At 39.1% G+C, this 72089-nt stretch overlaps 1 protein-coding gene across 2 annotated transcripts; it reads left to right on the top strand.

Annotated features, from left to right (window-relative positions):
- Nucleotides 1-36605: 36605 nt before the first annotated feature.
- atad1a (ATPase family AAA domain containing 1a) lies at nucleotides 36606-57887 on the top strand. Of its 2 annotated transcripts, XM_059337377.1 has the most exons (12): nucleotides 36606-36659; nucleotides 37847-38047; nucleotides 38230-38328; nucleotides 38432-38552; nucleotides 40257-40457; nucleotides 41738-41844; nucleotides 42260-42349; nucleotides 42876-42926; nucleotides 43147-43319; nucleotides 45110-45224; nucleotides 55752-55870; nucleotides 57743-57887. In XM_059337377.1, exons 2-11 carry the CDS (start codon nucleotides 37874-37876, stop codon nucleotides 55785-55787), a joined length of 1167 nt encoding a protein of 388 aa, XP_059193360.1. In that variant the 5' UTR covers nucleotides 36606-36659; nucleotides 37847-37873; the 3' UTR covers nucleotides 55788-55870; nucleotides 57743-57887. The 2 variants fall into 2 exon arrangements, with proteins under 2 accessions (XP_059193360.1, XP_059193361.1); XM_059337378.1 differs by lacking the exons at nucleotides 55752-55870; nucleotides 57743-57887 and having other exon boundaries at nucleotides 45110-47698.
- The last annotated feature ends 14202 nt before the right edge of the window (nucleotides 57888-72089 follow it).

Here is a 72089-nt window from a genome sequence, read left to right as displayed (position 1 = left end):
AGAGAGAGAGAGAAAGGCAAGAGGTGGAGGTGTTGACTTCATGTAGGAATGGTTTATCATTCTAAATATGCAGAGGAGCGAGGGGAAAGAAATAGCAAACGCAAATGTCAATCCTCTCCAGGATACTTGAAGCTTTGTCTAAATGCCAATCAGAGATTGGCTGAGGAGAAAATGGAAATGAAAGCTTAGCGAACAATTCTCAAAAGACGCGATTAATCTCAGAAGTGAATCTAGAATATTTATTCAAATATTCATGCTACGGGTTCCCTTTTGCACTGTTTTCTTTCTTAACTCATAGAAGAGCATACAGAGGGACAGATGAGCTGCTAGGTGGCATGCATGCGAGTGTGTATGCAGCTCTTATACTGTAGTCATCCATTGCATTGTTAAAGTGGTAAGTGTTATTAAATATATAAATGGCCTTGGTATGCACTTTACAGTATTATGGGAGACACAGTATTGATTCGACCCGTGGGTTGCTTTCATTTGCAAGTATCAGTCTCGCCCTGACGTGATGTACTCACTTCTCTCTCTTTACTCATCTCTGAATACAAATGAGCTTCCTTTTATCGCTCTAAATAATCAGCCATGTCTGTTCAAATGTAGGCAGTCGCTGATGCCCTTGATATAGTTCTCAAAGGGGACATTTGCACAACAAACATAGGTGACAACACTAGTCCTTACCTCTGCTGAGAAGGACATTCCATCTACAGTCCTTATGAAAAAACAAACTCTTGTTTCAGACTTTTGAGAGAAATTTCAAAGAGAATTCTTGCAAATTAAGGGCCAATCTGTCCAAGGTTGTTCTCAGAAGAAAGGAGAGCTATTATCTTTCTCCTAGATAACCTTTGCAATCAGTCATTGAATCGTTGTAATCGGGAACAATGGAGTAAAATACATCACTTGCTACCTCTCTGATGGACAATCACCAATTAATCACTGTTGCTGTGCTGCTCTGCTACAGATGAATATCATCAGTGGAAAGTGTGTTGCCATCTAAACAGAGCCGAGGACTGAATAGTACAAATTTATTACCTGCGCTCTCAGGAGAAAAATATGCCAAGGACACGGGAAAATGTACAAGGAAAATCATACATTTCCACAATGGGTCTGCTGGCTTATGAAAAATTAATGAATGTCCATGCAAATAATTTCTTTTAGTTTTTTTTATCCTAATACTATGGAAAGTTCTTGTTCAAGAAATTCCAAAGGCATTTACTTCACTGTCACCCCGAGGTAACAGAGATTGCTGAGTGAAGTCCAATATTCTCTGGTGCCTGCAAATGTCGTTATTTGTCCTCCACTACTTGTGCAGTCTTCATAGAAGTTTTGTATCTTCGATGCAGTGAGGTTTTTATTTCAAATAGATCCTCGTCCACCAAGATATTAGTTATATAAATAGTACTTAAGACTGGATGTACTCCAATGGTAACTCAATTAACATAACCAAATAACTTTGGTCTCATCAACAGGCCCATCTGGCAGGGCTTTGTTGCTGACCTTGCCAATAGAATGATTTTATTTCATCCATAGGTTATGAGTTGCCACCCGACTTTGGGTAGAGTGTTATCAAAATACATCTTATGTTGAATCGTCAAAACAACCAATTTGAATTAACCCTGATTTGCAAATGTGCATTAATCTGGAACATCTTGGTTCATTCTTGATTTCCACAGGGCGTTAACAATGATCGAAGACCAAAATGCTTCTGGTAGACCTACAACCAATCAGAGGAATGAGTCACAATGCACTGAAGGCCACATGCAAGTTGGGGTGGTCCTTGGTCCATTTTCAAGCTGGTAGCACATTTTGGCCTTGTCGCAAAATTTCTCAAATTACAACTAAATGCTACACTAAGGCATTCATCCTAATAAAAAAGTTAACATTTAGTTGTTTTAACTTTAATACCTTTATATGATGTAAAATCAAATGTAAGTTCAGACTCTTGCTTCATTTTAACATAACCCTATTGGGCTTCTTAACTTTCTGGTACATACTTTTTTCCCCCAGATGGTACATGTAACTTTTAACATTACAAGTGAAAAGGCTTTTAGGATGAGGAATAACCATTGAGTATGGCAAATGTATCACTATCCTAACGATTCCTTCTGGTTTTACTACTTTCTAAATGTAATCCCTACTGATCGCACTTTACTTTTGACCTTCTAGATAAGCACTTAACGACTGACTAAAATGAAACAGCTTTACTCTAGGCATTTACATTCCATAGCTTTACTTACTTTTATATTTACCTCTCTAATGGGGATCTTGGTTTCCATGTACCAGCTGCGGTGAAGCCAGGGCCGTCCACACTGTCCAATCAGTAGTGATTTATGGTTTGTTTGTTTCATGAGACAGAAAAGGGTAGCCTTTGATACCCACAAACAATTGTGGCGCCGGGTGCTCTTGCTTCAAATTGATTCTCTTCTGTATCTGCTTTGGAAAATGCACTTGCTGAACCTCAAAGATCAATTGCCTTTCAGCCTTATGGTCTTCAGACAAAAAGGGAAAGAAAAAAGCCTGTGGATAAAAAAACAATTACAGCAACAACGGAGCGTGTACTGAATCATATTTCCAATGTATTAGTCTTTTTCTTATGTGTGCAACACAATTTACGGCATGGATAACTTTAAGGATAAAAACTGTGTGACAGGACAAGTGATTTGTAGGTGGCAGCACCAACCAGGAAACATCATGTGTTTATATATCCCGCATACAAAGACAGAAAGTTCAAATAAATGCTGCAAAATGGACACTATGTGAATTTAGTATACTGGAGAGTTGAATATTTCATTTTGAACTTTAGCGGCAGACTGACAAAAGTCACGACCAATGTACTGTAGAAAGAAGAGAATAACTTTATTTCAGCTAAACATTCCCTGTAATACATTTAGAAAAGCCCAGCACTTACTTTATAGAGCACCTTTAACCTGAGAGCAGTGCAAAGCACTGTACAATGCCTCACACTCATCCATGCATACACACTAACACAGCAGCAAGGCAGAAAGGCATCGCCTAAATCACAAAAGTGAAACATTTATCACAAGTCAAGGTTCACTGGCAGGGCGTGATGCACACTGAACAGGGTTCTTGCTGATTTAAAATATTATCACAGATGTAAACCAAGACTTGTGGAACCATCTTTCAAAAACTCCCACTGCACCCAATGTGGCAGCACTGACATTTAGAAACGGCTTGGGTCCAGGGTGAGTGCACAAGGTCACATAACACTATTTAGAGCACAGAAGACAAAGATCTAGAAGGAAGTGGTGTGGCCTGATTTTCCAGACTATTTATTCTCAGAAACAACCTAAGGATAATGTCGACATACAATGGTTGTAGCCAACTATTAAACATGGAGGTGAAATGCTAACAGGAGCCACTGGGTGCCATCAGCAATGAGAAACATTTGGGTGCACCAAGTGATCAATCATGTTATTGCCCTTTTTCAAGACAATACATAGCACAAATTACTCAAAAGTTACTTTACAGTATTATGTCTATGTAAAGTAATGCTTTAAAAATTCAGCTAAGCATTATACAATGGATGTGGTTTTATAGCAAGTTGCCTCACAAAAGCACAGCAGCTCAGGTTTATTGCAGTCCATTACAAATCCAGAGGTCATGTATCAATTTTCTCAAGCACTTCCTCTGCCGTTCTTGACAACATATCACAACTCTAACAACTGTTAAATGATATACTAGCTTTGCCTCTTTTGCTTTTTATTATCTATATTATCTATCATACTATTGTATGAATGAGTTTGTCACCGTTCAGTTTGACAGATGGAGAGCAAGAAGATGCAATCACATGCACACACATGCATTTGTCATGATTACATTATTTATGATCAAACTAAACTCAACTTTGCTAAGAGCCAAACGTCAAACAAGTGCAACATCACTATACATAGAAAACCAGCTAATAATATATATCCAACAGCAAGCATTGAAGGGCAACTGGCAGATGTATACTTTGGTAGTTACCTTATATTCCATATTGATGCTAGTGTTTCTCTAGATTTGTATTTAACTTATAGGATTTTATGCAACTGTGTCAAAAAAACCCGAGGGATTGTATAACCAGCCCTGGACAGGAGGTCACAACTGAAGGGAAATGAAGAGAAATGTCATTGAGGTTTTCAAATTGAACAAATTCCAGATACCCTGTTGAAATAGGATGGCAACATCTTAGGGGAGATTGACAACTTCCCGGCAATGTCTCTCTGCAACCCTGCCAGCGCTGACTTACTCATCCATAACACAATATGACACTGTGACTCTGCACAACAGGAAAACTTCATACGCTGGTGGCTCATGTAAAGTGACAATCATAAACCACACACAGTGTTTTTGTGTTTACTGCCACAACTAAAAGCAAAAAGAGAGACTAAATATCAAACATTTACCAATTCTTTTGGTAGAGTTGGAAGTCCAGCTTTCAAGGTTGTTTAAACAATTCAGACTGATAGGACAAACAAGTGTCTCATTCCAAAATAACAAATTACAAATTACTTGGTTGAGGTGCCCCCATCAGCAGGGTGAATGCTAGCAGCAGAGCTCTAGGGATGTTGGTCAGCCCACAGCTTTGAAATAACCACACTGACGTATTGAAACAAATGTAAGATTGATGCCATGCCATGCAATTTTGAACATTAATAGTCCCTATGAGGATAAATCCTACTGACTGCTGATCCCTGATTTTACCTCTACCTGTGACCAGCAGACATTTTAATTCAATGTGAAATATTTAGCAGGTTGAATTATAATCACTTGGGTGAGCCATTAACTTTCCATCGAGATCCATTATGTGAAAACTTTACTTTTTTCCAATATTTTTTTAAGTTCAAATCATTGCTTTATGGTCCTCAAATATCTTCTAGAAAGACTTAATTTGTGATTCAGACAGCTCTAACCACTTGGTTACAGTTTGACAGAAACACTGAGTCTAAACAGAAGGCGAAGGATGAGCAGCACGTCTGTGTCTCAACAGGATGTGTTCAGGGACAGTACTGAGTGAAGGTCACTTTAAATTTGGCAGCACTCAGAGCTCAACTCACACTCACTGTAGTTATGTGCATAAAACAGAAGAAAATAGACTTGAAGCATATAAAAATACTTTAAGTTGTATTTACAGAGTGTAAGTGAATTACAAGCTTTTAGGCAGCAAAGCTGGGAATCATCTCCAAGACTTTCTGGGATGGTAGAATAATAAGTGTTCTTAATAATTCTATGTGCTACTTTAGATGATCAGAAATGTTAAAAAAGCAGTTTGATAGGATGACCATAATTCTTGTATTTCCATAATCAGCTTGTCCTGTGGGCAAAGGGTCGTCAGTCTGAACTGCAATTTTTATTTTATCAGAAAGGTCAAACTTGTCACATACAGCTGCTTGGTCAGTGGCCCTTTGCATCAAAGTATGTTGTACAGCAGTGCACAGTTTCTTACTTTTGCTTTTATTTTTATTGAAACATTACTTTTGACCATGATGTCTAATTGTTTCATCATGTAAGGCTACTTACACTGTCTAGAAACTGCAGTGCTCCAACTGAACCCATTCAATTAATAGTAGCATCATTGAGTAATATAACGTTAGTTGCTCTAACTATGGCAACCTAGTGACCACAGAGTAAACATCATATGGTTGGTATTACAAACAGAACATGCACAATGTTGTCATGTCAGAAAGTTACTGTGTTAACAGATGACTCTCAGCCAAATGCATCAATGTTTGCTCATAGTTACGGCAGCTGTTGAAAGCCACAGCTGCAAAATACATAAGTATAGTTTCTCACCTCTGTTGAATAGCTACGCAAACCAGGTTACTAAAAGCAACCAAAGAAACATTCAGCTGAAGGTCAGTTGTTAAAGCGATACACCGGCTATCCATTACTTAACAGGAGCTGTATATTGCTGTCCATGCTGCTGTAGCTGTCAGAAAAAAAGCAGCATACATGAATTCCCACCACAGTAATGGCGGTGCTGCTAGATGGCTGAACAAACAAATTGGTAACCAGATTTGTCAATAGAAGTCTATGTGACTACCCTGCATGTTGAAAAATGTGGCTAAAGGGGTTCCCACTGAAGCCACAGGCTCCTGACGAAGTGTCCATGTGTGACGAGTTGGTCGTAAGACTGTGTTGAGGTGGGACAGTCTTTTCTGTCGGCAGCCAGACTATCACCTGGTAAAACAGCTTTGGTGAAGCAAGATTTAGGATGACTTCAAGCAGCTGAAATCTAACTCCACCTTGATCACCGCCTACGTTTTGGCTATGTGCCTACATATGCCTTCTCATCCCATTCACCAAAGACCTCTCAATGTTATTCGCCATCCTGTATCGACAGACTTTAGATTGCTTTCCATGCTTGATTGATGAGGAGGTGAAACAAGCACACTCTATCCACTCTCTTAGCGAGCTCTATCTCTTGTGTGAGACACTCCATAATTTATTCAGGTCTCTCTAAAGAAACTGTGCTGTTCCATAAGTCCCCATGACTTAAATCGCTGCGGTACTGTCCTTGTTGCATTCTTGAGTGTACTTTCTCCCTCAAGGTGCTGTTCTCACGCATAAAATGGGATCACAAGTCTTATTTTCCACGTTCTAGTTTGAGGAGCGAGTAACTGAGCCAGCACTTCTGTAGATGCCAAGTTCTCTTGACCTACTGGCAACCCACCAATAAAGACATCAATTAAAAAAGCAGTGAATTTCATTAATGGAAGCTCTGACTTTTTGTGCATGTACAGTAATCACGATGTTTCTGAATACAATCGTATGTGGGCTGGTAATTAATTATCCCCTGTCAAGATGATATGTAAAGCGATGCTATTTTAATTTGGGGTCCTCAGGAACACTCATTAATCTTTCCGAGATACTGCTCTGTGCCTGAGGCCATGTTGTTTTCTGTTTATTCTTTCCTGCATCACTACACGTTGTTTTCATACGCTGTCTCCACATTTTCATGTTTTTGCTCTTTGATTTCAAGAAAACATATACAGGACACGCTATCCCAAGCACTGTACTGTATGCATATAGGGATGAAGTGTTGTTCTGTAACAAGCCTCCCGAAGCGATCCGTGCTGTGCATGTATGGTCAGTAAGTAGGACACATTTATAAACATGCTCTGATGCAAGGAAGACACAAGAAACTGCTGAGTGAACACATGGGTTCTAAGAGTCAAAGCAACATGCTTTTTGTCCCTCTTTCGTGCCAGTTAACTTTATCACAACCTCTCAGTCTGTTCTGTTTCCTATGACGAGATGGGTTTTGACAGTCCTGCGCCAGGCGTTTGATCCGCAGGCTCTCGGAGAAGAAGCGAGGGCCCCGGGGTTTGACAGCGATGGTGCTGCAGAGCCCAAGGGACAGAGCATCAGCCATCGCTCTCAGATGTGAGTCGAGCATTTTCTCCCTCAAACATCGACCAAACATTCCCCAGTCAACAAACACAATGCACAGGGCTGTATGCAGTGTCAGGAAGGAACAAGAGCATTTCACTGTGCTTCCCATGCGGCCCGATTTATTCTAAATGCTCAAGACAAGTCCAAGGCACTCAGGCTCTGTTGTGTTGTTTCATATGCAGTTGTTTCAGTGAAAATGGAGATTTGATTTCATTACTGTGGGCCTTGTTTGTCAGTGCTGGCTGGGGATAATAATTTCCATAAAACCACGTTCTGTAAGCATGAAATGTTTCATTGATGCTACACAAATGGTTATTTTTTGGCTGTTAAAAGTGCCAGAGCACAACAATATCATCATGGTTCATTTCAAGGATCATTCCACCCCTGAATACCTTTGTGCAGCACTGACACCATTCAGTTCCAGAAAAAATGATGAAATGCTTCTTTGGGGGAAAGCTGTTCTAATTGTTAAAAATATTATTTGTGAAACATTTGCACATATACTTTCTGTCAATCCAAAATAAAGGATCAGTTGTGATATCAATACAGTTATTGAATAGATAACCAATAAAGCTCTGTACAGACATTCTTGTTCTCCTCTGTATGATTTGTGGTAACTTTGGTGATCCCTTCAATATTCAGATAAAGGTCTTTACTTATCCTTTGAAATATCTAAATGTCTAACAGGTGATCTGGCATTTGTAGTTTTCAGATAATGTATTTGAACTATTTTGTAATCTCCTGACTTTTTGTTATAGTACCAAAAGTTTAATTGTATAGAGGTCTATGAGAAAATTAGTCTACTCCATACTTGATTTATTACCTCAGTAAACATTTTCGTAATGGGTCCATAGTCTCAATTGCTAGTTTCAAGTATTTTATATTACAGCATGATGTTCATTATGTAAATTATAGTTACATTTAATATAAAAAAGACAATAAACCGACAGTATGCTTTATGGTGTAGCTAACGTGTGAGTGACGAATTACGATCACAGCAACCTGTCAATTCAGGATAGGGATAGCGATGCACTGTATACATTAACATAGCCATGAACTTAATTTTGGGTGTTGTCCGTGCCTGGAGTAGAGCGGGTGTAGAGCGGGTGCTTTTCAACAAAGTTTGGTGCCTAAAAACCGGACTACAGTGTTCTTGTCAGTAATTACTGCCACAGCGTTGGCTTTTCATGCTGTAATCCAGATGTTATCATGGTTGCTGAAGTGTCTTGGCTGTTCATTTGTTGCACCCAGATTTGAAAACACCTGCCTTCCATATGGTGCTTCTTTCTTATTAATTGGAGCATTTACAGTGCTGTAGTAATTCACAAAATGAAACACAAGACAAACAAAACAAAACTTAAAAACAAAACCATTACTTCGTTTTAGGTGAAAGTCTTCTCTGCCATCTGGAACTCAGGTTTGTTATCAGATTATAACTACTGTACGATCCACTTTTACTTTGACTCATAAACAAGGACACTAGGGCAGTTTGAGTCTGTCGGGTCAATTCAACACCAAGGACAGTGTTGCAGTGAGGCAGCCAAGATACCTACAGTATATACAGTCACACTATACTGCTATTCTACCACATGCAGGCTAAATCAAAATGTTCTGATATTATGAGTGGCCTGAAGTCAGCAATCTGGGTATTATAGCCGATACCCTCATTGCATTCTGCCAATGCTGTATATATTTTTCAATACAGCAACTGAGACATGCAAAATCACTGATTCAATTCACTGTTTTACTTATGATTACTGCAACCATTCCTAAAGATTGTCTCCGAATAGACAACTCACAGGTACAGTTGTTCAGACTGCAATGATGATGATGATGATGATGATGATCAATCAAATGAAATTCAAACCTACATCCTGTAAATGAGATGCTTGTTTTTCACATTCTACGGAGTGGAAGCAAAGTATCCAACGCTATGAAAAAAGGTTTATCGGAGAGCAAACTGTGCCAGTGAAAGGAAGTGAGTAATCAGTGAGTAATCTGAAACAGTTTAAATGTTGAAAGGAGAAATCAAAAGAGATGAAGGGAAAGGGCCTTGGCCAGTTTTGCAAGAGGAGCAGCCATCTAAGTACAGTGTGCAGTGTGTCCTTCTTCTTCAACAAGGTGTCACAGGTCAAATACAGTTGGCATGAAAAAGGCGTCCTCGTTGCCAAATGATGAAAAGAGTCCACTTACTGTTTAATTAGTTCACAGACAGAAGGAGTACAGCAGGTTTCTTTGGTGCAGCTTGAAAACTGGAAAGCATTTTACTGGAGGAGATGTATCCACTTCTGCTTTCATGTTATAGTCATATTCAGTTCATGATTTACCAATTGTGAGGCTTTTTTTTGTAGTTTTTAAATAAATAAGTTGTGAGTAGATTATTTGATGTGACCATGTTCATCCCCTAAAATGTAGCACTCTGCTAATATCTCTGTGCTTCTAAGTGTTCATTATTAAGTGACAATTATTCTGAAACGATAAGTGTTGAATGGAGAATTGTTTGATATGGTTGTGTGGCAGCTGTTCTGGACCAATTTAAGTGTTAAATTAACATTACTGATGTGGATAAAACATAGGCACAAAGCTAATTAGCAAAACCAGTTGTAATTGGAAAAAACTGGCTTAAAACACTTAACATTTAAAAACAGCCAACAGTGCAACACTTCATATTTCTGAATTTAGCAATTTGTCATTTGGCTTTATTCCTTTAATGCCCAGTGAATTTACAAAAACGTTGGTAATTTGTCAAAAATATGGACATATTTTTAGTAGACAATGGAGAAGTTTGGTTTTAATTAGGTATTTAATGCTATAAAAAGTAGGTGTCACTTCGTAATTGGCAGCTGTGATTTATCATGAATGATGTCATTTTGTACAGTGGAAGGAAGTGGAGACACATTGACACACACACACACACACACACACACACACACACACACACACACACACAGGCTAAGGCTTTATGAATGTTCCAACAGATTTTTCAGATATGGAAATATGAATGCTTAAGATAAAAAAAATACTGATTTAATTTAATTTAATTTCTTCATACTATGATATAGATGGTAAATATATATATATAGATGTTAATGTCTTGAATGAACACAGATGGAATGAAACATTTCTAAACTGCAACAAAAGCTGATGTGCAAGGACAAGGACAAACACATTGCTACTGAATCTCTTCTTTGATATTTACGGATCGAGCACTAACGGTTATTGAAAGCTTTACCGACTGTCACACTATGTATGGCGTCTGGCCATCTAACACCAGACTGGATAACTTGACCATACATTGTCCAATCTGTCCCACATTTCACACACGTGATAAGGGTCCACCCCGGAACACACCCACGTGTCAATATTGACACACAGTCATAGCGGCCCCTCCTGGCAACAGCAAGTAACATGTTTTACACCTACCCCCAGCACAGTGGTAGGAGACACGGCATTCGGTACGCATAGGGGCTGAGCCCACAGCGCCGCGCCCAACGTGGCCTCCTCCTACGGCTCCACTCTGCTCGGTCCCGTTCAGTCCTGCTTGCAGGCCTAGTTAGATGTTACAATGCTCCATTTTTGTGACTACAGACAACTAAGTGGAAAAAGTTTTATCAGAAGTGTACTCAAAAAGGACAATTTAAAAAAGTTCAGTGCCATTATGTATCCTTAACAACTCTTTGGAGAACACTAAGTTTTAAAATCTGAAAAATACTTTACTCAGTTTTGCAACTTTGCAATATACCGTTTTGCAGAGTTCCTGATAGATATACCCTGCACCATATGGACAACATGGGGTAAATTAAATGTGAGGAGGGTTGTCAGAAAGAGAAGTGGTTGTTTATTCAAGAGAGAATTTAAACACAGCTGTGTTTCTTATTCTACACTGAGCAGAGGATGTAGAATCGGAGTAATATATGATTTGTTATATATGTGCTTAACAAATACAGAATAAAAAGTACAATTTCATGTTTATACATGTGTTTTGCTTTTGGTGTCTATGTTGATTCACCAAAGTATCATGTCTACATCTTGAGAATAACAGCCTTTTTTTAATAGATTCTTGTATATCTAGTAGTCATGAATGTCCACATTTACTCATACTGTATATGTTGCATAATGAACAAAAACACTTTTTTCATATTTTAAAATGAATGAATAATTAATAAATATTGACATATATGTTTAATAGCAGTTGTACCACATGAAAATACAATGTATATCATTTATGTACACTGGTATATGGTCTCACAGGAATCCGTGAAATAGCCACGGATTCGCTTAACTCAAAATCCGTGGAATAGCCACGGAATAACTCAAATTTCTGTGAAACTGACATGGATTTCACTACAATGCAAGTTAATGAAAGTCATATCCCGTGGCTATTCCATGGATATTTTTTCCTATTGGTTTGTTCCAAGTCATGTGACTTTTAAGGTCCCAGTTCTCTCATTTTTAGTGAAAAAAATCAATATTTTGACTTAGTTTCTGCATAAAATGGATTTTGATCACATTTCTAGCGAGAAATATGTTTTATTTTCTAAATATTCACTCAGTGAATGTACATAATCTTGAGTTAATTTTGAGTTAAGCAAATCCGTGGCTATTTCACAGATTCCTGTGAGACCATGTTGGTGTGTGTGTAAATATTATTTTTTGTAACTGATAAATGTTACAATTATGGCGAATGTGTGGTAATTTTTTTTTTTATAAATACATATATGAGAGTTACCTAAACCTTTACATACTATACGGGTGTAGATCATAAATGCTGCATACATGATAGATTTTTGTTTCTGTACAGATTGATGTGTGTTTTCCATAAATGTTAGGATCATGTGCAACCTTTGTCTATTAACCTGTGTTTTCATGGTGTTCCGTACCCTTCGTGTTCTGTGCTTGTTTTTGTCTGTCTTCGCTGTCTGTGCAGGCTGGGCGTGGCTGACCACTTCTGCAACCACTCCCTCATTGATTCTCACCTGTTCAGCTTCCACACCTGCCTCTCATCATCTAATCAACCACCTGCAGTATTTAACTCTGGTTCACACTCCCAGACAGTTCGTCGTATCTCACATGCCCTGCCCTGCCCTGCTCTGCTCTGCTCTGCTCTGCTCAGCTCAGCTCTGCTCTGCTCAGCCTGCCCGCCCGCCTGCCCGCCTGCCCGCCTGCCCGCTCGCCTGCCCACCCGTGTCATCCTGCATTGGAGTTTTCCCCCTGGACTTCCCCAGTTTTGTCTGTTCGTGTCCTTTTTGTGAGTGGCAGATAAAGCCTACTTAATCAACTCCTCTTTTGGGTCTGCTTTGTGGGTTCAGTTTATGCCAGGTGCAAGCCCTTAACAATAAGTGCTTATATGATACAAAGAAGCCACAGAAAATTAACAGGAAAAGTAAAATGAGAGTCTTGTATTTTGTCCAGGAACAAAGTCATGGGTAGATCAGCTGATAAAAATTACAATAAATATGATGAATTAGGGTGAATTAGTTTTCCTTAGATTCTTGTAATGGGAACCATTTATTTAGGTTCTGTGGCTCTGAATCAAGGTGTCCACTAGTGATCCATAAGCTGTTTTCTTTTCTCATATCACCTCTTTCTAGAGGCTAATTATGTCAAACACACCTCAGTGCAGATAAGGGAGGTGTCTTTCATCCATAGATAACTTTTAAACATTTTCTTAAAAGATTCCAGAATGTTGTAAGTATTTTATTTCAGTATTATTTCTTTAAAGGTTCTGACCTGATTGGATTAAAGTAAAAAATACTTTAATTTCACTTGCAGATAACCAGTTTAACCACCACATGATCAGAGGCAAACATGACAGATAACACTGGAGCAAATCATAGGAGGGTTTCCTCTCTTTCTGACTGTCAGTCAGTGCGGTTGTTGCTATGGTTACAGAGTCACAAGCAGGAGACAGATCTGAGCCATTTTACAAACATGTCTTCGGTCAATATTGACTTCTGTTTTTCACAAAAGGAAATATATTTTTCCTGCAATGTTTGTTCGATCAACAGCTTTTACACAAAAGGCACCTAGTTTGCATGATTTTATTTTGTAAAATTCACAATAACAATAATAAAATGACATCTGTCACACATAATGTCTTATAAGTAATCTACACGCCTTGAAAGACATTTCTGGTTTGAGTCAGAGTACCAGAATAAATTGAGAGACTTCCGTAAACTACGTCAGTGTCATTATGTAGCCTATTACAGTATGCAATCCACTGGCACTTCAAAGGCAACTCTAGAGACTTGATCTGTTCTCCTCGACGCTCGAAACAAAGCTCCAGGGATTCCCACATCTCCCTGGATCAAGCAAGAGCTGACAGTAATGTGTTGTTTCACTTCACAGTGTTGTAAAAATTCACATCACATGTCAGGTAATAACAAAAGTACTAATCCAATACTGGTAAGTGTATTGGTATTTAGAAAGCTGCTCATTTTGAATCACTTTATTAATGGCATAGAATAGAGGCTTTGCATTTTTCATATAAATTAATATTATATAAAAGTCATATCCAAGGTGCAGTATTGGCATTGTGAATAAAAGTATAATTTGCTATCAAAATATGAGAAGCTCTGGGTAAACATTTGACCAACTATTGTTAGATGTGCACTCACCAGCCACTTTATTAGCAAGCATCGTGTACCTAATGAAGTGGTTGTGTGTTCTTCTGCTGCTGTAGCACATCTGCTTCAAGGTTGGACGTGTTGTGTGTTCAGAGATGCTCTTCTGCATACTTTGGTTGTACCGGGTTATTTGAGTTACTGTTGCCTTTCTATCATCTCTAACCAGTCTGGCCATTCTCCTCTGACCTCTGGCATCAACAAGGCATCAAGGCTCACTGGATATTTTCTCTTTTTTGAACCATTCACTGTAAACCCTAGAGATGGTTGTGTGTGAAAATCCCAGTAGATCAGCAGTTTGTGAAACACTCAGCCCGTCTGGCACAAACAACCATGCCACATTCAAAGTCACTTAAATCACCTTTCTTCCACATTCTGATGCTCAGTTCAAACTTCAGCAGCTCGTCTTCACCATGTCTACATGCCTAAATGCACTGAGTTGCTGTTGTGTGATTGGCTGGTTAGATATTTGCGTTAACGAGCAGTTGAACAGGTGTGCATAATGAAGTGAACGATAAATTAAAAGTGACATATATGGAGTAACCATCCATACAGTGTAGGCCTATGTGTGTAAAATACTTTAATCGCTTATGTGCTGTTCGCATGCAAATACTCTTTATTTTGCATATATGATTAATAAAGGCCTATGTGTATTTTATTACTGATATATGATCACTGTATATCAATGCATATTGTTCATATATGAAACATTTTGAAAAATGGCATACAGTATATGCAACATCTATTCCACATATTAATATGGAAGCATATGTTTGCTCAATATCAATCAACACAAAAAACAGAATGTGTCAGAATATTTTATAATGCAACTTATCCTCTTGTGCAAACTGTACTCGTGCTTCCACAGTAAACAATACCTGGTGATGGACACTATCTTTAGGGATGTTAAGTCCACTGCTACTGCCTGGCTGTGTAGCTGTCTTGGCTGGAATGTTTGGCTGTAAAAGCATGCCCTTGATGGATGGAGAGAACATTCACCACTTAAAAGAAGAGAGAGTCACAGCACTGCTGCTGCTGGGATAACTGCCTTAGAGGAGGATTGCTTGTGCCATTTTAAGCTGGAGTCCCATCTCAGCTCTCACATCCATTAAACTGGGATCATCTTTTGACTTGGTGATAGCAGCATGAACTTGGTACTCGGGATACACAGCACAGCTCTTCTGACATGCGTTTTACCATCAATGAAAAAGCTACAATAATCTCACTCTACACTGCCTGCTCAGCACCAAGCAGCAGACATAGTTAGCACCTAGCTGGTGAACAGAGTGGAGCATTTAGCTTCAAAAGGGTAGTGGGTGGAGACCAAAAAAAGAGCTAGAAGGATGGTTTATGTTGGATTCACAGGTGTCACCAGGTGGGGATAAACAAGACTCAGTGCTTATGTTGCTCCATATATGCTAGGTGTTAACAAGCAAATACCAACTAATTTGTCAGAATTAGAATGCCACAAAAGAATGCAGCAGTCTGATAAAGAGCTGAATCCATCCCTCCACCTTGTCCCTGTTAAGTGTCTCTGAGTGTTTAGAAAAGCACTTTATAAATGCAATGTTTTATTATTGTCATATCTTGCAGCATTGAAATGAAGGAAATGTTTCTCTCTAACTTAAAAAAAAAGACACCGTACAAATGGTTCATTTAAGTAACACTCCCACACCTCCACACAATCCTGTGCTCAGCTCTTTGGTGTGAAATCCGCCTCGATTACACAGAGTGTGTTTTAGCAGACTTGGGCGGCTTTTTGTTATTGTTTTCAGTGACAGAGAAGCGTTTTGCTCGCTGCTTTTGCATTGCTAAGCACTTTGCATGTTTGCACTCATTGTACCATGCGTTTTTACAGGAGCACCCTGAACACACTGACTTAAAAAAAAAACTGTGAGTGGAAAAGGGCCCCACATGATTTGCATTTTTTCCTTTTGTTCAATCAGGACCAGCTGGTGACAGGCTACTACCCTGGTTTCTCCCCAAGGTCTCTTGTACCTACACACATTTCTTTTTGTCCATTTTAATGTTGCCTAAAAATAAATAAAAAGGTACATATCTTTAGTTTACTTCACAGCAAACAGTTAGGCTGAAGGAAGTAACTGCAAAAAGTGCTCTGTCTGATTGTTGAAATAATTATTTTTCTCTTTCAAGGCAAACAGTGAGTCAGTGAATAGTTTCACAAGGCTGCTTGTTTACATAACCCTTCATACACACATGCTTTAAAATTATTTGTCCACTGACCTAACCACTTTTTTTCTGCAGTACTCCACCATGACAGCCACCATGCTTCATTTTAGGGAAAAGACATTTGTAAACCACAACTTAGTCTATGGAGGCACAGCATGTAGCTCCTGTTTCTGTAGCTATTTATGAGAGATTAACAGCTTTGTTTAATTTCAGCCTGTGGGAGGGATGAGTATTATCAAAAATAACCCAGGGGAGAGCCATTTAGTTTCTTACTTATGGAGTTTTAATATCTTTTATGATAGCACAAATTTAATGAAGCACTGGCACATTAGTGTTTTTGGACATCTCATAATATAGTGTTTTACTGTAATTTCTGGCCAGATTGTGCTCTAACATGTATCAACAGACTATAATTGACCCATTTGAAGCATTTTCAGGCATTTTACATTTTTGCCATTTTTGACAAAAATCGACATACTATGGTATGACTTCAATGACAATTTTTTAGGGGGTTATTTTTGGGGGGAGGCTTTGGTAGCTAAGCAACCAGGTGGCCAGGTGGAGTTGAACAATCAGAGCAGAGCAATCAACTGAAATTAACTGCTGGTGGAGACAGTTCCGCCACAGTGAGCAGGTGGACTATAGCGTCATATTTGAGTCATTGTTTGATCTTCGCGCACATATTCAGCAACCGAGTGAAGCAGATCCCCCGTGCTCGCTCGCGGTGGAGCTCTGCCCGCGCGGAGCGAGGACTTTTGACACATTGGGGGCGGGGCCAAGGCTGACCCCGGGCCTCTTATGATTGGTCATTTTCCAGCCTCCAGCCATTTTCCATCCTTACTGCTGACAGCTGGTAGCGGCGGCATCAATTAAACAACAACAATGGTTGTTTCATGACGTTCAAGGCCACAACTCTGCGCTTCATCACTGGTATTAAAAAGGTTAAAAAATGCTGTTTCTTGTTTCTAAATGGGTTTGCCGTGACACGGAGCAGAGACCTGAAGTTCAGCGGTGCAGGCTGTCTCTCTGAAGCAGAGGATGGCGGTCGTCTTAATTTACGTCAGTCTTCTTAGACAGCCCACAAACATTGGAAGACTTTCTGATCATATCCTTGTCAAGGTTTTTTTTTTTCTTTTTTTCTTTAAGGGTTAAAGGTTAAAAAGTGCTGTTCCGGCCTTTATTTGTTCATGTAAACAACGCCCCCGGCCATTAGCTATATGAGACCGGCTATTTATTGAGGAAATATGGTAAATAACCATCACAATTAATGATGTAAAATGAAACCAACATAGCAGTCAGAAATGAATGATCGTGAATGCATGATGCACGATCCTTACAAGCTGTACCTCATTGTAAAGGTGACTAATCAGGCTTTCCAACAATATACAATTCATCACCAGTTGGTATTATTAAAAGGGCAGTTTTTATTCATCATTGATTTATTCGTATAACAAATGCCTGCCACGGCCACTAGGGGGCGCTTTTGAGGTGGCCCAATATCCAGATTTATTCGAAACATATTCACCAACACATCTACCAAATTTCATGCTTTTATCACAAAGTGAACGATTGTTCAGCTAATCCGCCCCACTAAAAGGCAATCAGATCAAAGCAATCAACTGAATTAACTGACACCACCTGTTAAAGTTCCGAAAGAGTGACAGCAGCCAGAGGTGGACTGGAATTTCTGGCCTCGAACAGAAAGCATTTTTGGCAAAACCATAATACCTATCATTGATTCGACTTCACTTTGAGCGTCCTGAGTTCTTCCTGAACGTCTACATATGTTTTTATTTCAGAAAAATGAAAAAATAGCTTTGTTAGAGCGATCTAAAAAAACGTTTCCATATCCCTTTTTCAAATATCTCCCTGCGTTTTTAATATGGGACCCAATGAGGCTGTTGGTGGTGTTGGTGCCGCATCTGTGCGTCGTACGCCCAAACTATAACTCTGACAGCTTTACCAGAGGATTGTGAGTGAGAAGACAAATTTTCCTACGTTTCTATGTATAAATTATTTCTGTAGAGTGAAATTTGCGGCCTGGAGCGCAGTTTTAAAATTAATTTTTTGACAGTTTTACCTCTCCCTCTACACTCTGAGCGATGACATCACACACTCTGACACAAACATTCCGTGCAATACACACCCATTATAATCTCAGAATTTCTCCAAAAATTATCATGGTCATTGAACAGGGATTGATAAAAAACTATATGACCTATCGAAACGTGGATTAATACACCGATACACAAGACTTGCGTCTACTGTTTAAAGTTTAAATGGAGTCTCTAGGTTAAATTATGCCGGAGAAGTAGACGTTTAAAAATCTCCAATGATTGTTCTTTTTCGCTCATTTTTTGTCGGCCGTCCCATTCATTTCAATGCAAAATTTTGAGCAGTTTTTCTGTCCGTTTTTCTCGTCAGTTTTTCTTCGCCCCGAGCACTGGTCCCTACAGCTATTGCTGTATGGGACCAGTGCTCGGTGCGATTGCCCCGAGGCCCTAATAATAATAATATATGAAAGCTATGAAAGCCATTGTTGAGATCCTGAGCCAGCCCGCTGACCACCTCCTCAGTGCTGGTTACTACACCAAAAAGTACTTCAAGGCAAGTCAGCACAAAAATGGTCGCTGAAGGTATGTTAACCAGTTTTGAATTTTGCATCCCAATGACAAAACATCTCTTCTAAATGATTAACAGAATTGAGGAAAAAGTATCTGACTTCTATATTCTGTTCTTGCAGACTCCAGAGGAGTACCAGCGCGACACTGGCATGAAGCCTAAAGGATGGGAGCGGCCTTTTGATAGCCTGGATCGCCTGATAACAGTAAGTGGTCCATTTCTTCAGAATATTTTATTTCAAATTCAGCTTGACACAGAAATGCAAGAATCCATTGAGCTGGAGGACCAAAGAGGATTTGTGAGCCTCCTGAAATGCCTCCTCCATACGGACGCTAAGGAGAGGATCACACCTGAGAAAGCTCTCAAACACCCGTTTATCACAATGTCCCATCTGGAGCATGGCATAAACTCCAGCTTGTAGTAAGTCATTATGTGTCTGATATCAGTACAGTTTGATAGATTGATTAGATGATTGGATGAATGGTTAGATTTCTATTCTGACTGACTGGTTTACTCATAGATTTTCTTGTTTTATTCAGTGTGGAAGACTCCTTTGACGCAATGCGTGTCTGTTCACTGGATGACTCAGAAGAGGAACTTCCTTCTGATGACCAGGCTGATGACGGACCTGAAGATGATGGACCTTCAGACAGAACTCGAACACATTGTGAAGTCACTCCTTGCTCCGATGGCATTACGAACATGCCTTGCTCGAATGAGGGAGCAGCAGTTGTAGAAGTTACTGACGCAGCTGAGGAGAAACGAGCCGTTAACCACAGTGTAGCCAGTCCAGCTGAGAAGGAACCAGCTGTGAGCCACGGTAAAGCCAGTCCAGTAGAGCAGGAACCAGCTATTAGCCACGTTGCAGCCAGTCCATCTGAGAAGGAACCAGCTGTGAGCCACAGTGCAGCCAGTCCAGCTGAGAAGGAACCAGCTGTTAGCCACAGTGCAGCCAGTCCATCTGAGAAGGAACCAGCTGTGAGCCACGGTACAGCCAGTCCAGTAGAGCAGGAACCAGCTATTAGCCACGTTGCAGCCAGTCCATCTGAGAAGGAACCAGCTGTGAGCCACAGTGCAGCCAGTCCAGCTGAGAAGGAACCAGCTGTTAGCCACAGTGCAGCCAGTCCATCTGAGAAGGAACCAGCTATTAGCCACGTTGCAGCCAGTCCATCTGATAAGGAACCAGCTGTGAGCCACGTTGCAGCCAGTCCATCTGATAAGGAACCAGATATTAGCCACGTTGCAGCCAGTCCATCTGATAAGGAACCAGCTGTGAGCCACAGTGCAGCCAGTCCATCTGAGAAGGAACCAGCTATTAGCCACGTTGCAGCCAGTCCATCTGAGAAGGAACCAGCTGTTAGCCACGTTGCAGCCAGTCCATCTGATAAGGAACCAGCTGTGAGCCACGGTGCAGCCAGTCCAGCTGATGAGAAACCTGCTGTTAGCCACTGACAGGTCAACTGACAAAGCTTCACCTGCAAAAGCGAAAAAAGAAGAGGATCTGGAAATGCTTTGGCAGGGCAATAAGGACTCTTTTTAGAAAGAATACATGCTAAACTTCAAAGAGTTTTGAGTCAGCGTGAAGTCCACACGTCTGAGTCAGGGGATGGTTATTAGACTACTGTATCGATGCCTGGAGCAGATAAAACTCTGCCATGTTTTCTTTTTTAATTTTGACAAACCAAAGCATGTTTAGGCTACATCATTTATTATTAAAACATCATTAAAAACTAGAAAATTCCTAAAGAAATTTTGATTGTGTGCTTGCCTCTGGACCGTGACTCTCGTGGCTTATCAAAAGGGGCACGGATTAAACAGGGACTTTCTGCTGAGTACACTCACACCTCATACAAGTCTCTAGGACAAACGGTTCACTAGTTAGTAAAATGGGCGTGGCTTATCAAAAGGGGCGGGGTTATCAATCACCAGTTAAACGGACTCTATGCTGAGTAATCTGACATCTTATACAAGTTTCTAGGACAAACGGTTCATTACTTAGTAAAAGGGGGCGTGGCTAATAAAAAGGGCGGGAATTTATGAATTATTGTTATGTAGAACTGAAAAGTGATGAACCATCATCATGCATGACAAGTTTGAGGCAGATTGGACAATGTATGGTCAAGTTATAAGGTCTCGTGTTTTATGAAGAAAGCCATGTCTGTTTACTTAGAGTAAACTGACAGTTATCAGTTAGAATGTCTGTGTTGGAGGAGGGGGGGCTTTGGTAGCTAAGCAACCACGTGGCCAGGTGGAGTCGACCAATCAGAGCAGAGCAATCAACTGAAATTAACTGACGATGGAGACAGTTCCATCAAAGTGAGCAGACAGAGGTCGACAAACTTGAAATTCTGGCCTCGAACAGAAAGCATTTTCGGCAAAACCATAATACCTATCATTGATCCGACTTCACTTTGAGCGTCCTGAGTTCTTCCTGAACATCTACATATGTTTTTTTTTAAGAAAAATGAAAAAATAGCTTTGTTAGAGCGATTTTAAAAAACTGTTAATTTTTTTTTTTTGAGAAATCTTCCTTCATTTTTAATATGGGAGCCGATGCGGCAGTTGGTGCATTTTGTTTGAGCATCTGTGCGTCCTGCGCCCAAACTATAACTCTGACAGCTTTACCAGAGGATTGTGAGTGAGAGGACAAATTTTCCTACGTTTCTATGTATAAATTATTTCTGTAGAGTGAAATTTGCAGCCTGGAGCGCAGTTTTCAAATTTATTTTTTGACAATTCTTTCTCTCCCTCTACACTCTGTTTGATGACTTCTCCACTCTAGACTCTCCATAGGGTTACATTGGGGGGATTTTTTGACGTGTTTATGCCCAATAATTTGAAAACCGTTTGTCGAAACCCTTATAAAAGTCATAGCACACTTGTCATGGGCAAGCCGGTCGGTTTGATACCTTTTTTGTGTATGTGCGACCAAAACTCTGGGAGGAGTAGTCGACCGAAAAATGACACGGAAGAAACGGAAGAATAACTAGAAAATTCCTAAAGAAATTTTGATTGTGTGCTTGCCTCTGGACCGTCATTCTCGTGGCTCAAATCAACAGTCAAACTGGGACTCTGTCCTGAGTTCACAGACACCTCATACAAGTCTGTAGGACAAACGGTTCACAAGTTAGTAAAAGGGGGCGTGGTCACTCAAAGGGGGCGTGGCTTGAATCAGCAGTTAAAAAGGGACTCTGTCCTGAGTTCACAGACACCTCATACAAGTATCTAGGAGAAACGGTTCATTAGTTATGAAAGGGGGCGTGGCTAATCAAAAGGGGCGGGGTTATCAACCACCAGTTAAACAGGGACTTCATGCCGAGTAATCTGACACCTTATACAAGTTTCTAGGACAAACGGTTCATTAGTTATGAAAGGGGGCGTGGCTAATCAAAAAAGGCGGGAATTTATGAAATATTGTTATGTATAAGTGGTCAGTGATGAACCATCATCATGCTTGGCAAGTTTGAGGAAGATTGGACAATGTATGGTCAAGTTATAAGGTCTCATGTTTTATGAAGTCTGTTTACTTAGAGTAAACTGACAGTTATCAGTTAGAATGTCTGTGTTGGAGGAGGGAGGGGGGAGGGGGGGCTTTGGTAGCTAAGCAACCACGTGGCCAGGTGGAGTCGACCAATAAGAGCAGAGCAATCAACTGAAATTAACTGCTGTTGGAGACAGTTCTGTAGACAGAGGTGGACAAACTTGAAATTTCTGGCCTCGAACAGAAAGCATTTTCGGCAAAACCATAATACCTATCATTGATCCGACTTTACTTTGAGCGTCCTGAGTTCTTCCTGAACATCTCCATATGTTTTTTTTTAAGAAAAATGAAAAAATAGCTTTGTTAGAGCGATTTTAAAAAACTGTTAAATTTTTTTTTTGAGAAATCTTCCTTCATTTTTAATATGGGAGCCGATGCGGCAGTTGGTGCATTTTGTTTGAGCATCTGTGCGTCCTGCGCCAAAACTATAACTCTGACAGCTTTACCAGAGGATTGTGAGTGAGAGGACAAATTTTCCTACGTTTCTATGTATAAATTATTTCTGTAGAGTGAAGTTTGCGGCCTGGAGCGCAGTTTTCAAATTTATTTTTTGACAATTCTTTCTCTCCCTCTACACTCTGTTTGAGGACTTCTCCACTCTAGACTCTCCATAGGGTTACATTGGGGGGATTTTTTGACGTGTTTTTGCCCAATAATTTGAAAACCGTATGTCGAAACCCTTATAAAAGTCATAGCACACTTGTCATGGGCGAGCCGGTCGGTTTGATACCTTTTTCGTGTATGTGCGGCCAAAACTCTGGGAGGAGTAGTCGACCGAAAAATGACACGGAAGAAACGGAAGAATAATAAGCCCGAGGAATAACAATTAGTGTGCTTTTGCAAGCAAGCACACAAAATAAATACACCCTGCAACCGTGAAATCCTTTAACCAGAATACTAGCCGAGGCTAATGAATGTTGTTGTCTTCTGCTATTAAATGTTTATCTGTTGTCCGATAAACATTTAACGCACCACTGTGATCCAGCTCGGAATCTGGTGGTGCTTCAGTCTTCTGAATCGAAACATCCCAATCAGTGCTGCTTCACACTTCTCTGTCTCGGACAGAATTCACACTAAATGTAAAGAAGTGTCTCTCCATAATAATAATAATAATAACAACAACAACAACAATAATAGTAATAATATTAGTTATCATATAGCATATTATATAGGCTATTAGGCTTTATATATCACAATGTATAAACAAAATATTCCAACCTTGCCGGGAGTTTAATGGTCCGCTACTCTGCTGACAGCACCACTGATTTCCTTCCTTTTCACTTTTTATGCTGCCAACAGAACAAATTTGTTGTCACTGATGTCACTGTTTCACTTTCTGCCTCTGAGAAATTCTTCTTCTTTTGGAATTAAAACTTACTTTAAAACATTGTTTACCTCATGCAACCAAAAAGCTGTGAAAACTTTAAGTCTGTAATGTAAATGTAAAATATTCATTGATCTTGTTTGAGTATATAACTATAAATACTTGTATTCCATAAACCCCTGTTGCTGCATTTTTCTTTAAAAATGTCTATTTTGCTCCTTTGTGCTGTTATTTGTCACAGTGCAAAAAGGAGACCTTAAAAAAAGAAAAGGAAAAAAAATCCTCTTTTTGGCCGTATTGCGCCCTTCAGCATCGTAAACTGGAGAGATACAAATGTTTGATGAATCACACGTGAACCCTGTCGTAAAACGAAGTGTACATTCAGATCTGCCCTGGTTTTTACGTTCGTTTGATAAATGAGGGCCAATGTCTTGACAAGCATGACTCTGCTCAGGACTTCATTACTCTACCCTCATAATATCCCTCTATGGTAAATACATTTATTTGTTTGCTGCAATATTAATGTTCTGAATGTCGATTTTACAGCACCTGTAACTCGTGCGCTCAGATTTTTTAAACCTTTGGACAGATCCTCTGTTTCCAGTCTTTGTGCTCAGCTAGGCTAACTGGCTGCTGGCTGTGGCTTTATATTTTCCATTCAGACATGAGACTTGTATTAAATCGTCTCATCTAACTGGCAAGAAAGTGGATCTTTCTCAAAATGTTGAAATGAACACCATTCCTTCACAATTGTGCAAAAGAATTTGCAGAAAACATGAACATTTGGTGGTTTAAAACATGTTTTTATGCAAAGATGTAACCAGTCTCCATACAGTTTTCACATGTTGTATTAAACAACAAATGTGAACAATCATGCCTGGATTTCAACAGGATGAATGTATACAGGAAAGCCAATTCTGCAGCTTTTCAGAATAAATGTTTTAACTGTAAATTTACAGTACCACAAACAATAATATTTTACATCACATGAATCCTGGCTAGAACTTGTATTATCTAGCTGCCATTTTACTCAAAGTGAAATATTTTTTAATAGGGTCCTGGGGGTTTTGATTTGAAGATGTGCTCCAGACGACTGAAGCCTTAGGCATCCTTGTAATTCTCGTGCTGATCCCAAATGGCATCTGTTTGTGTGTGAAATTATTCAGCTGGCCTCCTGTTCAATTCATTCAATAACTCAAGAAGTTATTGACCCTCAGAGACTGCGAAGCTTGTAGCTTTTTGGAAATGAACAAACTGCATTAGTCTTGTCTTAACTTCACTTAAACTGAGGACAAACAGTATAGAAAAAGCTCTCACATCTCAGCAACAACACAGAGCAGTTCATCCTAAGCCCTCCAGAGCCAGCAAACAATTGTTCAATGCCCTTGGTAGGGCACAAAAAATAGATGTATGAGTTGTTTGGCATGACAGTGTGAGAGGTCCACGTTCCTTCAAAAACTCCACATGAACCCCGTCACTTAGCAACAAGAAAATGAGAGAGCGAGGGAGAGAGAGAGAGAGCGAGAGAGAGACAGGACCTTATTCCTAATCCACTTCTTACTGATTGTAGAAGAGATACATGATTACAAGCACTTTTCGCTGTGATGACCTTTTGAGAGCATAATCACTGGCTGTGTAAATGTGTTCTTTAGAGCTCAACAGCTGCCCAAAGACCACAAGCGTTAAAAAGGGTCATCACCAGGGGGATGAAAGTTTCTTTCAAAATACATTTCCCGCTAGAATGTGATTCAAGATGTTGCAACACAAGGTTTCTGCAATCCAGCCTGGTCTCATAAAAGTAACGTTTCCATACAATGAAACTGCATTGTTAATTATGTTTTGAGGAAAATATGTTTTCCCCCCAGATTGTGTTTGTGTTTTGACATGGCAATATAACATATTTCTTTACATTTATAATCAAAGTCCATGTAGAAAGCAGGTCGGGATAAATAGATTAATGGGTCATAAACTCATGGGAGACCAACAATCACTTTTTTACAAATTACTTATTTTAACCCAAACTATGATCTTGTGCTAAATTTACCCAAGTAGTCTAGGTGCGGATCATGAGCCTGAATGATGCTACGCTATCAGCTAACACTAGCGCTAGCTTCGTTAGCACGGCACAATTGTTTTTCAAAATTAACAACTGACTCCTCAGAGGGTCTTTTAGTCCAACTGAACACTGAACAAGACATTTTTTAAGTGTCCAAAATGTTCCAATTCACTGGAATTTACAAGTCACTGACACAATGTCAGTCATGAGATAGACACGCCCCAAGAAATATCATAATTTATTGTCTACTTCACTCTAAATGGGACCATAATTTACAAAATGAACATCATGCTGTATTGAAGAAGACTAGAAACTTACAATTAAGACCATTTACTCATTATGATAATGTTTACTAATGTAATAAATCAAGTGAGAAATAGTCATTTTCCCACTGACTTTCATACAGTTTTGAGGAACTCCTGCACTGGCTTCACTGTTCACTGCTGTCACCATCTTGGCAGTGCCTGACACACAAATGAAGGCTGGTTGCTAAACTAGCCACCTGTGACAGCACTCAAAGTGGCCTCAATCTTAATTATGCATAAATTCATGCCTTGATATAATAAACAAGTGGCCTGTATAAAGAAATTCACCCCTTTCACAGATGTCATGAAGGGAAAAATAAGCTCCGGAGACCAAAGCTGATTTTGTACCAGGCTGTTTATTTCTGCCGTAAAGTTGGACATTTTAACATAGGGGTCTATGGGGATTGAGTTGCTTTTGGAGCCAGACTCAAGTGGCTGTTTAAGGGACTGAAGTTTTTGACACTTCATTTTTCAGCCCTGGAGGTTGCTGCTTGATGGGAGCATCATTTTTTAGGAGACAGGGTTGCTGCAACCATATCTTCACGTTTTAACCAACTGATCACCTGGAAGTTTACAGCACATAGAAATTGGAGCAAAGAGGGAGTACTCTTCTTTTTCTTCTCCACAGGGGTGCAATACTGCACTTACAGTACTATTTTTAAAGATTTTTATCTTTCTAGGCCAGAGACACCGTAAATGTGTGGGCTTAAACACATTGTAAAGCTGCTACTCTCAATAGGAAAAAGCATGTAATGCAGCATAATGTTTTGTTATGTTAAGATGTAGCTAGTACATTTTTAGCATTTACAATCTTGACATGAGAGATTGCAGTAATAGTTTATCACATCACATCTCTCTTCAATGCCCTTTACAGCCCAATAAACTGTAGCACAGATAAGCTTACTATTGGTTATACTTCATGGTGAGATGAAATGTTTTCCTTATAAAACATGTTATTATCAGTGAAGACTCTGAAGAAGTCATAGTTTGGTTTAAATGTGATACTAACTTTAACAGACTGCTGTCAGAATAATTTAATATAGTTATGATTATCATTCATTTTGATAAGCATTACTACACAGAAAACCTGCTTTTAACAACACGAAAAGAGGACTACTTTATGCATAATTGCTGCTCATTCCTTAGCAACATTTTAGTATGTTTTACTAAAAATTTTATTCTATTCCTTTTCTCTTTTGGATGTTTTTTTTTTGCCTTTTCAGCTGGACAGTATGCATGCAGACTAGAAACATAGAAAGATAAACAGAGTAGGGTATAATATGCAGCAAAGATCTACAACTGGAATTGAACCGGGGAGCTGCATGTCTTAACAAACGCTCTTCACCATTTCTATTCCCTTTTCACATATTTTGATGCAGGTAGTGTTGTGGTTTACTCAGCTTACTTGATACTTTCACTGAGGAGATCGAACATTTCAGTAAAAAAAACATCCTGCAGTCTACCTGAGGAGAGAAATCCAAACAGCCAAACATCGGCAGGCCTCTATGGCTCAGACAGGGAGAGGAGGTGATGGCAGGATGAGGAAGAGGAGGAGGAAGAGGAAGCTCATTCGGGCTGCCAGCCAGTGTCCCCCAGGCTACATGAAACACTGATGGACTTGATAGATTGGCGAGAGCACCAGGGGGTTTGGGCTGAGCTGAGCACTGACCGAGATCCAGTGCTGGGAGGAAAAATAAATCTGGCTGACACCAGCCAAGTGAGATCCGCTCCACACAGAGCCTCCATCCAACTCCAGCTTATGGAGGAACAATGAAAAGTTAGATTGTTTTTGAGGATAAACATGCCATGTGTGGCCGCTGTCATGGTGAGGAATGTCTCTGATAGGGAGGAGTGCATGATATAGCTTCTGAGTTAATTTCCTGTCAAAGCATAAATAAAGAAATATGGAAGGATATTTATTGTTTTTGAACATGGATTGACATTGAAAATGTTTTATTATTTCAGATGAGCCTCGGGAAAGACTTGATGTATTGATGAAAAAATGCAGAGCGAAGCATCAATACCATGCATTTTATTTATGCTTCACAGAGACAAGAACATCAAACTAGAAAGCCTTCTTTCACTGCAAATATACATGTACAGTGTAACACGTACAATATGTATGCTTATATATATATAGACAAAACCATATATCACCTGCCACTGAGGGTGTCTAGCCTGAACCTAAGGTGTTATTTGGCAGGGTTTTTAATCAGCCAAAGTAAATGTTGTCTCTTGATCCCCAGGGGGTGCAGAGGAGAAGGATGGGGGAGGATAGGAGGGCGCAGGCAGTGACAGTGATGTGCCTCCTTCCATTAGCCAATCCTGGTGTGATGGAAACAATGTTAAATCTCCTGATGGAATCTCTGCAGCGCCACAGATAGGCTTCGTACACGCAGCCAGCCAACTCCATCATCCGCCCTCCCAAATGAATTATAATGGAGAAAATGGCCAATGGGTGATGGAGATTGATTCAAAAGAAACATGAGTGGTAATCAATATGGTTTGCTGTGCAGCCAAGCAACATAAGACTCCCCGCACCACCCACTGCTTACTCCAGGCTAAAGTTGGGTGCCATCACGCTGCCTGTACGTAATTTATGATAAAGGTGTCACTCTCACAACAATATGCCGCAGCTGAGGGAGCCAGGCTCATAAGGAAAATAAGAGCTTTTTGTCCTCACAAAAGAAAAAAGAAGTTGCCTTGGCTGTTAAATTCTGTTTCCCTCATGGGTTGATGGATGAATCCAAGGCATCCCATAAAAAGTTAAAGTTGAGGGATGCATTTAAAGTGGCTTTGAATGACAAATGATGCAAATGAAATGTTCCTGGGCCTGTGTAGCAAAATAGAGTTTTCATGGAAACTTACAGCATTTATATAAAGTGATAGTTTGACATATTGGGAAAATACGCTTTGCTTTTCTTGCCAAGAGTAAGATGAGAAGATCGATAGCAATGTCATCTTATCTGTGTTAGTTAGCTTAAGACTGGAAACTGGAAGCCCAGCACGTAATAGTACAACTTGCTCTTTTTATTCAGTTTTTCTACAGACTAAAAAAATCTGATAAAACATGTTAATTGTTGGGCTGTTATCATTCACTCATTGGTATTTATACCTTGTGAAAAGTAATGCACGTTAATTTGTAGATAACCCATCTAATCTAGAGCCAGGAGGCGCAGCTTCTAGCGACCAATGTTGATATTTTTGTTGGAAAGTGACCTCTAGTGGCTGTTGTAATTATGACGTGACGGTAGGAAAGCAGGAAATGATGTGATAAAGACAGAGAAACACCATTTAGGGTGGATGAGAGTGGTGGTGGAGGGGTCGAACAAACCCCACACTTTGACCTTAGGGGTACTTTGCATTGTTTTGATGTCCCATTGTTGATATGGCTGAATATATCGAAATCCCATTTGTCCAACCTGTTATTCCAAAAACCCATTCCTCCAAAGGCCCAACAGTCTAGAAATATACACTTGAGTTGTTGGTATCCAGTGACTGCTGGTCTTAATACTTGACTCCATTAACATACTACTCAATTTAACAAGAAAAAAAAAAGTTTTATGGTGTGAAAATGCTGTGAGGTCTGGTTTAGATTTAGGCACCAAAAGCCCTTGGTGAGGGTTAGGGAAAGCTCATGGTTTTGATTAATACTCACTTCACGTGTACGTCAAAATTCACAAATATATCAAGGGGAAAAAACTCTGGGCTGAGTGTGTATTTACAAAGCAAGTTTTTGTTTTCATGATAACCAATCATTGCACTAATTAGTGAGCTTAAAACAGGCAGTAAAATGATTTTCAATGTTTTCATCCAACTCTCTCCAAGAGAGTAAACAAACTAATTTCTGGAAATATCATGCTGTTCTTTAATTTAAACAGTGTTTACCATGTGTTCATTGAAATATAATGACAATACTGAAAGTATTCAAATAGAAAAATCCATCAAATTTTACTGCAACTTAAATTACTCATATACTGTAGCATCAATGGATTACAGAAAGCATTACCAGTGATTTCATAAACTTTCTTCCCTCTGCAGATAAAAGAGACAAAGAATCCTGTGAGATGACCCCAATGTGTCTACAGTACAACCCCAGCAGCACAGACTGCCTCCTTATCAAAGACGCTCTTATTTCTTGTGAATTGCACATGGAAGGAGGCTTGTAGGCCAGCATGGATGTCTATAGATAACTAAGGCAGCTCAGCGGCAACAAAAAGCCATGATCAATAATGAATTTGTGGCAGGTCATAGCTCAAGAGCAGGGTAGTGAGGGGTGAAGCATACTTTTCTGTATCCACACGGGGTGCATACAAATACTCTTCTTTTCACAGTCAAAGTCAAGAAAAGGATGTTGATATGCTTGAGTTCTCTGAGGTCAACCGCTCCTGCTTTTTCCCAGCCACAGGCGAGCCATGACAGCAGCCCAGTAGGGACAACAATATCAGTAGATGAGAGGTGAAAGGAGCGATTGAAAAGATTAAATTTTACTTTCACTGTCACAAGTCATTTGTATGTGATGTATAGTGTGGTGGAGAGGAGGGAACCATATGCAATGAGCATTTCAGTCATGGGGGATGTCATTTTGCCAACAAGGGCTGAATAGTATACATTCTGACAGTCCTCTCTGACAGTGTCTACCCAGCAGGCTCCACTTCATCTGCACACTGAATGCATTCTCCTTTATTTATTCATTCATTTCCACGTGGCCAAGTGCTGTCACTTTGATGAATGAGAGCTGGAACTGGCCAATTGTTTTCACTCGACGGGACAAGTCTCACACGCTCTGAACTTAAACGTCCTCCTTGTCAAAGGTGCTCTGCCATCAATGTGCTTTTTAGAGGCCAACGTACCGCTGCCATCGTTCTCACACGTACACAGACACACGCCCCCCCATCTGACACCCCTGGGGCTTTTCTTATTACAATCTACCTGAGGAATAGCAGCTGTTTGCTTCAATTTAAGGCTCAGGATGCCACATGCCACGTGAAGATTAAGGAGTCGTCTCCACTCAGGTGAGTGGTGATGACGTAACCATGGTGGTTGTATGGATGTGGTGGGGTGAGGCCTTGCTTCTGTTGATCATGTCTTGGTTGCCCTTTTTGACAGCTAAAGGAGAGCTGGTTAACCAATTGGTTTGCATCAGCTCATTTGGCAACTGTCAGTAACATTTTTTATATTAAGTGCTTTTTAAGTAAAGCATTGAATTGAATTTTTTCAAGGTGGGGTAAGGCCTGTGGATTATGTCCCCTTTTGTTGCTGTAACCTTTGTGGAAACACAGGAAACACCAGATGATTGTAAATCATGCAATGTCACAGAATTATAATATATACTCAGTGTTGCAGCATTTTTCTGCCACACTACATCATTTTTTAATTAACGGCATGCCATTTTGCAACACATTAAACACTTAAGATCTAATTTATTAATATGACATTTCAATATCAATCAAGCTTATTACAATGTGCTACCATGACAAGTCGCTCATGCCAGCCAACACATCAGTGTATCTCATATGTTATTTTTTTTACTATTAAAAATGGGTAAAATCTTAAATTGTAAATCAGAACTTTAATACATTTCCATGAACATTTTTTCTTCCTGAGTCATGTCAGATATTAATCACCAATGATGGTTGTTTAACAATGAAGACAACAACTCCCATGATCCCACACTACTTAATGACGTCATTAGACGCCTATCAACAGAAATGACATCCTGTGCATTTAATGCTTCTCATACGCATGTAGTGTGTGCTGCATTAAACTTCTCAATGTACTTATATGCTCTCTTGTGAGTTAAGTTAAATATGAAGCAAGAGCTGGCATTCAATTAGCTTAGCATAAAATAATAGTTAAAGCACGTAAGTCTCAAAATCACAACACATTTTAACTTCTTTGTTTCCGTATAGATATAAATAAGACATGACGTGTTCACTGGTTAGATTTAGAGGAGTTCGTAGGTGGATATTTTTATTTTGTATACAGTCAGCCTAGCTTTTTACCCCTACTTTCAGGTTTTATGCTAAGCTAAGTTATTAATCTGCTTGCTTTAGCTTCATGTTTAGGGCTCAGATATGAGATTGCTATCAGTCCTCTCAGCAGTGTGTAGTCCCCTAAATCTTTAACCTTTATACCTGGGTGGAAATATAGAACAATTAAGAATATACAAAGCCACAATGATTTTAAATCATGGGCTACATCAAAACAATGATGATGACTCTGAAGGCTATAAGCCAAAATGCATCGGTTAAATGAAAAAGTTGTTCTGCATACATAAATATTCTGAAATACTGATGCTACCACAGTATGGACATTTAGTGTATTATGATTTATTGCTTTTCTCTCACATTGGCTTTTTTGGTTAATTAGATCTCAGCTTCATTATAAGTAGAGTAGTATTTACTATCTTTAACCACCTCTAAAGTCAGACTATGTAACACAACTGGAGCCATTCCAATGAATATATTGTCAGAGGTGAAACAACGAGCAGAGATCATAGTGTGAAGAGTGAATTGAAGTTCATGAATATCAAATTTTATTTCTGAATGAATCATCTCGAGCTGTCAAGCCACTGCAGCTGCATTTAATGATGATAGTTACAATGATCACTTAGTCTACTAGGGACTGTGATATATTATTGCAGTGAAAGAAACCATACGCAGAACAATTGACCTTTAACCCTCTTTAGTACATCTATGATTCAGACTAATACCTCAGAAAACACTAAAGACAATGAACATTCATTAAAGCTGTTCAGTCAACACAAATAAACTGTATGTTAAACCAATTAAATGTAATTGTAAATGTATTGTAATGTAATGTTTGCACAGCAAATGTGAATATAAGCCAAAGTGCAAACACTCTAACCGAACATAACATTTGAAAAGCAGATGAGGAGGACCGGCAGCCTGTCAGGGATGACAGGTGAGAACAGAAGAAAGAAACGTCTATGTGACGAGTTTCATATCTGCTGTCAGTGTCTCTAGGCTGCGGGAATTAATGCTTTTATTCCTCGATGATGTTTTTGAAACTTTTACACCATGACAGTCAGTTGCTACATCAGTTGTCTCTGGGAAACCTGAGCTGCTTCTAATGTGACATTGTGTTTGGATTTCACACATCTATTAATGTATGTTTTAATATGTCACTGTTACTATGCTTAACAATATGATCCTCAGTTTCAGTGGATAATTGGTCGACCACAGATGTTTAAAATACTGACTATGTAGAGATCATTATCTGCCTGCTGTCAAACCCTACTTGAAAGCAACACATAAGAAAGTGTAGCTTTTTAAAAGAGTATAAAAACACACCTTCTGTTGTGATGGAATAAAATATTTCAAAGCTTTTTTATTTACCACAGATTTCCACCTCACTGATTCACAAAATAAACTGATTTCCTCTTCAGAGAGAGAAGTGTGAGATCTGCCTGATCTATATGCATGAATAGATGTGCCACTGGGAATGCACAGCTTTCTCACCTGTCTCAGGTGATGGAGGAGAAGGAGAAAACAAATTATTACTCTGTTTTAAGCAGAGGAAACCGGAGAAAACTGTCACTCTGGAACTACAGCTGTAATCATCTTTCTCTGGCGATGTCGATGGGTTGTCGACTTGCGTGAGTTACCTTGGCAGAATGAACAAAGAGTGCGGGATGCCTGAGGAAGCTTCAGCACCATGTGAAATCCCTTTGTTGAGTGCTATGGAGTCTAACCCAGACATCGCTTCTTTCATGCATCTATCGTCTCCTCATTCCTCTGTCTTTTCATCCATGCCAAATGACAATGATAGGCTTATTTGTCATATAATATACATAAATCATTTATATATTACGCCCCTGAAAAGTTGGCAGCTGATAGGTTCCAGAAAAGGCAACCAGGAACTAGAGTGGCCCACTAGAGATAGAAGAGGGGCAGAGGTTAAATGTGCTACACTGCTTTTTTATGCCTGCTACTGTTGTGACTTTATGTTTTTATTGCATGAGTGATATTTTTAGTATCACTTTCTGACGCTTTCTAACCTACATGGTTTAAAAGTTGTAAGTTATGCCTTTATTTGTGGTATAAAAATGCTTTATAGATCAGTTACAAGCCAGCCTTCCCTGTTTGCAAAAGATTCCTTTGGCTGGTGTTAATCTTTTTTTATTTGGTAATGTTGCAGTAATAAATGTGGATAATGCAATAATAAATACTCGTGGGCTTTACACTTACTATACCCCTTAGCCTTCCAATGGTTTTCCAAAGAAAGCTGACTTTTTCTTTAGGAGACTGTAGCAGGCTACAGTGAACATATTTGTATCATATTGATCTAGAAGACCTACAAAATCCATTGGTACCAAACATGACATGATGCAGGCTAAATTTCGAATAAGAAAAAAAACAATATGGTCCTTTTCAAAGGGGTCCCTTTAACCTCTGTTAAACCTACTGTAACCTACAGTTTGGAGCAAAACCCTTGCAGTTTTTCTCATAAAATTGGTGGGGCCATATTGTTTATGCTTCTAATAAATCTCCAAACTCAGCCACTACCGAATTGACCAAAAAGAGAGTCCACTTATGTTCTAAAGCGGATATACTCAGGTGAATGGGCCGTTTCCAGCACTTAGTTTTTTCAAAAATAAATCCTTTCTATTCCTCTGGGTAACAGGCAAATAAATAATCCACTTCCAAATGATTCTTTATCCTGCAAGAGATAATATCTCTTCCTGGGAGATTGAAAGGGTAATTAAACTGCTGTGTGTGGCCAACATTTACTGAATGTTTTAACTCCTTCAGTTAAACGGCAGATAAAGTATATTCACTGTCCAGTATCCACACTCATGAAAGAATGGCATATTATAACCTGCCTACTTCACACAATAAGAAATAATGGCACAGGCATTTTCCACCAACAGGGATTTGTATCTCTTGCTGCAAAACAAGCCTGCCAGCCTGTTTTCTCCAAAGAATGCAGCTTTGGCGTGTGAAAGCTGTGAGCAGAGAGCTTTATTTCAGCTATGGCATGGTAGAGGTTGACAGCCATCGGAGCTGAATGTGTTTTTTTGGTCCCACCCGCTTGAGAGTGGTTGTTTGGGCGAGGTGCAAGTCGTTGTGGGAGCCCCTGCTGCACTTTGCAGATACACAAGCCTGCGCTTTCATGCCCAGACCCATCAAAATGGCCCTGTCAGGCTGCTATCTCCAGGGACTCGCTACTGCAGTACAGGGGGATTAAAGCTTTTTATGAAGCATTTTCACAGCCAAAGGTGTGCGCTATAGCAGCTTGTGTGCCATTTTTCACAACAACGGTGGACTTAACTTTGCTGGACGCTTAAAACTGGAAATACTGCATACAATTTGAACAACTAATTGCACTACAAAGGCGGAGAGGTGGGGGTGGGGGGGGGGTGGGGGGGGTGGGGGGGGGGGGTGTTAGCCAACACAAGTGCACAGCAAAGAGGGGGAAAATGTTAAGACAATCCTTCTTGTTCAAAATCCAGTAAATTATGCTCACGGAGAAGTGTGGTAAACTGGGCCAGATTGTACCACATCTCCTTTGGACTGTGAAGTTATTGTTACTGTGAAAACTGTTATTGTTTATTGTTTATTGCTTAAGGTGTAGCATTCAGGTTGATGCAAGAGCTTTGAGTCTTGCGCCAAAATAACAAAAGGAAAGGAATAGTATTCATTAAACCCTTTGATGTAAATGGTTGCAAAATGTGGTTATATAGTGGATGTTTTCATACTTCTCAGCAGTGTTATTCTGTTTTCACAGATAGAATTCTGAAGCAGAGAACAGTCTAGAAACAAGCTGCAACAGCATTTTCAAATTTAGCACACAATCTGTGACAATTAACAATCCCTTTGGCCCATATGTGATAAATTGCTTGTAGGAGAAGCCCATTTATTACAGTCTTATCTTTGAGGCTGCTCTTAAAAGACTGAATTATCCAGCATCACATAGCACTGGAAATAAGTGGAAAACAAACAGAGATTAAAGCTTCAGATTTGAGCTATTTACCAGACTGGGGTAAAACTTGCATGCAGCAAACCCCAGGACATGCTTGAGTGTTTGATGTCCAATCACAGTGTATTTGACATCGATATCCAAAATATTTATTATAGTGGCTTACATTGTGTGCAATGACAGCCAAAAAAACCCCATTTAAAATAGCTTTTAACATTTTCTGGATTCACACACAATATTTTAAAATGAGCATGCAATGAACAATATAAATTATTTCGTAATTTAAAATATTCCCACGAAGTTCTATTTGATTTTCGAAATTTAAAATGTCTTACAAAAGTTTTACTGTAATATCACAAGGACATTGAATCAATCACCAGTAAATAAATAAATGGACAGGCGGACCTCTGTGCTATCCTTTTTTTCACCTACTCCTACCTGCTGTAGTAATGTCGATGCTGTCCATGGTGCTGATATGTATTTTATCCGTGTGCAAGCTCTGCCATCCAGTGGCGAAGAGATGAAACATGCTCAGTGAGTAGGAGGATTAAAACGAAACCTGGAACTAAAATGTTTGTTCCCACCCGGAAACAAAAGGTGGTGCACCTTTAATGCTAGTGTTGTGACATTATTTAACTGATGGTTCCTGTCTTTAGTAAGTACGACTATTGTGTATTTTATCTCACATGAGACGTTATTGTATTCGTGACAATCTTACAGAGAGTGGGTAATATTTCATACAGCCCTGAAAAAATATATATCAGATTTTCACAATGCTAAAGTGACAGTTTGCTGCTTAGCTAGCAAGTTAGCTTTAGCTTGTCTGTAGATGGCGGTTTAACAGGATTTGTTCCTTGGTAGTAAATAATGAATGTAACGTTGGAGTATTTTACCGTAAAATATCGACCGTGCTCAAATAGCATTAACGTTTGTAGCAAATATTGTAACTTAGTAAGATGAGATAACGTTAGCTTTTGGGTAAGAGAACTGTCCGAGTCTTAATTTAAATATAAACAAGAAATGCTGCACTGCATACAATGTTAAGATTCATATCTCAAAAACATTTTAACGATCTATGGCTAATGACCCCGAGTCACACTTCAATTCCGCACACGTCTTTTCCAACAAGCGATATAATATATTAAAGATATCGTCACCCTGTTAAGTGTCATTAATGTTCATGACACATCCCATGTCATGTTTATGACACACTCATGTCACTCTTAGATAGACACCTTAGAGTAAAGTGTTACCAATATTAGTGTCAACAATAAAACACTGATAAACTAAACTGATAACTAAACAATCTCCCTCTAGCTCTTCTTTGCTGGGTTCTTATCTGATGCCTATGAATGTGGCAAATTGTAAAAGAAGTGATGATCTTAAAGGGGTAAAATTACATGATCTGATCAACTGAGGATGTAGGCGATTTTACCATAGGTGGCCGGCGTCATGAGGAGATGATTTAGGAAAGAAAAAAAAAAAATTTTGTTGACAAAAAATGACTCAGGCGATTATTTTAACAGTGTGACGATATATAAAGTTTATGATTTGGTTCAAGCTACTCATTGCCACCATCTATTATAATGGTCAGCCAGGAGAAATGAGTGTGGGTAAAATGCTATCTACATTTGCAATATTTCAATTTAAATAGAGTTATGTACTGCAAAACATCATTTTATTGCTTTGTTATATCAGCCAATTTAGCCCTACAGTTCACACAATAGAATGAAGTATAGTTATGCTTGTAATTGACCTGTATTTCTTATAACTGTAACTAGGCTACATCATTTGTTTACAGTTTCTGTGTTGTATTCCTATGTTTCCCACATCTTTATCCAGCTAATGGACTGACATCAGCCGGCAGAGATGCTATTGAAAGATCTTCCCAGAGAGGCCCTGTTGCGGCCATTGTCCAGGAATGAGGTGGTGGGCATGTTGTTGAGATTGACCATCTTTGGTGCAGCGACCTACTACAGCATCAAGTGGGTTGTAGACGCTATGGACCCTACCGCCAAACAGAAAAGCCAAGCCAAGAAAAGGGTATGTAGAACATTGCCACATAACATTAGGTATATTCAGTAAGATCAATTTGGATGTAGCTATATGTCTAGGTGATCTGTAGCAGATATAGTTAAGAAACAAAAAGATAACTGGAGCAGCATTTTGCACACTATCTGTGTTCCTTTGTGTCCTCAGCTGAGCTGTGTGTCTCCTCTCTACAGGCAGAACAGCTGATGAAGAGGATTGGCGTTGAGGGCGTCAAGCTAACCGAGTATGAGATGAACATTGCCTCTCATCTAGTTGATCCGCAAACTATGAAGGTAAAGTAGTTGTAATTCTCATCCACAGCATTGACATTATAAAGTGTCAGGACATTTTTACCATTTTTATAATGCCATTTCACCATATTCTCCCTTTCTGCAGGTGTCCTGGAGAGATATAGCAGGTCTGGATGAGGTCATCCATGAACTTCAAGACACAGTCATCCTGCCGTTTCAGAAAAGACACCTTTTAGCTGGATCCAAACTCTTTCAGCCTCCTAAAGGTACCACAGCATGTCATCTAATCAGAACTATGATGGTCAAGCTTTACACATAATCTTTGAAGTACATGCTAACATTATGTTACAAAATGAGATGAACTTGTTATAGTAATTATAAGTGATTCACTAATGGACTGGAAGTTACGCATTAATGTATGGGATAATTAAATCTTCAGTGCTTCTAGAAAGGGCTGTTGTTGAACTGTGCAGGAATTGTTGGGTTTTTACACAGTTCCTCAAGTTTAGGAAGAGGGAGTTTATTTTTGTTGATTATTATTTCACTAATGTGTACACTGCCAACATGATATTTTACACAAATAATAAGATGTGATCTGTTACAGAATAATACACGTCACGATCGGACAGAAGTAGTAAAGAAGGGAAAATCTTCAACTCCATAAAATAGCTGATACTGTCAGCAAACATGGTGTTTCTTAACTAATCACATACCAGGCTTGTATCAAAGTCAGCTTTTATTTTTGTCTCAGTCTGCTTTTTAGAGAAATATGTTTTAGCCACCGACCAAACCGCCTCCATAGGAGCAAGTATAAAAAATGTCCTTGTCTGTCATTACCACATTTCAATACCTAAAGAGTAAATGGTGATTGGCTGACTTTGGTTTTTATATAGTAATGTGCAGTGAAAACATTACATTACACTCACAGACCGGCCTCACATGTGTGTATGTGTTGTATTGCGAGACGCTTGGTGTAAAAATAAAAAAAGTATCGCTCAGGAGCCAATCGTTTAAGTATCAGTTCCGATATGGGTATTGATTTTTTTGTGTGATACCCAGCCCTACAGAGCACTGACTTGAAGAACTCAATTAAGCCATAAAATGTCTGGTTGCCTTGTCAGTATGTTGAGTTCTGGGACAGTGAAAGAGGAGCAATACAATTCAGTTTGGAATTGAAGACCATCAAAGTGCTGCACAAAGTCAGCCTCTTAACCCCTGCTCCATAATCATTTCTAAATATAGAACCAAAACAATAAGAACCAATCACTCTCACAATTTCTGACTACATTTTCTATCATGACTGCTAATAAGCAAAATGCTAAGGCAAGCAAACATAAAACTAGATTTAAAGGTGTATGACTTTAACAAACTACAAACGTCAGAAGTTGTTATAAAACCGGTTTGTGTATTAGTCATTCTCTTTCTCATTATTGTTCGAAAGCCATCCGGTGCATTACGCCTTCATCTAGAGAGCTATGTGCCAAAAAGCAACTGACAAGATTTGTACACTTGGCAGCCTGACAGCAGACGATCACTTAGAGGAACACTTTAGTTTCTGTAGAGAGTTTTACTGTTTGGCACAAAGCTTTCTGCAGAACTCAAGATGACTCAACCTTCTAAATTAGCCGTTATGGGAATCCAGTGCCATGCCTTTTCTCCAGCCTTTATTTATATCGTGTAACTTTTTAAAAGTATGCAGCAAGTTGGGCCAAAGTTTTCGTCTGTACGTGCATTAGAAAAGACCAAATTAGGGAAAATATCTCCCCAAGGTAACCAGTAATAGTTGATGTGAGTCACAGTTCCCTTAATATTTAGCTCTATAAACTCTAAAGTCATCCATAAAAATGTGCATTTCATTGTTTTCCTTAAAATTATTTTAGTAAGAATTTTAACTTATTTTAGTAAGAATTTTAGTACTTTAGTAATCATAGCAGTAATTCCTAACTTTTGTTTATATTTTTTTCTTGCAGGTGTTTTATTGTTTGGTCCTCCGGGATGTGGGAAAACCATGATTGCCAAGGCAACTGCCAAAGCCTCAGGCTGCAAGTTTATCAACCTTCAGGCCTCCACGCTGACAGACATGTGGTACGGCGAATCACAGAAGCTGACTGCTGCTGTCTTCTCATTGGCTGCAAAAATACAGCCCTGCATCATCTTCATTGATGAGATTGGTGAGCTTGATTGCTTTGTGATTACTTTGAAAATTGTATATTGATATTGTTACGTTTTCTCTGTTTTCATATCAACAATAAATGTGGTTTTTCTCAGAGCTTTGTTCTTCCAAGGCTGGAAAAGTTTTGCTAAAATGTTGCCTCCGAAGGCTGTCTAAGTATTGAAACTACAGTTCTCATGATGGTTTTGGGGATGAATACAGGAAATATAATGTTGCAATGGATTCAGAAAATTATGCCATGGACTAAAATGTAACCCTTTTTTAATTTAGCTAGTATTTATTTACATTTTGGCATTGTTGGTACCAACAGGTATGCCACAGATAGATGCTGCTCATTTGTGCATACTGGAAAGATTGAATGTAAAGGCAACAGCATTCTCGGGTCAGCAACAGCATTTTTAAGAATAATACTTTTTTTGCTGTCTATTTAATGTTGTACATGTATAAGTGATGCCAACCTCTTCTCTGACAAGAATTCCAAATTCCTTCAACCATTACTAGATATTAAAATGCTCATTTGGTTATAATTACAAAGTTAATTATTAATCAGGGTCCCAATCGATAGTTTAGTAACTTTATGAGACTGATTTAGGTGAATTAGCTATCTTTTCTCTGCTTTACAGAATGGTGCCCCATCTCGAGGTGACGAAGAGTAAATCAAGTCATGTAATTTATTATAATTAATAATTATTGTGACTTCGTGCCTTCATGATAATTATTAATAATTCTGATATTCATCTAGACACAATTTTTAACCACAAGACCGACACAGGTGGTGCTCAGGTTCAAGGCATATGAAAATCCCAACAGCATATTGACACAATTAACAGTATGCCAAATCGGCTGTAAGCAGTTCCTGTTTGCAATGCACCCAAGGATTTGTGGACAACTATCACTGTATTATATTTTTTACGCAAATTGAATTAAAGTACCATAACTTGCTCCAAGAGCTGTGTCTCACAGCCACTGCTGACCGTGTTGTGCGTGTCAAATCAGTACACCAAACTACAGTCACTAACTTCCATTATTGTCCCTTTCACCTCACGCAGTATCTTTGCAACATGTCTGCCCCTCCTTAACCCCTCCTTCACAGTTTAAAAATCTCTGATGTAGGATGACACAACAGGCTGAAATCCATTCATTAAAGGAGCTATATCGGGCAATGCGGTCTAATCCTATTTCATCCCCATGAAATTGCCCAAACTGAATTCAACCTGTTGATCTCAGTCTGTTATGTAGATGAGGTTTGTGTAAATCCTTGTGTCTCTTGTGTGTTAGAGTCCTTTCTGAGGAACCGCTCTAGCCTGGACCATGAGGCCACAGCCATGATGAAGGCCCAGTTCATGAGCCTGTGGGACGGCCTGGACACTTCTACAACAACCCAGGTAACAGAGCCACAGCTTCCCTGTACTGTAATGAACCTAGCAGATAGGTCACACTGGTATATACTGGTAGGATTTCTCTTGTGTCTTCCACAAACATCCATAAAACCATTTGTGTATAAATTACTCACCTGATACTGGTATCAAAGCATCCACTTAAAAACTCTGAAACTTGCAGTATGAACCAAGTCTCATTTGTCTCGTGTGGTAGACTACCAAAATTAAAGCAGCAACTTCCGTTCTCCTCCATATTGACAAATATTAAGCAAGTGAGTTTGAATAATATCAATTAAGGTATTAAAAGATTGATTCCAAAATTGTAAAAAATAAAGAATAAAATAAATGACCATGCATAAGTTAATTGACTTTTTTCCCCACCCCTAATTCACACTGATTTTGTTTTCTTTTATGATTGCAGGTGATGGTGATGGGAGCTACAAACAGGCCACATGATGTGGATCCAGCCATTCTGCGCAGGATGCCCACCACTTTTCATGTTGGCCTGCCAGTAAGACACACACACCAACACTAAAAGTCACTTTCTGCATAAAATACTGTGACTTTGTTTTAAAGCTTTTATTTATGTACATTAACATTGTTTGAATGTATTTTGCAGTTTGGGCAAAAAAAAAAGTTTCCATTTCCAGAAAAGAAACTAGAGCCTACAGTAACACGATTCTTGTAAAATCATCAGTTAATCTCTATTTAATGAATGAAATGGTACGTTTTACTGAGCGCTTGTTACTACACATAAAGTTAAGCAGCACAGGTTAAGCTTACTGAACTGCTGGCCAAACCACAGAGAGCATGGGCTAAATGCAGTCCAATAAACAGCCCCTTATTATATCAGATGGAAATGTAAGACAGCTGTTGATGCAGGAGAAGGAGAACAATTATAGCTTTTTGCAGTAAATGTATTCACACATATTGTTCATGTAAAATGTGTTCAGGCAGTTGAAATAGTACTATTAGACAGTCTATAAACTTGTTTTGATTCATAGGTTGAATATGCTGCTGTCCTTCTGTCTTTGCAGAATATAAGACAAAGACAGGACATCCTGCGGTTGATCTTAGCAGGAGAAAACGTAAGATGGGATTTCTTTCAATCTCGGTCAGCCGTGGAAGAATTGATTATATTGAGTGCTCTCTTTTGTCATGCACAGAGACCATTTCACACCTGTATTTTCACTGTCAAATCACATTAGAGTAAATCAGACTACCCATGAACACAGTTAAAGACCAGTGACAGCTCACAGATGAATTCTGTATAATTGTCTCACATTGCGGTCCTGTTCTTCTACTCAGCTGAGCAATGCCATAAATCTGAGGGAGATAGCTGACAAGACAGACGGGTACTCTGGCAGTGACCTCCGGGAGCTTTGCCGCGACGCTGCCATGTACCGCGTCCGGGACTACGTCCGCAAGGAGCAGATGAGGCAGATTGCTCAGCAGCTACAGGACTGTGAGGAGGAGGAAAAGTATGACTCACATTCAAAAACCCACAAGATTTCAGAGCCCTTGTGTGCACTGAGCATCTCTTTGTTTAAATACAGAACCACAAACAGTCGAGGTTAGATCGATTTTTTCCAAAGGCTGGGAGCTGTATTATTTTCAGTGATGTATATATTGATACTCTCTAACTTAACATTTAACCTAATATTTTCACAAATGAAGCATTCTTATCAGTTGTCAGTACAGTGTTGAAAATCATAGGGATTTTAATAAAGTGTGAATACACATCAATTCTACTCATAATACACATTAAAATCACTTTAGGTTGAGGCTCACATGCAAAACTAGTGTTGATCAACTTAGATTAACACAGTCCTGTGTGTGATTAAACTGGAGGGTAGAGGTGGGGGGCTTGATTTGAAAAGAAGCTTATATTTTACAAAAGGCTAAATATCTGATCTGCGTCACCCATGCTTTGGCTGTTGCTAAGCAACTATTATAACCCTCTTGAAGCTAAAAGAAGAAATGTTTCTAACTTCTCCACACTCTGAACACTAAGGCGCCAGCATGTTCAAACAAATGTTTCAAACAAAACTAAGGAAGCAGAAACTAGACATGCAGCCTCAGTGTAGTGCTCCGTAATCAATGCAGTGACTTGATCTTTTTCATAAAAAAGCTATTTAGAAGTTAAGCAGCAGAAAGATTAAAATAAAAAAAATTACCTACTTGCAGCAGCCACACATAAAAAATGTATAATTTCCATGTTGTTTCAGCAAAGATTTAACATATTTTAGTGAGCAACATGGATTTAAGCCAACAGCGACTACATATTTTACAGCATTTGGATCATGTTTTTATCTGGGTATAACAGCTGTTTTATTGGAAAGGTTGGTATCACCTGATGGAGAAGCAGCACCATCTCCTGGTGGCAAAAGTCAGTGTTGTTTTTAGTAATTTAAACATCGTAAAATCGTTTGCATTGATCTGTGGTAAGAAATACTAAATTATCCTCCCCCTGTGACTTATCATTTGTTAACCTCGGTTCCAAAGAAGTTGGGATGCAGATAAATATTTGTTTTTGTAAATATATGCACACTGAATTTGATGCTTTCTGTTTGTTTGTTTTTTACATTTTACGCAGCATCCCAACTTTTTTATTATTGGGTTATATAAAAGTTAAAAGTGGAAAAGCAATTTATACTCCCTTCACTCCCACAAGGCTAATTCTCCTCATTTACATTCTTACTATTGACTGCCTCCAACAGTTCCTTATCAACAGAACCTTTGTGGCTTAGGATAATGCCCTAAGTCAAATAAGTCGTTAATACGAGTTTAAGCTGTATATATTGATATAAATGGAGTCATTTAATTTGTATTGCCCTCAGTTCATTGGAGCCAGCAATATTTCCATAAGCTTTGAATTATAAATACAAAGATAAAAGAAATGTGACGACATATATAACAAATAGGAATGTGTATTAAATATATTCCAACCGACTTTGTCACCATGTCGGGATCACACAGAAATTTAAAGCACTGAGGGTATGCAGAATAAGAACAGAACAACTTCCTGAGATAGAAACCATACAGCCTAAATATGAAGGCATTATGGAAAGCAGTTTGCTGTGTCTTTGTAAAGTATTTGGCATTCTAATTGTGTTGTACAATATGCCATTAGTATAAAACAGTTGCATTCTTGTTTACTACCAAAGTTATATATACTATAGTACACACTGTATATTATTAGTGTGCAGTGTATATTTGGGGCACAGCTGTTGTTTTTGTTGGCCTCTGACCTTTGTGTCCTGTGCTCCAGGCCTGTGGATGAGGAGCGGTTGCGGCCGGTCACCCAGCTGGACCTCCTCTTTGGCTTGGACAAGATGAAGGAATCGAAGCTGGTCACAGCGTCCATGTCACCCATTGTGGCAGAGGTACCACTGGACTAAACACCAAACGCACCACTACAGGAAACGTTTTCTTCTCACTTTTGTCTGCAGTGTTCCAACTTACCGAGCAGAGGCCCCTCCAACATGTCAGAGGTGCAGTTGGAAAAGCCAGACAGCAGCCATACTTTTCTTAAAGTTTATTTATCCAGCCAGGGTTTGTTCTGAGCATGCTCACTTTCAGCACAGACCTGCCACGTGTACAGTTACAATACATTCTCCTAGCTTGAGAAGCATTTTCCATAAACATTACGGAACTGTCTGAAATTGCTGCTAATAATACTAAAAATTACTCTCCTACACCACTGTAAGGTTTAATGTTATTACACATGATCGTGAGCAGAGTGAATTGAGCAAAATGACTCATGAGGCTGGACTCCAGACCATGAGGCTTGGCATTGCCAGACTACTTCCCATATGCTTAGTATTATTGAACCTCTTCATTCATTTTTTTGCATTTCCAAGAAATCAGGTGTTGAGGGAATGTAACAAATCAGAGCAACAAACAGTGTGAGGTAGCGCTGAGTGATGCATGCAAGTTGGGGCGGAGCTTAATCCATTTTTGTTTCAAGAAATGGTGGCAGCTTGGTTACACATTTTCTCAAACTACAGCCAAACGGTACTTTAAAATGTGTTCCTAAAACCATTTCTGGCAAGAAATAGGCAATGTAGTGAAATCATTTTGATTCAAATTTCATCAACGCTGCCTAGTTGGACAGTTTGATCTGAATTTGTGAGCTTGGTGTGGTTCAGTGAACGCCAGTCGTCATAGCAAACCTACCCCCTATGAGACAGGTTCTAATTGGCCCATCCAGGGCCGGGACAGCTGGAAATCTGACTGTGGGAGAAAGACCAGACGCATCAGCCAGAGCAAACAAAACATGAGCTTAGCAGATTCATCTGCTTCCCAGGCTACCAGACCAGTATAATTCCTTTGAGGTTCGGTGCTTGATTGATCAGCTGTCTCCTATCTTTCTCTTTTGGGCTAAAACATGTTTGAATAACAAAAAAGTACATATTATCCAAACACATTGGTTAGTCATCGGCTGATCCTGGTGCTCCCAAGTCACATTAAACTATATTCTCTGCAGACGTTGTCATGTGATAGCAAGTAAGAACGTAATGCATCTCAGTAACATCCCTTTTTCCAAATAACAAGGTATCGAATGAGGGAATTGCTTTTTCATTTTCAGCAATGCCAGATTATAAGATTTAATTATTCAAAAACAACTTCTTCAGTGTGTTCACATGAGATTAGAGTGCGGTGTTTTACTGCAGGGTCGTGTGGCGGTGAGAGAATGTGGCCAATTTTTAACTTTAGTCCCCCCAGTTGTAGCACAAGTAGACTTTATATTTTACAGTTATTGTTTCCCATCAGTGTTTTTATGATTCCGACATTTCCAACCGCACTTGAAGTCAGCTTCATTCATTTCACAGCAGCTTGATAACAAAAGATAAGGGACTGTGCTGGAGATACAGGGAGGGATAGTTACTGCACTCTCTCACTGATTCTCTGGCTACAGGATTGGTAGCAGAAAGCTTGAGTCTGTTTCAACTTTTCACGGCCCAAACGCACTACCCGTCTCAGATAATTGTGATTACCTGTGTTTTTGCCGCACCACCAGATCTAATCTGAGCTCAACAATAGATTGTTTTTTCCTGATAAATCTACTGTACTGTTTGGACACCGATGTCATCAGGTTTTGATTTCCATAATCATTCACAAAGTTGATCAACAACATTGTTTATTATATTTGTTTTGTGTATTTAACCAGCATGAGGTTGCAAAAGAAAACTGCAGTAATGCAAGACTAAGCATGTAATGAGTTACTGCTCCTAGGGAGTACAATTTTCTTTTCAGGTACAATAACACATAACAGTTAAATGTATGTTTTTAGTCATGAAATGACTTGTATGAATTGTATGAATTGTAGATGCCATCAAGTCACAATATGTAAACAATAATGAAGAGACACTTGGAACACCTGTTACGTTTTGAGACGTGAAGCTACAGATTCAAATTAATAGTATTCATCACTTTTTGGTTCATCAGGGCAGAATTATTAGATAAAATTATAATAAACAGTGTTAGCTTGAATTTGTTTGTTAATATATGTGGACAAATGTAGATAACAAAACAGTCATCACTTAAAGACAGAAATATGATCCACCGCTGTAATGACCTGAGCGTGAGGCAGCAATAAATGACACAGCTATAAGCCATTATACCAATATCAGTCATTACTCTAATGGGGTAGTATTCTACCTACTGCATCTGATGTATCACTGCTTGGTCCTCAGCTATTAGCAGGTTGTTTTCATAGGAATTGTACTGTGTGCATGTTTGTAAATGTAGAAGTAAAATGCTGTATTAGATTTAAGATGAAGACTTGGAAGGCACCTGAAGTTACACAATCCAATAAATGCTCTTCGGTGCTTTTAGTGCTGCTTTGAAACACAAAGTTTTTTGCACACTTTTTTTTTCTTCTTGAAAAGTTTTTTTTCCACCCAAAACAACAATAGCTGTTACTTCTTAATGTTCAAATCTTCCTGGCAGTTTCAACAAAGAGTTTTTTTAGTCATATTTGTTGTGCCATTATTATTATTATCAGTCAGTCTCCATTGTTACTTTGCATGTTTTTAATAATGACCTTTTCATGTCATCAATCAAACTTGTCGTTTACACATCAGGGTTTTTGTCTGAGCTGCTTTTATCCTCACTCTTATTCTGACTTTAAGGAGAACATGGCGTTAAAATTCAAATACTTTTTATCAGCTGTCAGTCTGAAATTGTTATGACATGCTTTTCTGACTTCCCCCGGTCTAAAAAGCCTCATTATTCACCACACGGTCACAGCATGTGTTCTTGGATCTGTTCGTGGGTCTCATACAGACCTTTCTCCCACGCAGTGTGAGCAAGCCAGGGCATAGCAGTCATTAAACACTGACCACGTGGTGGCACTGCAGCTTCACTGAGGCATGTGTCTGAGAAATGGATTGCTCACATGAAGAGCAGGTTTATAGCATTGAGGAGAGATAATGAAATAGAGAAGCCTGCATATGGGATTGTTGCTCCCTTATTTGTTCATTCTGTGATATTTAGGCATCTGTTGCTCTTCATTAGAGTACCTCAGGTGACAGTTAAAGGTCATAATGTTGCCATGTAGAACAATGATTGTGTCGCCTCAGCTCACAGGTCTTAGTTCCTGTTCCAGGAGACGGGTAACATTTGTGCAAATGCTTTTTCTCAATGCAATATCACACATCAGGTCGTTTGTCAGTAATGAGGCACAGACTAATTGGATGCGGAGTGTCCATATGCAGTTACTGTAAATTACATTGTCAAATATGTGTATGTGTTGAATATGATATGTTTATCATGTACTGTAAAGTGTATTTATTAAATTACAATGAAGAAAATATTTCTCTTTTTTTTCAACCAGGTAAATGTTTCCTGATTATTTCAGCATTGATTTCTTTGTCCTGTACTAAATGTAATATATCTATATATAAATATCTAAGCCTACTAATTACTCAAATTGTTTGTATTTAATGGCATATGCACCACAATGCTAGTTTTACAAATAACTTTCTGACCAAGTGAGTAAGTGTTGATTGTGTTTGCTACATTTTTTGGACCCTAAAAGCTGTGGGAGTGTGGTACTTTATTGGAAGTCTGAATCATCATAAAGTGTTTGTAAATTCTGCGGCTGTTGCAGTCAGATCCTGTACCCTTTAGGCATGCATTAATAAGCCATTGTTGGCCATATTCAAGCTCCTACTCTCTCCACTCTGTTGCCGTTTGCTCCAGCTCTACTGCTGGTATCTAACAGAAGCCTCGCATCGCTAATATGCCGACTTTTCAGGACTTGCTGACAGCCAAACAGTTTTAAAATTGCGGTCTGGTTTTTAATGGATGTCTGGACAAGTGCTGTAAGGTCATGAAATCTGAATTACCCACTCATAAGGGCTATGCAAAATTATGTCAAATGACTTTTTAAAAACCTCTGAGGATTTATTAGGTTGTATTATGAGAACAGCTATTTGATAATGATAATGGCTCATTCTCTGCTTTAAGCTTCTCCTGGCTGCTGTCCATGCTTTGACGGCTCTGCACAGCAGCATGAAATCTGCTGCAAATATTCAAGAGCCACGATTCAAGATAATTTCATATAACTGGTGATCCTCAGACTCTTCATCGTTCTGTTTATAACCAACTACCTGCAAACTAATGACAGTCCCATCAACCTCCACTGAAAAATACGTTTTGTTAGCTGTCAATTAGCAGCTGTTAGCATGCCAACTGGCAGATGGTGAACACACTAAACATTAGCATGTTAGCATTGTCTTTGTTAGCACGTTAGCATAGTGCTGTTAGCATATAGCTCAAATGATTGCTAACTTCACAGAGCCACTTGCATTGCTGTAGACTAAGGTGTGTTGATTATCATTATTGATAATGTGATAAGTGTTAATATCATTAATGATATGTGTTAATATCATTTCTAAATGTTTGAATGCATTTAGTTAGTCAATAAATGAGTTGGTATCCCTGCTGAGTATAGATAGGAGAATAAGAGATGAGATAAGAGAAATCTTTTACCACCCACTGTCCAGCCTGCTCTAGCACCATGTAGACCTTTCACAGACCAAGCTGTATAGATATTAACATGAATATGAACATTTCATTTTATCAGATATTCATATTCATGTTAACCCTCCAACCCCCAATCAGTTTCAAGGGGTTTATTTTCTCCTGTCACATTTTACGCACTGTGGCCTTGTTTCTTGCTGCTCCTTTATGGAAACAGTACAATCATGGCTACTAGAAGTAGGGGGATTTAAAAAAACAAAAAAAACAGTTAATGCCATAAATCATTCCAGTTGAACTTCTTTGATAACTTATTTTACAAATAAATGTGTAAAACATTTTGGGCCCACAATTTAAAATGTGGCATATAATAAAGTGATTCTGAGTTTGGAGTGTTTTTTTTCCTGATGCGTTCAACTCAAATGATCTGTCCTAAGACTGTCAGAAAGTTGAAAATTAGATAATAATGTATGTTTTTTACAAATTCTGGCTATGATAATATATATACCGGTACATATATATGCAGCATGCTTATTAACCCTGTTGGCAGGTTTGGGTTTTCAACAGGGTAAATCATGTTTTTGAAAATGTAATACATTTTTGAAAATATATCCACAGTTTTTGCGAGGTACACAGGACTTTCAGTTTGTTTTGTATTTTAGCTAAGCAACCTTTGAAATGGGACTTGACAGCCATAAAGTAATGTCGGAGGAGTAAATACCCAACAGACTATTAAGCAAACTTTGTCTTTTTGTTTCATTAATAAATGCTCAAACTGTGTGGGACACACTCTGCCTTCACGCTAGGGAAGTACTCTCTGTAACTGTGATTATAAATTTTAGTCTATTCAACCTGTGTGGACAGTGTATAGTGAAGAGTTGGTGGTGGGTAAAGTAGCCATTTACACCATAAAAACAGTAAGTATGCATGTGTACTTTCCTAAACATGATGCATCCCTATTTTTCCCAAACATCAGGCTCACTCACCAGCGTTTATGATCACAAAGCAGTATTTAACACAAGGTTACTCCAAGCCCATTAATCCCATCCGACTCCTAAAGGCTGACTGGTTTCAGAATTCTCCACAAAAGCAGGTAAACTGGTGTATTTTTAAAGAAAGAGTTAAGTAGTGTGCCTGTAGTGTGGACAAATGGTCAGGTGATATTTACAGTTCACTCTTTAATGAGACAAAGTCTGGAGTGTTTTCCTCCAACTTAGTTCTGCAAGGATGCATGTCTGATCTTTGACTCAGAGTCATTGATTAGTTATTCATAAAGCTATTGATGAGTTATTCATGAAGAGGGAGTGAAAGTGAAAGTCTCCATTCCAGCTCTTTTCAATTAGAGGACAGCTCCCAGTCGATAAACATGATGGAAGAGGCTCTCGCCCGAAGCACAGCTGGCTGGAGATGTCAAAGACTTCCCATGGAGAGGAGAGCTCAGACGCAGATAGATTCACTTTGTCTGGCCATGCTCTGTCAGTACAGCAGTTCTCAGCGCCGGTCGGATGGTCTCAACCTTTTTCCATCAGATATGAGTGGTGGAGAGTGTATAATGGCCCCACTCTGCTCCGTGACAGTCCTCTGAAAGCTTCAGTGCCATCGGACATGATGAGCGAGCCCAGAGAAATCAGCAGCAGCTGTTATCCCTGCCACATTTCGCAGCAGGATATCCTGTTGCCTGCTGATGCTCAGAGTTTTATAACTGACTAACTCACAAAGTCGTACTACATAAGCATATTAAGGGCCGAGCAGCTCTACACTAGTGAAAAGGAGTCCAGGGGACAGTGTTGATTTAACTTTTGTGTTTTTCTTTGCATCTTTAGATAGTCACATCGAAGAGATAGACATGTGCAACAATGGTACTGGCTCAGAGTAACCTCAAGTACTTGTGTTTGTATTTGCATTTCCGATTTGTATTTCGGTTCCTACAAGAACATGTTTACATGCCTGCATGTAAAAAAGACATTCCTTTCCTGCTACTCTCTCTCTGATTATGCCTTTATCACCGTCTATCTGAAACGCTCCGTTTTAGTGCCTGTCTATTTTACCCCCCCCTCCTGAAAAAGCTCAGTCTGCTCTGATTGGTCAGTGTTTTCATGACCTCCACATCTGCGCTCTCAACATCTCGGCACCATCATTGCACCTGGGGAATGACTGCAACAGCACTGTAGTGACACTTTCTATATACTATTTCTATTTATACTAAACTTGTGACATCACACCCACAATCATACCTTTTCAAACTTAAATTACTGCCTCCATCGACAAGCCACTTCTTTGCATCCATATGGAAACAGGCTCATAAAGTCCTTTTTATTTTGTATTCTATATTCAATAAAACAATAAAATAAATAGTACAGACATTTTAACAAGGGGGTTATGGTGATGGCTTTATGGTTATGAACACTTCTTGGCCGGGCACAGAGACTTCCAGGAGTCTCAGCTCTTTGTCGTGGAACCTCACAGTGACCTCTACTGCAAAACCAAACCTTGTTTTTTTTATTGTTGATGTGCTGGTAGGAGGTTTATCGGCTTCTTCATAGGTTCATATGTATCTTTTAGACATTGTAGAAAGTAGAATCAATCTTCTAATCTTGCTCACAACAAAAGGAGCTTATTTCCCAACAAATCAAACCATTCCTTTAAAGAGAGGTGCCAGGTTTAAGGACAAACTATAAATAATTATTCATGCTCTGTTATTCATATTGTAGCATAGGCTCTATGTGTATTGTTGCAGCTGGAGAGATAATCATTATTCACATGAACATTTTCCATCTCCAAAATACAGTAGCTATTCAGGAGCTGAGCAGTAACTTGGCTTTAACTACTATGTGTTTTGGCATTTATCCAAAACTGTTTTCACTGGGTTGTTATAAAGACATGGTGATAAAGTGAGAATGTGGAAAAATAACAGAAAAAAACATTACGATTTTTTATATGACAATAGTAATATGTGCAGTGATTGATTTGGAGATTTTTTTTAAAAATAATGTTTGGAAAAATGCAGTCACTTACACTGGTAAACCACCCATGTGTATTATCTGGGCGCTGTTTCCCACCCCCATGGAGAGATCGTGCAGCCGCAGGGTCTTTAGAGCAGCCTCAGTGGGTCAGGGTCTCTTTGCTTGCATGTCATGCATCTCTGCATGATGAAGAGGTCCTGCCCTACTGTACATTAAACTCCCAGACCGATCGCTGCAGGAGCTGTGTCTGAAGGAAGTACTTTGATAATGGTTGTGTGTCATTATTTGTCAAAGTGCTGCTGAAGTATCATGGTAAAAGCTACTGACATAATGCAAAGGAGGCTCAATCACCCTAAACCAGGAAGCTGTAAAGCAGTGGCAGCATATGGTGTGATTCATGTGTTGACATCACATTAAAGTGTCTTTACAAATCAACTGAGCTATTTGTAACCACTGTAGACTTTATGGCCTACAGGGTTTTATTGAAGTTTATAGAAAAAGCCTCATTGATAATTACACAACCTGTGTGTGTCCAGGATGCAGCCATGTATTAAAACTCCATGTGGTGATCTTTACAAGGCAAATAAAACATTTTATTCTTAAAAGGCAAAGATGTGGAAGCAGGAGGCCATAAATTCTATTTTGGGCACATGAGATCTACAGTGTATTTTTAGTGAAATTCCTTAGGGTATCTAACATAATGTTGAAACATATTTTTTTGGAAGTATTAACTTGGTTGCCATTATCATCACGGTATGGAAGCCCAGAGAGGCAAGTGAGAAGAACAATTCTGGCGATCCATTTTCTAAATCTGATCTAAACTGTTCTCTCTCCTGTGTTCATGACTTAAGAACAGGTGAATGTGAGGTTTTGTCAGGATAATATTTCTAAGCTCCTCATTTATGTTTTTGCCAAGATCATTTTTCAAGTCGTTTGTTGTTGTAATACTTATTTTGGCCACACAAGGCTGAAGAGTACCACCACTCCGTTTTTTAATAGGACTTAAAGTTTTAATGTTCTTCCCAGGTGAGTTTGGATGTCTCCACTTACTCTAAACACGTTATATAACTCGCTAATGCAAAATATATGTAACGTGTTTAGAGTTCATGGAGAGACCTGTGTAATGATCAAAAAAAGAAATTAAGGAGCTTGGAACAATAATCCTGTTTAAAAAAAAAAAACGATTTCACCGGTTCTTAAATCATTAATAAAGGAGAGAAAATCCTTTTCGATCAGACTTAGAAAATGGGTCATCAGATTTTTTTTCCTTCCCTTGCCCCCAGGGCTTCCATATTATGGTGCATGGAAAGTTAAACAGGATTTGCTTTATGCTTTATATTATTACAGCTATAGATGCTATATTGATACTATCATAATGGACCTGATCTAATATATATACTCTGCAGACAGTGTGATAAGCTCCTAGGCATAATGAGGCATGATGATAGAATGAGATGTGCAACTGTGCATTTGCTTACTAATACGAGTGTTGTAGTACTGCAGAACTGTTCAGTAAAAGTAATTAACTTTGAGTTTCTTGTTGTGGTGTGTTTAAGCCTTTGGTTTAGCTCATGAGAACACTATGGGACAATATTCAAGGGTAAAATGTGTTAAATGTATCCTCCCTCCCGGAGGGTAAATGCTTGTTAATGAAAAAAAAAGACAAAAGGATTATTAAAAAATGAGATAAAACTCAACTAGTTCCCTTGTTTAGTTCTGTATATAAATATGGACTAAAATTATGTTGTTTTTATCATGTAGATTGGTGACTCTTTGAGCTGTAAGGTGCATGCCATGGCATCATTCCTATCAAAGTTGCACAGAGGTACATAAAGCAAAAAACATTTGCTCAGTCCCTGGAAAATAACCCGAGTTCCGTAATTAGTGAATTTTACGTCATTAAGGACGTTACAATGTAAGTAATGGCTATTTAAGGTTTTGTAATGGGAAATGGATGTACCTTAAAAAAATCATCAGCTGATTTCCAGATGTCTCTTTCTAAGTCTATGGGAGAAAAGTGTTTTTGAGCCAGATGATATAACATGATTGACCTGAAACGCGGAAGAACCTTACATCTACATGGCCAGCAGGGGGCGACACCGCCAGTTGCAACGTGTTTATGGTCTCAGTAGTAAGTTACAAGTCTTCTTCAACACAGCATGATGTTTAGTTTGTAAATGCTCCTCCCAATTACTAAAAACTAACAATAAAATAAAAAACAGTAAAACTGACAATAAAGCAGGTAATGCTTTAGGGCATGTCGACCTTCTGGTTGACAAGTCACTACCATGGCAAGCTGTTGATCAGGATAGAGGCATAGTAATGCATATCCGTGGCACTGTGTATATTTAAACAGACCTGAACTTGTTTTTGGTTTTACCTTGAATTATGCAGGCTAATGTGGTCAGGAGCTGCAATCATGTTGCCGGTATAGGTGGAAATGCATTGTGTCCTCCGTTTCTTGGTCAAATCTACCCCCATTCCTACACAGCTCTACCTACTAGTCCAAATATGGTCACTTGTTCTTCTGATGACTGCCAAAATAGTCCAGTGGCTATATCCACTTCTTTTATACAGTTTAAGGTTGGACTATGTGCAAACACTTTCAGGCAGTTTGGATTTTTAGCCACATCCTTATCAGGGATGCCACTGCAGGATTTCACAGCTAATAAACACTAGCAGTGACATCACTGATTGGGGTGTGGCCACAAATACATGTTTATTAGTTTTAATGCAATGCAGCAGCACATATCTGCCCAGTGTGATTTCAGACTTGATTGAGCCTTTAATGAATCATTGGCTTCCAGGCACTGAGCTGTGCATGTTTATGAGTAGAGCCACTAATGGTACAAATTTGGTTGAAAATTAGTTGTTTCCCCTTTTTCCATCTTCTTTTTTGGCATTCGGAAGTCATAAAGCAACAAGTACCAATTTACTGACTCCAGTTTTTTTTTTACCTAGCTGTTCTCTCACCTCTGCCGCCTCACACCTAACTAGATGGAAGGCCAGGTTGGAGAAGAGGCCGAGCCATTAGCAGATGTAATTGGAATGTCTGATGGCCGCAGCACACCGGATGAAAGGTAATCAGAAGGTGTGTGGCTGTCAGAGGAGGTGTTAAGAGAAGGGTCAGCTCTTAGGCCTTTCTGATGCTGTTATTGAGCATTCCTCCTTGGACTGAGAGCACAATCAGAGGCACAGCTCATCTTTTCCAGAGCTTAAATGTTAAAGAAGTAGCGTGGGTGCAAGTGTCACTAAAGGTTGTATTGACCCTGCAGTCAATACCTCAGATATACAGTTACTGTCAGGCAGTTATTATTATATGTCAACAATTTTGATTACTTTTGCTGATTCATGTGCCTGGGTGGTACAGATACATGTATACCAACCAATCAGAGCTTACAGGCAGCATTAAGAATAGGGACAGCATTTTCCTCGTTAGCTACCGAGATACAACCATGACAACAGTGAAGTAAAATGGCAGAGATACAGTCCTTGAATCTGTTTTTTAAGTGTTGTTTATAGCAATAGGTTAATTGTTCATTAACTGTTTGTTTGAAATTGGCATTGATGGGACTTATATGTCACCTAGTGACTGAATATAGCCACTACTTCCAAACAGAAATTAGCGGACATGAACACAATTTAAGGCTAAATGGATGACGTCAAATAAAATGGTTATTCGGTTTAATAATCAAGCACATTTAAAGCTGCAGTCAATCATTTTAAATGAATGAATTAAAGCCCTCCAGACACACACACACGTGTGTGTGTGTGTGTGTGTGTGTGTGTGTGTATTTGTGACATGTGTAGTATGTAAAATTACTTTTCTGTGATTAATGTTTTGTTTAACATGTTTTTCCCACAAAAAAGTGAAAGAAAGAAAGAAAGAAAGAAAGAAAGAAAGAAAGAAAGAAAGAAAGAAATGGCAATCTGCAGGGATGTCATTGGTTGAGTTCATTAGACTTTTGAATATTGATGCCATTAATTATGGGTTGTTACAGGAATTCACATGTGGTTATTAAATCATTCATCATTCCTTCTAAAACCTTGCACTGCCCACTGCTTTTCTCAACGACCATTGTTCACCTGCAAAACTAAAATGAAAGCACCTAAAACTTGTAAACACACAAAATATCTTTTTAAATGTAAGCGATTACAGAGATGCATCATGCGCTTCAGATGAAATCAGATGCAATAATTAGTGTCAGACGTTTAATTTGATGCCATGTTTTCAGAGTCTCTTTAATCTCTCATTTCATTACAGGCTTTGGCACAGTTTGCATTTAATTTTCAGATGTGTTTTCAGATTATGCTCGTTATAGATTTTAATTAACTCTTGCTCTGTTTACAATGAAGTGCTGTCTTTTAAAGCCAGTTTATTGTCAGTCAGTTGTTTAAATGCTAACTGTGGTTTCAACTTTCCATTTACTTAATATTCTCCAAATTTCAAAATAAGAGGACAGGAGTTATCTGAAGCATTGCCATCCAATATTAGTCCTAAAAACTTTATATAACAAAATTGCATCATAATTTAACATAGCTAAAATTAAATCAGCCTTGGTTATAGTTATATCAGCACATAAACAATAGTTTCCTTCTCTTTATATTAGATTACACATTTCTAGTTGCTTCTCTGACTCATCAGAAATCTGCTGCTGCAAACATTCTGCATTATGTAGGTATTTAATGAAAGGAATATTTATTCTAAATGTCCAAATAAGTCACAGATACACTACCAGTCCATGAAAATCTGCATATTGCATGCTTTCCAATTAATGAATATTACTTCAAAACTTTGTTTAGTTGTTTTTCCATGAATGAGCTACTTTCTAATTGGGGCACAATAACACAGGAGTTCACACCCCGCTGAAAGAGGTCTAATGACACCCTTTCTATCACCCATTGAACATTTCCTTCCTTCCTTTCTTGCTTCCCTTCATCTTCATTTTCAGAGAGAACAGAAAAGTTAGAATGACGCATCTGTTCGGAATGCTGGACAGCCTCTGCCAGACCTCTGCAACACACACATTCCCATGTCCCAGAGTCACGTCAAAAGACAGCTAGCTATGCTAATAAAGCCGAGGACAAAAGCACAGCACCCACTGAGGAGAGCGGAGATGGGATAATGATCACTAATTAATCATGCACTGGGGTCATGCGGCTCATCTCTTCAACACCGACACAGGAGCAGGAGGGAATGACTCACTTCCCGCTGCAGGCTCCACATAGGAGGCAGCTGAATGAAGTGAGACATGGGTATCGCAGCAAGACGCCTTTTATTAGTCTCAGCCAGTGATGCAACTGTGTGAGCTGCTCTGGAAGTAAAGGATTATTCATGCATGTCCAATCATTAATTAATTAACACACATGTATATTTGGCTAAATGTCTATTCTTGCATTACGTGTTTATTAGTCATAGAAGTTCACACTTTGCAGAGCATTGAAGTACCTCACGCATAAAGCCAAAGACTTAGGAAAGCAGAAGAAACAAGTCACTGGGAATTTAAGGCTTTCAAATATATTTACAATGCAGTGCAGTGCAGAACTTTTGTCTTCAATATCTGACTGTGAGAGTAACTATACAAACACTGTTGACTCATGCTTATGACTGACTTGTGTCAGCGCGGTAATGACCCCTGCTCCGGTACAAAGACATTTTCCTTGCAGTGCTAGGCTTAAGCATTGTGTGAACTCATTTGGAAATGGCTTTAATGTAATGCTCACATAGTAAGATTAAGATTCAGTTATGCACACACATACTGAAACAGCCAGTAGTGATTTTGTCCTCTGCATTTAACCCATCCTTTACACAAGTGTGAAGACCCCCTGCTTAGGAGCAATGGGCAGCACATTTCTGCGCAAATCAGCGAAGATTCTCTAACCTCTAGGCCACGGACTGCCCAATATCTATATATAAGTAAAATTCCTGCACTCAAGCTTAAAAGATTACTTATAAGGCTTTTCCTTCTTTTTTGTGTATATATATGTGTGTGTGTGTGTGTGTGTGTGTGTGTGTGTGTGTGTGTTACAATGTCGTATTGTCATATTAAATACCAGCCCCCCCCTACCCAACCTGTGCCTGAAAACCTGCTCCTCTCAGCGGTCCAAAGCTGCTGTGTTAGTGGTGTAAATACCAACACTTCCCCACTACTCAAAACGATCTTGGCAGCATGGCTAAACTGACCGCTGTCACAGTTAGCAGCAGTTAGCCGTTAGTATTGCTTTAGCAAGAAGCTGACATTAAATCAATCAGACTTTTTTCTGTAGATTGATAAATGAACAGGTCTTCCAGACCATACAATGTAGTAATTGACCACTCAGAAATGAGTATTCAACAAAGTTATGTAATAATACTAGAATAGTATTTATATGAAGTAAAATATTGCAATATACATAATAGTATTGCAGTGTAATTTAATTGTAGAAGTAATGTTATCTTTTCTAGATTAGGATATTTTGGTACTCTCTGCATTTCCTTTTTGTGCAAACGTTACCACCCATAACATAATGTATTGGCAAAAATGAATACATTCTTTTTCTGAGCTATTATGTGTTGTATATTCAGTTAATATGAACTTAGATCTTATTGTGTATATGTTCTGCACAAATAAGCAACAAACCTAAAAAATAAACGAAAAAAGTTTTGCTCTTGACATATTACTTTTTATATTGTATTGCTCAGCACTGTAATTACTTTTTCTTTTCTTTTTTCTTCTCCCTCTCTGCTATCCAACTGGTAGCTTGACATTTGATTGCTGTGAGCTGCTTTCATAACTACTGACAGTTTGACAGGCTCTGTGGTTGGCTGACTGGTCTACACCTTCACCAGTAAAATAGCAGGAACCAAATAGACAATAGTAGGATAGAAATAGTCTTGACAGGACTCGTTGGCTATGCATATCACAACGTTTTGACTTCATGATGATGCGCTGAAAGATAAATTATAGCAAAAGCTTTATGTAATGACAACAAGCTTTTAATATACAAGGCCTTGTATCCATAGCATAAGAATGAACAATCAGAAGGAAGCCATGTATCACATTATGCATATCAAAGCTGTTTTGCAAGTCTCCCATATTTTCATTCAAAGGTGCAGTTGATTACACTTTCATGCCTTTATTTAAACAGATGAGTATAACTGTGCTCAATAAGGAGGGGATTTCTAGAACAACTTCAAGTGGAAAGGTTCACTAATGAATATTCAGAGAGGCACTTGAAAGGGATTTTAGAGGAAGGGGCTCCAGTTGTTTATGACACTGGTTGCTGAATATGTATTCTCCATCATTAGCAAATGTTTGCCATTATACGGCTATGATAGTTTTGAAGAAGGTTTTTAATGGGTCTTAGGATATGTGGGGACACAGAAAGAGTTAGTCTGGCTAATAACTGTATTTTTGTTTTATATTATTGACAATAGGCATATACAAAAGTCTGTGTTTTGTGGATTATTGAGTTTGTTTGTTTGTTTGTTTGTTTGATAAGGTTGTCACCGATAAAACCATGTGGCACTGTGTGCTATTAGCTTCCCTTTATAATCACAGTATGAATCAAACAGACTTTTTCTGCCTCTGAAGGATTTATATGAATGAAAACACTCAACACCTACTAAATTGCACTACCACTTTCTCCCTGAAATGATTGCCATACAGAAGACCTAGCCTGCATCCACCTGCAGTTATTGTGAATATAAGCAAATCTGTTCCAAGACTTACAGGAGAGAACTGGCAAAGCGTTTTGTGCAAACTAAAATGTTTAACCTAATGATGATACTAGATTACATTTTATGGGAACATGAATGTCTGTACAGAATTTCATGACAATAATAATGGTGGTGCTGGAGGAAAACTCATGGGACAAGCAGTCATTAATACCACTTTTCGATCAAAGCAATTCCAAGGCCAGTTCAGAGCAGGTGCTTCATCTTGAACCAGTTCTTTGCTTTTTAATTGCCAAAGAACCGACTCTTAGCCAGCAGAACTCTTCGCTGGTCTTGAACCACAAACCACTTACATCAGGGGCTGGAGGCGGGATTATTGTGACCAACAAGACCAACTAAAACATGTTTCATTCATTTAATTTGATTTGTTTAACGGCAATGTGATTGATACAAGCAGTCGCTAGCGGGCTAACATTAGCAGGCTAGCGTTAGCGGGCCAGTGTTAGCTTACAAAATCTTATGTTCAGTGATAATAAGCACATAATCATTCATTCATCCTCTAAACATCATGGATATCTGTGCCAAATTACATGGGAATTCATTCCATAATTTCACTCTGGATCAAAGTGGTTGGTCCACCGGATGACAGACCGACATTAACAATCCATAGTCATGCCGGATTGTAAAGATACTGCCTTACATCTGCCATGATGTTTGTCTCCAGCTTTGCCTTAATTCTGTCTGTTTCACCATAGTCACTCTAACACAACCCCGTTCCTCTATTATTCATTTGAGGTATAAAAGAAACATAACATACATCCTGCATTGTAGAGGCTCCGTCTCGGAGAATGTCGTGACAGACTCAGTAGTCAATTGGCTGACATGGGAGGGTCATCAGCTGTTCATGTCTCTCCGCTCATACAGCTGGCATCCAGCCTGCATCACCTTTTGTACCTTCAGCACTTCCACAGCACATGTGCCCCACATAACTTAACAGATCTGCCCATTCCATAATTTGTTTTACATTAAAATTTGTTAATTAAATGAATTAGATGTATTTTAAGTAAATCTCTTGCATGGACTCCATCCTTGTAACATTCCCTGAGCTACTGTGATTATAACAGTTTAGGCCCAAGTCCAGTCTAAGTTATATCTTTATTTAGGGAGGGTTCTGCTTTGTCAAACAGCCCTCAGTGCTGTCACTTCTGCTGACAAAGATCAACATACCCTTAAATGTAAACCAGGTTATGGACTCCCATTCATTTCTCATGACACAGAATATGACTCTGAGGTGCTTTTTTTCTGTTTTATTACCAGCACCAAAACATAAAGCAGACTTTGAGTAGATAATACCCTGAAAAGCTGAGTGAATGTATGCAGGTATATTTTGTGTTGTGTAATGTACGTATTTAGGTTGAATTGGCACATACTGTAATTCATAAAAGATACATTAAAAGGTGAAACATGCACAGCTGTCTGTTGTTTTTTTTGCCATGAAAATGTCCACACTGTGCCTTCCTAATGGAAACCTGCCCTTTGAAGTAACTAAATCACATTGCAGAAAATTATTTTAAATAATTCTTCAAGTCTTATTAGAATTAATCATGCTCTTTGCTGAGGTGGCACTTTGTCAAATGCTAAGCTCAAGGCTGGAAAAGCAAATGAAAACCAAAAGCTGTGCTCCAAAAGATTTGGGCCAAGCACGCACATTTTAGTTGCCATGTACTGTATGTGACAAGCAGAGAGCATAAGAGCATCACAATTAATATCCCGTCTGTGAAATAACCACAGTCAGTTTGAGGATTAAGGAAGCTAAGCAGTAATACATTTTGAGGTAACGTAAATGCATAGTTGTGGCTGATCGACCACAGAAATGACTGTTTCTCTATGTGATTCCTCTCAATTTGTTATTTTATGGCCATGCTAGTCACATCTGTGAGTCAAGCTGTCGGCCTGCTACTTTGGTCCAGACTTGACTATTTTAACAACTATCGCCATAAAAGTTTGCACATCATTCACGGTCCTCAGATGAGGAATCCCTCTGACCTGGTGATCCCCTAACTTTGCCTTTAGCGCCACTATGAGGTTGACATAGGTTTTAAGTGAAACAACTGTTGGATGGATTGCTATAAAATGGATTGCCCGTCCAGATGAACTGTGACAATTTTGTTGACCCCCCCCACCTCTTCATCAGCTGTCATCATCAGGTTAAAACTAATGACAGTCTCATCTTCTTCCTTTTAGTCATAATTTACTCATGTTAGCATGCTTCCATGCTGAACTAAGATGCTGAGCATGGTTAACATTACACCTGTTGAACATGCGTGTTTGCTTTGTCTTTGTTAACATTTTAGCATTCAGCTCAAAGCACGTCCTGAGTTATTGCTTTTCCTACATCCACAGTAATACATTTTGTTTCAAAACAGAAACAATCTCTGTCCTCACAAACGTTTTAATTCTGTTTCAGAAATAACCTCCTTCCATACTAATTTCACACTGGGCATGCGTGTGCCAGTGTAAACACTCATTGTTCCAACATGGGGCAGTCCATGGCCTAGAGGTTAGAGAATTGGGCTTGAATCCCAGGACTGATAGGGCTGTCCTTGAGCAAGGCATTGAACCCCCCACTGTTCCCAGGGAGCAATAATGTGCTGCCCTCTGCTCCTAGCATGGTGTGTGTTCACTGGTAGGTAAGAGGATGGGTTAAATGCAGAAGTTGAATTTCCCCATTGTGGGACCAATAATGACTAATTTTCCTGATACATAAATATGAGTCCTGCAATCCTATCGTTCAAAAGTACACACTGGAGTCCAGTGATGGTGTGCTTCTTAAAAAATAATCATGTTTTATGGTGTGACACTGCTGTGGTTGTAATGGTTAGGTTTAGGCACAAAAACCACTTGGTGAGGGTTAAAGAAATATCGCTTTTTGGACCAATCAGACATCAGAACAATAGCATGTTACCAATGACGCCACTTGAAACAAATTGATGAAAATTGCTTCACTAACAGCTTGCCTCCTGTGCGTGTAGGCAGTAGTAGGTTCATCAAATGTAGAATGTGACTGCACAGCAACTGCTAGCATAGACAACAAGGGCAGCAACACCTGTAATTTGTTGTTCATGTTGAATGAATCACTGGTACTTAAGACTGATGTCGTTTTCTTAAGGAATATGAAATACATGATAGGAGTGTGACAAATGTTGTGACTGAACGTCATTGTTTCCTGATGTCTCTAATTACCTCCATCCAGACTACAACATTAAACGTCATTGATAAAACATACAGTACAGGCCAAAAGTTTGGACACACCTTCTCATTCAATGCGTTTCCTTTATTTTCATGACTATTTACATTGTAGATTCATCAAAACTATGAATGAACACAAGTGGAATTATGTACTTAACAAACAAGTGTGAAATAACTGAAAACATGTCTTATATTCTAGTAAGCAAAGGGTGGTTACTTTGAGGAATCTAAAATACAAGACATGTTTTCAGTTATTTCACACTTTTTTGTTAAGTACATAATTCCATATGTGTTCATTCATAGTTTTGATGCCTTCAGTGAGAATCTACAATGTAAATAGTCATGAAAATAAAGAAAACACATTGAATGAGAAGGTGTGTGTCCAAACTTTTGGCCTGTACTGTATTCAAAGCAGTAATGTTGAAACTCTTAAATGTGCCCATACATATACCAGGGGGAAGGAGCAATTTATTAAAAAACTAAACATGTAGTATCCCATTATTTCCCAAAGGCCAGTTGTTGTCCCCCAGTGTCAGGGAACAGTTACTGATTTAGCCTGTCATTGATCCGACCCTGTGGGAGCCAGCAGCGGGACCTTGACACTACACTCAGATCTCAATAGCATGTCAACAGGTTCAAACTCCCGCACCTAGTCCCACCTGTCTCCAATCCCTGTTTTTTGAACTATAGTACAAAGGCGGGATCAATACAAGTTGAGACTGATTGATGAGGCATCCTCACCATCGACTGCAGAGAGACTCTCCGCTGTTATGACCGAGAAGTACTTGAAGAAAAAAACTCCAGGTCTCTGGACTCGCTGAAGAGTGAAAACATTCACACCGCCCACAGCCACATCGCTGCGTGCTGTTGGATGGCTGACTTAAGCCAGCTGTGCTGCCAGTGGTGGTGCACTGATAGCCAGGACATGGAGTAAACACAGATATATGATTTTGTGCTGCTGGCTGCTTAGCTGAAAGTTCACTTTAACAACTTTCCCACGCTGCCGACTAGAGGATCAAGGTGAGCATCTCACACCAGTAAATGTGTCTCAACCTGTCAAGATGACATTTGGCAGTCGGTTCCTCCTGTGGTTTGTGGTGTGAAGACATCAAGGCCTTACGGCAGCATCTTATTGACAGCCTTATGTGCTGCCCTCACCACAAGCGAGAACTGCACTAACAAGGAAAAATAAATCACGCTTCATAGAAGAACGTTTCAACTAAGCACACGCACGTCTCCTGGAGGAGGAAATTCTAGCATGTGACTGTGCAGTGTGGGTAGTATTCTGCCTTGTCTGCACTGCTTTTGAGTTGTGGGTGACTTTTGGGTCCTGGGAGTAGGGTGACTCGTCTTCTCCAACGCCTGACATTATTTTCACCTCTGTGACTCAGCATAGGCTGCTGCTGCCCTGTTTGACATTCTGATGTGGAACAAACAGCCAGTAGCCCACTGTCTCACTCTCATCAGCAAAAGCGGTTTGTATCCATCTCTTTTCCTCCCTCCCTCTTGCATCCTCCTGTTCTTTCTTGTTATTACTTTGATTGGTTTAGTCTGCTACCCTGCAGCCCCACATAGCTGTCAAGGGAAGGTTGTTCAGCTTAGTGCAGACATACCTATGATACAGCGCGGAGCCAGATTCCTATACTATTTCAAACAGTCGCCTCTCTGTGTTGTCAGACACACATAAACCAAGCCTGTACCTGTCAGTAGCTCCACAAAGGATGGAGATTGGTCAGAACCTCCAATTATACAACTCAATCACATTACTTGAAGCCTGACAAGATTCATAAAGAGAATCCATTTTTGTGGTACCCTCTCATACACACTTTCACCCCCCACCCCCCACCCCCAAGAAGTCCTTCAAATTAAAATCCATTGTTCTTATTAGCACAACACATAGACGTGTTTTCTGAATTGTATCTAATATAAATATTCTCTACTGTGTTTTCAACCGAAAAAAGCATCTGTTTAGGTGTTGTTGCTGTGCAGACAAGTACCTATCTTAAAATGAACAATGGGTGAATGTTAAATATGCTCTAAGATTTTTTTTTTTTCTTTAATATAATCTCATATTCAAGGACAATAAACAGGCACAGTTGACTATGCATGTATTCTGTTTTTGTTTCACCTCTCTGCTTGAAATATTCATTATCCTTTTTGGCTTAAAGGAAGTTTTGTCTTGAGAAATCCATAGAGCTTACATTGCATTACTGCTATCACTCCCTGTTTGCTATAGGGCACTTCATTTACCTATGGCGATTTTATTTGTGTTTGAATTTCATGAAATACACTTGGTTATAACACATGACAAATTCTCGAGGATTAAATTACACAATAAAGCCCACAGGTTTATGCTCATGTGATGATGACAAGTATGACAAGAACCACTGGTGCAAATACAATATCCACTAAATCACTGAAAATATTTAAGCATGCACTATATACTTCCCTAAAAATTCCCTCATTTGAACAAAGCCAGCAGTGTCCATGGTGTCCTTTTTTTTTACCAATACCTCAATGCAATGTGCCACATTAGAAAGATGCAAAACTTAGCAGTCGTGCGGTGCACTGTTAGGATAAGTTAGCCTTCAGGGCTTTCTACCAGAAAAGCCTTTCTGCCAGAAGGAACAGACAACAAAACTACTTGTTTTTTCTTGGTTGAGTTCAGGAAAAGATGATGGTTCGGGTTCAAATAGACCCTTTGTGGAAGGAAGCCCTGCAGGCTAACTTCTCCCGTGTGTGTGTCATGTGATGCTTCACCTGTCAGTGATGACTCAAAATGACAATGATGTGTCAGAGATATCAGTTTACTGCGCACTATAGGTGAAGTATTGTGTGTCTAAGCAGGAAAGAGAATAAGTGAACAAGGGGATGATCTGGCCACAGCCCTAGACGAGGCATTTTGGTGTGGGACAGAGTGCAGCCAAAGTTCCTTCGTTCCTACAGCCATCAGGCTGTCTAATTCTTCAATAGCTAACAGACTAACTAAATTTCACCTCGGGGATAAATAAAGTAATGTTCAATTGAATTTGAATTTTTGAACATTCTGATTTCATTTCTTTTTGTTGGCTCATGTTCAATGGTCTCAGACTTTTAAGGGTTAGGGTGTATCAGCATTTTGCGAGCTCTGTTTACAGTAAGACATCTTTTCTTTACTTGCTCTGGTAGTCACTATTTATAACCGCTGTGCACCTTGTGTGGTGTTACTATGACAACCGACAACTGTGAGCTGGCATCTTCATCTTATATGTTTATTTATTACGTTTTTAATTTAAAATATATCAGAATATACTTCTTATATCCACATTTTTCTCAAATATGGTGAAATGTTATTAAAAATATACAGAAAAGGCAAGGCAAGGAAGGCAAATTTATTTGTATAGCACAATTCAACACAAGGTAATTCAAAGTGCTTTACATAAACATTAAAAACAGCAAGACACAATTGAAAACAGTAAAAAGCAGGGAAATACAAATACAAATACAAATAAGATAAAATTATGGAAGAATTATCCTATCTTTATTCAAGAGCGTAGATTTTCAGTTTGAGAGCATAATTTGTCTTTCTCGTGCTCAGATTTGTTCTCCTCATGCTCACATTTTGCGCTCGCACTCAGATTTCTGCTGCTTTCTTTCAAAATGTGTGTGTGCACTTAAAAATCACATGCTTGTGCTCACATTTCTTCTTCTTGGACACAAACATTTTGCTCGCACTCAAATATGTCCTGTGCGCACTCAAATCTAAAGTCTACGCGCTCAGATCTCAACTCTGCGCTCTCAAAACTTTTGTGCTCGCACCCAGAACACGCACGTCCTCTCAGGTTGAGGTGTCTGCTCAGACTGAACAATGTCCCGCCCTGCGCTTAAACTAGTGTGTTTCACCAGCCAATAGGGAGACAGCTAGATTGTGGCCCGGTCTTGGTGCGTTCCATCACCGTTTTGAGCGCTCCGTCGGGGCGGGTATATGGTCTGTTTGTAAAACTGCTTCTCTCTTAAAATACACCAATTTACCATATTAGCCAGCTATTTGAATCGTCACCTATTTAAAACGCAGCATATTTATGGAGAATTAATCTTAAGTAGTCCTAAAAAGAGTTATGGTAGTTTAGATTATATATATATATATTTTTTTTTTTTATTATTTATATATATATATATTTATTTTTGTTTTCATCTGAACAGTGGTGTAACGATAGTCCACTGGTGAAGTACATTACCATCTGTTGCATTTTAAACCATGGGACGCCTGTTCGCATCCCATCTGCCGCACTCTTGCTGCATGTCTTATTATGATTTAAAATTTTAATTGATAAATTAATGTAACAGTAATACAATCCATGTAACCAGCTGATTCTCTTATTGCAACGTGTATCACCGTCCTATTTACGCGGTCAAAGCCAGGGGGCGCATAATTAGGCTAATGTTGGTAATACTTTCACTTTCACAAGAAGAAGACTTTGAGCAGGATTCGGAGCGCGGCAGCGAATGAATGGGAGACAGATGGATGGCCAAAGACCTCAAGTAAGTTCATTGCTAAATGTTGCTACAACTCAAAACACTTGTACTTATCAACATATATAGCGGGCCTTTGTCGGCACTAGGGACAGAAACTCATTATGAATGAAGTGACGTCAGCGGGGATTCCCTTCAGCTCGCGCATCATTATGTGTGCCGACCTGCCGCTGGTACGATCATACGTTGCCAATTATTGTACTTTCGTTGTACATGTTACAATGAAGGCCCGCTATATGTGTTGATAAGTACGAGTGTCAAAATGATTACTGTACAGTTATTGAAACTACTGTATATGATCGATGTGTTTTGAGTTGTAGCAACATTTAGCAATGAACTTACTTGAGGTCTTTGGCCATCCATCTGTCTCCCATTCATTCGCTGCCGCGCTCCGAATCCTGCTCAAAGTCTTCTTCTTGTGAAAGTGAAAGTATTACCAACATTAGCCTAATTATGCGCCCCCTGGCTTTGACCGCTTAAATAGGACGGTGATACACGTCGCAATAAGAGAATCAGCTGGTTACACGGATTGTATTACTGTTACATTAATTTATCAATTAAAATTTTAAATCATAATAAGACATGCAGCAAGAGTGCGGTGGATGGGATGCGAACCGGCGTCCCATGGTTTAAAATGCAACGGTTGGTAGTGTACTTCACCACTGGACTATCGTGACACAACTATACAGATGAAAAAAAATTATATATATATATATATATATATATATATATATATATATATATATATATATATATATATATATATATATATATATATATATATATATATATATATATATATAGAAAAAAACTATATATATAATCTAAACTACCATCACTCTTTTTAGGACTACTTAAGATTAATTCTCCATAAATATGCTGCGTTTTAAATAGGTGACGATTCAAATAGCTGGCTTATATGGTAAATTGGTGTATTTTAAGAGAGAAGCAGTTTTACAAACAGATCATATACCCGCCCTGACGGAGCGCTCAAAAAGGCTAGGGAACGCACCTAAGACCGGGCCACAATCTAGCTGTCTCCCTATTGGCTGGTGAAACACACTAGTTTAAGCGCAGGGCGGGACCACGTTCAGTCTGAGCAGACACCTCAACCTGAGAGGATGTGCGTGTTCTGGGTGCGAGCACAAAAGTTTTGAGAGCGCAGAGTTGAGATCTGAGTGCGTAGACTTTAGATTTGAGTGCGCACAGGACATATTTGAGTGCGAGCAAAATGTTTGTGTCCAAGAAGAAGAGATGTGAGCACAAGCATGTGATTTTTAAGTGCACACACACATTTTGAAAGAAAGCAGCAGAAATCTGAGTGCGAGCGCAAAATGTGAGCATGAGGAGAACAAATCTGAGCACAAGAAAGACAAATTATGCTCTCAAACTGAAAATCTACGCTCTTGAATAAAGATAGGATGATTCTTCCATATAAAATAAAATAAGATACAGCAGGATAAGAAAATAGATAAAATAATAAAAAAAGCACAAGTCAAACATTGCGTAGTTAAAAAGATAAGTGTTAAAGTTTAGAGTATGCTGCAGTAAACAATAGTGTTTTTAGTCCTGATTTAAAGGAGCTGACTGTTTGGGCAGACCTCAGATCTACAGGTAGTTTGTTCCACAGGTGAGGAGCAGAATAACTGAAAGCTGCCTCACCCCACTTAGTTCTTGTTCTTGTGACATACAACAAGCCAGTTCCAGATGACCTAAGGGGTCTGGATGCTTCGTAGAGAGGTAGCAGATCAAGCATGTAATTTGGTCCGAGACCATTCAGTGCTTTGTAGACCAGCAGTGAGATTTTAAAATCTATCCTCTGACTCACAGGAAGCCAGTGTAGTGATTCAAGGACCGGTGTAATATGGTCCAGTTTCCTCGTGTTCGTGAAGACTCTGGCGGCAGCGTTCTGGATCAGCTGCAGCTGCCTGATTGATTTTTTGTTAAGACCTGTGAAGATGCCATTGCAATAATCCAACCTAATAAAAATAAATGCATGGATAAGTTTTTCCATGTCTTGTTTGGACAGAAGCCCCTTAATTCTAGCTATGTTTTTCAGGTGGTAATAGGCAGATTTCGTGATAAGCTTTAGATGGCTGTTGAAGTTCAGGTCTGAGTCAATAATTACACCAAGATTTCTGGCTTGATTTGTAGCTGTCAATGACACAGAGCCAAGGTGAGCGCTGATCTTAGATCTTTCATTTTTAGGGCCGAAAATGATCACCTCTGTCTTCTACGTATTTAGTTGGAGAAAATTCTGGCACATCCACTCATTGATTTGATGAATACAATTACTCAAAGAGAGTAAGGGACTGTAGTCATGTGAGGACACTGAAATGTAGAGTTGTGTGTCATCGGCATAAGTATGATAGGAGATGTTGTGATGTTCCATAATCTGAGCTAGCGGTAGCATATAGATGTTGAATAGAAGCGGCCCGAGAATGGATCCTTGAGGAACCCCACATGTGATTTTAGTTCGCTCAGACTCATGGTTTCCAATTGACACAAAAAAGTCCCTATCTTGTAAGTAAGATTTGAACCATTGTAGCACAGTCCTGGTGAGCCCCACCCACTGTTCCAGTCTGCTGAATAGTATGTTATGATCAACTGTGTCAAATGCAGCACTGAGATCCAGTAAAACCAGAACAGAGGATTTGCCTGCATCAGTGTTCAGATGAATATCATTTAAGACTTTGATAAGTACAGTCTCAGTGCTGTGGTGTCGCCGAAATCCAGACTGAAATGTGTTAAAAAGATTGTTTTGCATCATAAAAGCATGAATTTGCTCAAAAACAACCTTTTCAATGATTTTCCCCAGAAATGGCAGATTTGGAAACTGTCCTGCTTGGAGAGAAGTATTTATCATCTGCAGTACGTCCAGAGCTATGCAGTTGAAAACAGTTTTTAAAAAGTTTGCAGGCAGAATATCAAGGCAGCAGGTTGTGGGCTTTAATTTTGAAACCGTTTCCGTTAGCGTTGGGTATAGGAGGCTAAAGTGTCCTAGCTTGACTAGAGGATGGGAAGGCACCAGTGTTACCATTCCTGAGCTGCAGCTGCACACTGCTTGTCTTATCTGTAATATTTTGTTTGTGAAAAAGGCTGCAAAGTCATTGCATGACTTGTTACACAGCAGTTCAGGAGGGACTGATGCTGTGGGATTTGTCAGTCTGTCTACTACAGAAAAAAGTGTGCGGGCATTATTACTGTTTCTATTGATAATCTCTGAAAAATATGACTGCCTTGCATTCTTCAGTTCCTGATTATAGTTGCGAAGACCCTCTTTATAAATGTCGTAATATACCTGGAGTTTGTTCTTTCGCCACCTGCGTTCTGCTTGTCTACATACTTTTTTCTGTGCTTTAACCAGTGTGGCGTTTCTCCAGGGTGACTTTTTCCTTCCCGACAGAACTTTGGTCTTAATTGGGGCGATAGAGTCGATAACAGTCATAACATTGGATCTAAAACTGTTAACAAGGTCATCAACTAGAGCTGAGGGCAGGGTTGGTGATGGTGTAAAATCCTGGGTGAATAATGCACAAGTGTTTTCATTTATATAGCGCTTCCTGATTACCTCTGCTTCACCTTTTGTAGGATTGGCAAGGGTGGTCATTTTAAACAAAACACAGTAGTGATCAGAAAGAGCAACATCGTTCACCACAACCTCAGAGATATTAAGACCTTTGGTAATAATTAGATCTAATATGTGTCCTCTGTTATGTGTTGGATCTGTGACATGCTGAGAAAGCCCAAAGTGATCCAAAATATTTAAAAGTTCTTTAGCACACCCATCTTTCGGATTATCAACATGAATGTTAAAATCACCCACTAAAACAACACAGTCAAAATCCCTGCACACATTAGACAGTAGTTTGGCAAAGTCA

Source organism: Centropristis striata, chromosome 7 (genome assembly GCF_030273125.1).
Source record: "Centropristis striata isolate RG_2023a ecotype Rhode Island chromosome 7, C.striata_1.0, whole genome shotgun sequence".
In the NCBI taxonomy this organism is placed as follows: Eukaryota; Metazoa; Chordata; class Actinopteri; order Perciformes; family Serranidae; genus Centropristis; species Centropristis striata.
The sequence above is the reverse complement of the archived record's forward strand: the minus strand, read 5'-3'. Positions and strand labels throughout refer to the sequence as shown.

Bases quoted from the DNA above. Each gene is read 5' to 3' on its own strand.
- atad1a (XM_059337377.1), top strand. From the start codon at position 37,874: ATGCTATTGAAAGATCTTCCCAGAGAGGCCCTGTTGCGGCCATTGTCC. The intron at 38,048-38,229 runs GTATGTAGAACA...TCCTCTCTACAG, and splicing joins AAAGCCAAGCCAAGAAAAGG to GCAGAACAGCTGATGAAGAG. The intron at 42,927-43,146 runs GTAAGATGGGAT...TCTTCTACTCAG, and splicing joins TGATCTTAGCAGGAGAAAAC to CTGAGCAATGCCATAAATCT.